General features: G+C 40.4%; 14 non-coding genes across 14 annotated transcripts; all 14 read left to right on the forward strand.

Annotated features, from left to right (window-relative positions):
• Positions 1-8,530: 8,530 nt before the first annotated feature.
• On the forward strand, positions 8,531-8,603 carry TRNAF-GAA (transfer RNA phenylalanine (anticodon GAA)). The gene has a single exon. It is a non-coding gene; the product is annotated as a tRNA-Phe (tRNA).
• A 1,184-nt stretch (positions 8,604-9,787) lies between these two features.
• Positions 9,788-9,870, forward strand: TRNAL-CAG (transfer RNA leucine (anticodon CAG)). The gene has a single exon. It is a non-coding gene; the product is annotated as a tRNA-Leu (tRNA).
• A 1,313-nt stretch (positions 9,871-11,183) lies between these two features.
• Positions 11,184-11,266, forward strand: TRNAL-CAG (transfer RNA leucine (anticodon CAG)). Its single transcript has one exon. It is a non-coding gene; the product is annotated as a tRNA-Leu (tRNA).
• A 1,313-nt stretch (positions 11,267-12,579) lies between these two features.
• TRNAL-CAG (transfer RNA leucine (anticodon CAG)) lies at positions 12,580-12,662 on the forward strand. The gene has a single exon. It is a non-coding gene; the product is annotated as a tRNA-Leu (tRNA).
• A 909-nt stretch (positions 12,663-13,571) lies between these two features.
• Positions 13,572-13,644, forward strand: TRNAF-GAA (transfer RNA phenylalanine (anticodon GAA)). The gene has a single exon. It is a non-coding gene; the product is annotated as a tRNA-Phe (tRNA).
• A 1,184-nt stretch (positions 13,645-14,828) lies between these two features.
• On the forward strand, positions 14,829-14,911 carry TRNAL-CAG (transfer RNA leucine (anticodon CAG)). Its single transcript has one exon. It is a non-coding gene; the product is annotated as a tRNA-Leu (tRNA).
• Positions 14,912-16,223: 1,312 nt separating this feature from the next.
• On the forward strand, positions 16,224-16,306 carry TRNAL-UAG (transfer RNA leucine (anticodon UAG)). The gene has a single exon. It is a non-coding gene; the product is annotated as a tRNA-Leu (tRNA).
• A 1,314-nt stretch (positions 16,307-17,620) lies between these two features.
• TRNAL-CAG (transfer RNA leucine (anticodon CAG)) lies at positions 17,621-17,703 on the forward strand. Its single transcript has one exon. It is a non-coding gene; the product is annotated as a tRNA-Leu (tRNA).
• A 1,313-nt stretch (positions 17,704-19,016) lies between these two features.
• On the forward strand, positions 19,017-19,099 carry TRNAL-UAG (transfer RNA leucine (anticodon UAG)). Its single transcript has one exon. It is a non-coding gene; the product is annotated as a tRNA-Leu (tRNA).
• Positions 19,100-20,412: 1,313 nt separating this feature from the next.
• TRNAL-CAG (transfer RNA leucine (anticodon CAG)) lies at positions 20,413-20,495 on the forward strand. Its single transcript has one exon. It is a non-coding gene; the product is annotated as a tRNA-Leu (tRNA).
• Positions 20,496-21,808: 1,313 nt separating this feature from the next.
• TRNAL-CAG (transfer RNA leucine (anticodon CAG)) lies at positions 21,809-21,891 on the forward strand. Its single transcript has one exon. It is a non-coding gene; the product is annotated as a tRNA-Leu (tRNA).
• A 1,313-nt stretch (positions 21,892-23,204) lies between these two features.
• On the forward strand, positions 23,205-23,287 carry TRNAL-CAG (transfer RNA leucine (anticodon CAG)). Its single transcript has one exon. It is a non-coding gene; the product is annotated as a tRNA-Leu (tRNA).
• A 909-nt stretch (positions 23,288-24,196) lies between these two features.
• On the forward strand, positions 24,197-24,269 carry TRNAF-GAA (transfer RNA phenylalanine (anticodon GAA)). The gene has a single exon. It is a non-coding gene; the product is annotated as a tRNA-Phe (tRNA).
• Positions 24,270-25,453: 1,184 nt separating this feature from the next.
• TRNAL-CAG (transfer RNA leucine (anticodon CAG)) lies at positions 25,454-25,536 on the forward strand. The gene has a single exon. It is a non-coding gene; the product is annotated as a tRNA-Leu (tRNA).
• Positions 25,537-72,089: the final 46,553 nt, after the last annotated feature.

Genomic DNA, 72,089 nt, shown 5'->3' on the forward strand with positions numbered 1-72,089 from the left:
GGTGAAAGGACAGAGACTCTCCTATACTCTGTACCTGATACCTCGCTTGCTTCGTCCAGTGAGTCCGACCTAGTGTACTCTGAAGCAGAGGTTACCCGTGAGTCTCTACACCCCTCTGACCAGGCGGAGGACCTCCAGTTGTGTTCAGAACCCTTCGGGGTGCCACCTGGTAGCGAAAGGACAGTGACTCTCCTATACTGTGTACCTGATACCTCGCTCGCTTCGTCCAGTGAGTCCAACCTAGTGTACTCCGAAGCAGAGGTTACTCCCGAGTCTCTACACCCCTCCGACCAGGCGGAGGACCTCCAGTTGTGTTCAGAACCCTTTGGGGTGCCACCTGGTGGTGAAAGGACAGAGACTCTCCTATACTTTGTACCTGATACCTCGCTTGCTTCGTCCAGTGAGTCCGACCTAGTGTACTCTGAAGCAGAGGTTACCTGTGAGTCTCTACACCCCTCTGACCAGGCGGAGGACCTCCAGTTGTGTTCAGAACCCTTCGGGGTGCCACCTGGTGGTGAATGGACAGAGACTTTCCTATACTCGGTACCCGATACCTCGCCTGCTTCCTCCAGTGAGTCCGACCTAGTGTACTCTGAAGCAGTTGTTTTCTCTGAGCCTCTGCACTCTTCTGACCCGGCGGAGGACCTCCAGTTGTTTCCTGAATCCTCCGGGATACCACCAGATAACAAAGAGACAGCGACTTTTCCTCATTATGTACCTGATAACCCGTCTATTTTTTCCTGTGAGCTTGACAAGATGTACCTCGAAGCAGAGATTACCCTCAAGTCTCTGTCCCCCTCCAACCCAGTGAACGACTGGTCCTCGAATTCCCTGCGGAAGATTCTGGCAGGCCTGAAGAAGAGGGGGCGTAAGGGGGGAGGTACTGTAACATACCTGGCGGCGTCCTTGCATAGTGGTCCATCTCCCACTGTGCAGGAGCGCGCACTTGTTCTCCTGTCCAGAATGTCTCTCTGGCTTCCCTCCATGCTGTCTGTTTGTGTCTGTTTCTGCTGCTTAAGGGCGGCGCCCGATCACTTCCTGCTTTTTGTACCTGCTGTGGGTCACACCCCTTGTGCGTCCTCAGCCTATTGCTGTCTGACACTTGGTATATAGCTCAGCAGCTCCCTTCTATCCCTGCCTGAGCATAGTGTTTCCTTCAGTGTGTGCTTGCACTCTGAAGGTGCCAGGTCCCTTTCTTTGTTTCCTTGTCTGCCTTTCCTGGAGGCTGTATTTCCAGGCCTGTCTGAACTTAGTCCTGTATGTCTCCTGCTTTTCGGTATCAGCTCCCGTGTCTGAACTGAGTCCTGTATGTCTTCTGCTTTGCGGTATCAGCTCCCGTGTCTGAACTGAGTCCTGTATGTCTCCTGCTTTGCGGTATTAGTTCCCGTGTCTGAACTGAGTCCTTTCTGTGTTCTCTTGTCTGTCCTGTCTGAACACGCTCCTAGCCTGTTCCTCCCGCCTTCTAGGGGCCGATTTCCTAGACCCGCTCCTGTATCTTGTCTGTCCTGTCTGAACACGCTCCTTGCCTGTTCGTCCCGCCTCTCTGGGGGCAGTATTCCCAGACCCGCTCCTGTATCCCGCTGCAGTGTCGGTCTCCTCCGTACACTCAGTTCCAGTCTGAACTCTCTCCTATCCTTTACCTGTTTTGCCTCTATGTCCGTTCCCTTCCTTTTTCTGCAGAGTCTGAACTCGTACCTAACTCCTGCCTGTTGTCTCTGTACTCCCGTTTGTGAGTTTGTGGTCCACTCGCTACTTCACTGCAAGTACCCTGTGGGTGTCTGGCTCTGCCTTTCCCTTCCTGTCTGTTCCGTGTGAACAGAGCCCTGTCCTCCCTGCTCAGCCTTGTCTGCACTCTAGCTGTGCTTGCCTGTACCCCTCTGCCTGTATTGTTCCTGAGTCCCAGAGTGTACTGGGTCCTATCCAGCCTGTGTTCCTACCTGCTAGTGCCTCCCTGTCTGCACTCTTGCTGTGCTTGCCTGTACCCCCCTGCCTGCTTACCCGCCTGCCTGCATACCAGTCGTGCCTGCCTATACCCACCAGTCTGTGTGCCAGCCTACCAGCCTGTTCCAGTAATCCCTGTGTGGGTCAACCCCCGTGTCCGGAGTTTGACCTGGAGTAGCACCTGGTCCCTCTGCCCGGTTTCTCCCTGGTGCACTGGCGTCGTATGCCGTCGTGCCATCTTGGTCGGATCGGCCAGATACTTAGTCACGCCCCTCCAGGCACTCTCCGGTTCATGGTCCAGTGGAACCACAACAACCGCACACGCCAGTCAGTCCGGGCGTGTGCATAACAGCATGCAGCATTAAAACCGTCTTGTTATACCACTCTGACCTCCACGTCTCTTCTGAGGGGCATTAAAAGCGTCTTGTTATACCACTCTGACCTCCACGTCTCTTCTGAGGGGCATTAAAAGCATCTTGTTATACCACTCTGACCTCCACGTCTTTTGTAAGGGGCATTAAAACCGTCTTGTTAAGCTACTGGGACCTCCACGAGTCTTCGAACGGGCATTGCATTTCCTCCTAATTTTTTTAAGCTTTTGCTTGGAAGGCATAAGCAAATACTATGGGAGACCCACTCCCCAATAATGGGACTTATGTTTTTAATATGCTGTACTGCATGGCTCTTGTAAGGGGCATTGCAAGTTGCTCCGTCTTAATTTTTTGAAGCTTTTGCTTGGAAGGCATAAGCAAATACTATGGGAGACCCACTCCAGAATAATGGGACTTATGTTTGTAATATGCTGTACTGCATGGCTTTTGTAAGGGGCATTGCAAGTTGCTCCGTCTTAATTTTTGGAATCTTTTGCTTGGAAGGCATAAGCAAATACTATGGGAGACCCACTCCCAAATAATGGGACTTATGTTTGTAATATGCTGTACTGCATGGCTCTTGTAAGGGTTATTGCAAGTTGCTCCATCCTAATTTTTGGAAGCTTTTGCTTGGAAGGCATAAGCAAAAACTATGGGAGACACACTCCCCAATAATGGGAATAATGTTTGTAATATGCTGTACTACATGGCTCTTGTAAGGGGCATTGCAAGTTGCTCCGTCTTAATTTTTGGAAGCTTTTGCTTGGAAGGCATAAGCAAATACTATGGGAGACCCACTCCCCAATAATGGGACTTATGTTTGTAATATGCTATACTGCATGGCTCTTGTAAGGGGCATTTCAAGTTGCTCCGTCCTAATTTTTGGAAGCTTTTGCTTGGAAGGCATCAGCAAATACTATGGGAGACCCACTCCCCAATAATGGGAATAATATTTTTAAGATGCTGTACTGTATGGCTCTTGTAAGGGGCATTATAAGTGTCTTGTTAAGCTACTGTGACCTCCACGTCTATTCCAAGGGGCATTCAAACCATCTTGTTAAGCTACTGGGACCTCCACGTCTTTTCCGTGCAACATTAAAACCCTCTTGTTAAGCTACTGCGACCTCCACCACTTTTCCGAGGGGCATTAAAACCGTCTTGTTAAGCTTCTGTGACCTCCACGTCTCTTCAAAGGGGCATTAAAATCATCTTAGTAAGCAATTCTGAACTCCACAGCTCTTCCAAAGGCCATTGAAATGTTGTTTTTAATTACCTCTAACGTCCACGACTCTTCCAACGGGCATTGCATTTCCTCCTAATTTTAGTCAGTTTTTGCTTTTCAATGCAAAGGCGAAAACTAAGGGAGACCCACTCCCCAATAATGGGTAGAAGGTTTTTAGTAAGCTGTAATCCACGTCTGTTTCATGGGGCATTGCAGTTCCTCATAATTTTTGGAAAGCCTTCCATTCACTGCTTAGGCCAACAGTGTACAGGACATCCAGTTGCTATAAATGGAAAAAACGGTTTAGTTAGGGCCCTCTGACCTCCATGTCATTTCCAAGGGGCATTGGAGTGCCTCAAAATTTTTGGTAGGCATTGCACTCACTGTATGCCCTATAACTGTGTAGCCGAACTGCTCCTTTTGTTACTGAAACATATCCTACAAGACATATGTGGTTGACTGGCCTGATATTGATATGAATGGTCCCTGTTTCTCCTCCTCTTTCTCCTTTGCCACTACCTCATCCATCATTTATCACCTGAAGCTTTGTTTTAAAGGGAGTCATAGAACTGGAATAGTAGCAGGAAAACATCCAGCAATCCTCAGAGGAGGTAGGATATGCACCAAAACGCTGACCACCTCAGGCCTAGCCGCTACTACATACATGCGTTTGCATTCCAAAAAAACAAAGCAGATGCTAACTTGTATCATCATCATCATGGTCCTCACCTTGGCACTCTCAACTCCCCTGATGGAGAAGCCAGGGCCCACCGGAGTAGTCTGGTTCTCTGGTGGGCTTGTCCAATGCTGCCCTAAAGCAGGCCGGGCTAAGAAAAGTGTGTGGGGGGATGTTCCAAGGAGAAATAAGGGCGGCTGGGGACCGTTTATGGACACCCGGCTGCCCCCAGGCGGCTGGGGATCGTGTGTGGACAACCGGCTGCAGGGCGGCTGGGGACCGAGTGTGGACACCCGGGGATAGTTGCATGTCTGCATCTTCTGATGCGGTAAGGATGACTTCTGATGGGCACACTTTTAGGCAGTTACCTGGGTGTAAGAGATGCTTACAGGGGTCTTCCCCATGCTGTTCCCATGTCTTTTCAGCACTGTATGCATGTGTCACACAGCACATGGCCAGATAAGGTTGTAAAATGTTAAAATTACATTTCCCGGTGAATGCATTTGTCACGTTTGAAAGCAATACAAAAGTGCAAAAACGCATAAAAAATTATACTTGTGAACATAGCCCAAGGTGTGGAGGAGTATTTTTTTGGGGGGGGTTATTTATTTTACCTTATACACAAGTTTTTACCCTGGAAACGAAGTTCCTTAACATATTTCACAGGAAAGCAGTTTCAGTTTCGTTTTTGAATGTTTTATTGTGAGCCCTTAAAAGTGGCTTACTACCTCTGACCACGTTGTTGAGAGCAGTGACCTGGGCATCAGAAATGCTTCCTGGGGCGATCCCCATGCTGTCCCCATGTCATTTGAGCACTGTCACTATTGTTTTGGGCACTTGTTAGGCTTTTAAAAGACTGCCGGGGGTGTGATGCCAAAAATGCTCGGGTCTCCCTTAGACTAACATTGGGCTCGTTGCTCGGGATGAGCACCCGAGTATCACGGCGAGCTCGGCCCAAGCTTCGAGCACCCGAACATTTTAGTGCTCGATCAACACTAGCTGTAACTAATAGGTTACGAATCAATATTAAAATTAAAAAAATCATGGTATATTTCCTTTCATCACAAGTAATGCTCATCTTTCTACTGCTTAGCTTAGAAAGAGTTAAATCACAAAATGCCAGAAGAAGTCAGGTTGCTGAGCGGTCTAAAGCGCTGCGTTCAGGTCACAGTCTCAACTGGAGGCGTGGGTTCGAATAACACTTCTGACATTAGTATTTTCTTTCAAGAAATTGTACAGCTTCACTCCTGTTACTGATTAGTTGGGGGTCTGCTTTATTGGCGGCAATCTCAAACCGAAAACTAAAAGTGACGGGGCTTAGCAAAACCAATTCTCAACGTTGGCACTTTGGCAGTATTCCTGGGGGTCCTTGAGGCAAATGTTAAATGTCCTGAATATGTGCTTTCACAAAAGAAAAATACTGTGGATATTGAAATGGGAGGGACTATTTCATCTCTATGTGTTCTCTGTCCCTATTACGGCAGAGAGTGAACCTCCTAAGGTGCTGTCGTGGAAGATTACTAGAAACTTAATTACCTGTAAGTCTAATTTCAGATTTTTCTACCTCAGGCATAAATAGACTATAAATATACTTAATAAACAAAAGCTAAAAGAGCAGATGAACATAGTTTAACAAGTCTGAAATGCGCATGTGATACTGACATCAAAGTTTCACCACATTTTGGGACAAATGTTTTCACTTTCAACATTAACAATCAGTAGAATATTTTCTCTAAATTTGCATCTCCTTTCTTCACTCCAATTGTTTGCACCTAAGAAAAAATAAATCTTGATGCAACATTATGCTTACAAATTGTGTTTTATGCTTAATCATCACCTCTCCTACAGAGACACAGTCAGAATTACCCTGGCGAATTGAGTACATTTAAATATGTAAAAAAAATGCAGAATTGCTGTTTTTTTCTATTCATTCACAAACAGTTAATGTAAGTTCTTAAATATGTACGCAAAATAGCGTGACTTTCAAATATAGATCATCTTGCAAAAACAAGTCAAAGTAAAAATAAAAACATCCAGTTGTGACATTTACAGTGTGTTGAACATTCGTGAAGCTAAATGTGTCCAGCCGAAATAGCTCAGCTGGGAGAGCGTTAGACTGAAGATCTAAAGGTCCCAGGTTTCGGCAAAAGTTTTCTTCTTCACCCATTAAATTTTAAGCAGAAAATAAACAAAGAATATGGACTGACTGTTTACAGAGAATGTAAAAGTCCTAATCATTATAACTATCTACAGGAAATAAAATGATAGAAACTTGAGAACTGAACACTTTTAACTTTTGAGGAAAATAATATTTTTTGAAATTTTTTCTTCATTCTGGACGTCATCATTTTCTTTTATTTTAGTTTGACTTATCTGTATGAGGATTTAAAGGAAACCTGATAGCTAATACGGGCAGCATGTATCAGACACTAGCGGAATGATTTCAGCCATTTATGTTTGACTATGAATCGCTGTGGCATTACTGAGACAAATATGCTTAAATAATATGCCATGACCAAAGTTGTTTAGGGAAAAAGCCAGCAAGGCAAAAAACACAAGCCCCAACTCAGGACCGTCATCTTTCATTCTAAAAATAGGGGTTTCTACGTTAATGGTAAGACAAAGAATCCACAGATTTGGCATTTCTCTAGCGAGGAGAGCCCACTTAAAATGTATGGGGTGCTTGTCTCCATAAGCGCAAGCTGGGCACTAAACTGGCTTATTTGCAATTCTGGATGTTGCAGAGTGAAAACATATGTTGGACAATAATAGTAATTGCTGGTGTTGATGAATTCATTGTGAGGAGTAATTTATAAAATGGGATCACTTTGGAGGGGTTTCTGCTGTTTTGGTACTTTTGGAACTCCGCAAATGTCACCCTCAAAATATTCTTGCAAAATCTGCATTCCCAAAACCCAAATAGCGCTCTTACTTTCAAAGCCCTGCTGTGTGACCAAACAGTAGTTTCTGAAGACATATGGGGCATCACCGCATTTCAATGAAATTGTGCAACTTTAGATATTTTCACAAGAAAAACTAAATATATATTGACCTAAATTTACCATTAATATAAAGTACAATGTGTTACAAAATAACACTATCAGAATCACGGGGATATGTTAAGCATTCCAGTGTTATTGCCACATAAATTGATACATGTCAGATTTAAAAAACGGTGCTTGGTCATGAAGCTCAAAATTGGCTGTAACTAATAGGTTACAAATCAATATTAAAATAAAAGAAATCATGGCATATTTCATTTCATCACAAGTAGTGCTCATCTTTCTACTGCTTAGCTTAGAAAGAGTTAAATTACATAAGCCAGAAGTAGTCAGGATGGCCGAGTGTTCTAAGGCGCTGCCTTCAGGTCGCAGTCTCTTCTGGAGGCGTGGGTTCAAATCCCTCTTCTGACATTAGAATTTTCTTTCAAGAAATTTTACAGATTCACTCCTGTTACTGATTAGTTGGGGGTCCGCTCTATTGGTGGCAATCTCAAATCGATAACTAAAAGTGATGGGGCTTAGCAAAACCAATTCTCAACGTTGGCACTTTGGCAGTATTTCTTGGGGTCCTTGAGGCAAATCTTAAATGTCCTGAAATTGTGCTTTCACCAAAGACTTCTGGGAACATCAAATAGTTTCTTTGTGCATATGTTAGTTGTTGCTTTGGCATCGGAAAAATACTGTTGATAGGAAAATGGGAGGGACTATTTCATCTCTATGTGTTCTCTGTCCCTATTAGGGCAGAGAGTGAACCTCCTAATGTGCTGTCGTGGAAGATTCCTAGAAACCGAATTACCAGTAAGTCTAATTTCAGATTTTTTTACCTCAAGGCATGAATAGACTATATATATACTTAATAAACAAAAGCTAAAAGAGCAGATGAACATAGTTTAACAAGTCTGAAATGCGCATGTGATACTGACATCAAAGTTTCACCACATTTTGGGGAAAATGTTTTCACTTTCAACATTAACAATCAGTAGAATATTTTCTCTAAATTTGCATCTCCTATCTTCACTCCAATTGTTTGCACCTAAGAAAAAAATAAAGCTTGATGCAACATTATGCTTACAAATTGTGTTTTATGCTCAATCATCACCTGTCCTACAGAGACAGTCAGAATTACCCTGGCGAATTGAGAAAATTTGAAAATGTAAAAAAAATGCAGAATTGCTGTTTTTTCTATTCATTCACAAAGAATTAATGTAAGTTGTTAAATATGTACGCAAAATAGCGGGACTTTCAAATATTGATAATCTTGCAAAAACAAGTCAAAGTAAAAATAAATACATTACATTCCTGGATCTGAATGTGTCCTGCTGAAATAGCTCAGTTGGGAGAGCGTTAGACTGAAGATCTAAAGGTCCCTGGTTCAATCCCGGGTTTCAGCAAAAGTTTTTTTCTTCACCCATTAAATTTTAAGCAGAAAATAAACAAAGCATATGGACTGACTGTTTACAGAGAATGTAAAAATCCTAATCATTATAACTATCTACAGGAAATAAAATGATAGAAACTTGAGAACTGAACACTTTTAACTTTTGAGGAAAATAATATTTTTTGTAATTTTTCCTTCATTCTGGACGTCATCACTTTGTTTTATTTTAGTTTGACTTAGCTGTATGAGGATTTAAAGGAAACCTGATAGCTAATACGGGCAGCATGTATCAGACACTAGCTGAATGATTTCAGCCATTTATGTTTGACTATGAATCGCTGTGGCATTACTGTGACAAATATGCTTCAAAAATATGCCAGGAACAAAGCTGCTTGGGGAAAAAGCCAGGAAGGCAAAAAACACAAGCCCCAACTCAGGACCGTCTTCTTACATTCTAAAAATAGGGGTTTCTACGTTAATGGTATGACAAAGCATCCACAGATTTGGCATTTCTCTAGCGAGGAGAGCCCACTTAAAATGTATGGGGTGCTTGTCTCCATAAGTGCAAGCTGGGCACTAAACTGGCTTATTTGCAATTCTGGATGTTGCAGAGTGAAAACATATGTTGGACAATAATAGTAATTGCTGGTGTTGATGAATTCATTGTGAGGAGTAATTTATAAAATGGGATCACTTTGGAGGGGTTTCTGCTGTTTTGGTACTTTTGGAATTCCGCAAATGTCACCCTCAAAATATTCTTGCAAAATCTGCATTCCCAAAACCCAAATAGCGCTCTTACTTTCAAAGCCCTGCTGTGTGACCAAACAGTAGTTTATGAAGACATATGGGGCATCACCGCATTTCAATGAAATTGTGCAACTTTAGATATTTTCACAAGAAAAACTAAATATATATTGACCTAAATTTACCATTAATATAAAGTACAATGTGTTACAAAATAACACTATCAGAATCACGGGGATATGTTAAGCATTCCAGTGTTATTGCCACATAAATTGTTACATGTCAGATTTATAAAACGGTGCTTGGTCATGAAGCTCAAAATTGGCTGTAACTAATAGGTTACAAATCAATATTAAAATAAAAGAAATCATGGCATATTTCCTTTCATCACAAGTAGTGCTCATCTTTCTACTGCTTAGCTTAGAAAGAGTTAAATTACAAAAGCCGGAAGTAGTCAGGATGGCCGAGCGGTCTAAGGCGCTGCGTTCAGGTCGCAGTCTCTTCTGGAGGCGTGGGTTTGAATCCCTCTTCTGACATTAGAATTTTCTTTCAAGAAATTTTACAGCTTCACTCCTGTTACTGATTAGTTGGGGGTCCGCTCTATTGGTGGCAATCTCAAATCGATAACTAAAAGTGATGGGGCTTAGCAAAACCAATTCTCAACGTTGGCACTTTGGCAGTATTCCTTGGGGTCCTTGAGGCAAATCTTAAATGTTCTGAATTTGTGCTTTCACAAAAGACTTCTGGGAACAATCATTATACCTATCTACAGGAAATAAAATGATAGAAACTTGAGAACTGAACACTTTTAACTTTTGAGGAAAATAATATTTTTTGTAATTTTTCCTTCATTCTGGACGTCATCACTTTGTTTTATTTTAGTTTGACTTAGCTGTATGAGGATTTAAAGGAAACCTGATAGCTAATACGGGCAGCATGTATCAGACACTAGCTGAATGATTTCAGCCATTTATGTTTGACTATGAATCGCTGTGGCATTACTGAGACAAATATGCTTAAATAATATGCCAGGAACAAAGCTGTTTGGGGAAAAAGCCAGGAAGGCAAAAAACACAAGCCCCAACTCAGGACCGTCATCTTTCATTCTAAAAATAGGGGTTTCTACGTTAATGGTAAGACAAAGAATCCACAGATTTGGCATTTCTCTAGCGAGCAGAGCCCACTTAAAATGTATGGGGTGCTTGTCTCCATAAGCGCAAGCTGGGCACTAAACTGGCTTATTTGCAATTCTGGATGTTGCAGAGTGAAAACATATGTTGGACAATAATAGTAATTGCTGGTGTTGATGAATTCATTGTGAGGAGTAATTTATAAAATGGGATCACTTTGGAGGGGTTTCTGCTGTTTTGGTACTTTTGGAACTCCGCAAATGTCACCCTCAAAATATTCTTGCAAAATCTGCATTCCCAAAACCCAAATAGCGCTCTTACTTTCAAAGCCCTGCTGTGTGACCAAACAGTAGTTTATGAAGACATATGGGGCATCACCGCATTTCAATGAAATTGTGCAACTTTAGATATTTTCACAAGAAAAACTAAATATATATTGACCTAAATTTACCATTAATATAAAGTACAATGTGTTACAAAATAACACTATCAGAATCACGGGGATATGTTAAGCATTCCAGTGTTATTGCCACATAAATTGTTACATGTCAGATTTATAAAACGGTGCTTGGTCATGAAGCTCAAAATTGGCTGTAACTAATAGGTTACAAATCAATATTAAAATAAAAGAAATCATGGCATATTTCCTTTCATCACAAGTAGTGCTCATCTTTCTACTGCTTAGCTTAGAAAGAGTTAAATTACAAAAGCCGGAAGTAGTCAGGATGGCCGAGCGGTCTAAGGCGCTGTGTTCAGGTTGCAGTCTCTTCTGGAGGCGTGGGTTTGAATCCCTCTTCTGACATTAGAATTTTCTTTCAAGAAATTTTACAGCTTCACTCCTGTTACTGATTAGTTGGGGGTCCGCTCTATTGGTGGCAATCTCAAATCGATAACTAAAAGTGATGGGGCTTAGCAAAACCAATTCTCAACGTTGGCACTTTGGCAGTATTCCTTGGGGTCCTTGAGGCAAATCTTAAATGTTCTGAATTTGTGCTTTCACAAAAGACTTCTGGGAACAATCATTATACCTATCTACAGGAAATAAAATGATAGAAACTTGAGAACTGAACACTTTTAACTTTTGAGGAAAATAATATTTTTTGTAATTTTTCCTTCATTCTGGACGTCATCACTTTGTTTTATTTTAGTTTGACTTAGCTGTATGAGGATTTAAAGGAAACCTGATAGCTAATACGGGCAGCATGTATCAGACACTAGCTGAATGATTTCAGCCATTTATGTTTGACTATGAATCGCTGTGGCATTACTGAGACAAATATGCTTAAATAATATGCCAGGAACAAAGCTGTTTGGGGAAAAAGCCAGGAAGGCAAAAAACACAAGCCCCAACTCAGGACCGTCATCTTTCATTCTAAAAATAGGGGTTTCTACGTTAATGGTAAGACAAAGAATCCACAGATTTGGCATTTCTCTAGCGAGCAGAGCCCACTTAAAATGTATGGGGTGCTTGTCTCCATAAGCGCAAGCTGGGCACTAAACTGGCTTATTTGCAATTCTGGATGTTGCAGAGTGAAAACATATGTTGGACAATAATAGTAATTGCTGGTGTTGATGAATTCATTGTGAGGAGTAATTTATAAAATGGGATCACTTTGGAGGGGTTTCTGCTGTTTTGGTACTTTTGGAACTCCGCAAATGTCACCCTCAAAATATTCTTGCAAAATCTGCATTCCCAAAACCCAGATAGCGCTCTTACTTTCAAAGCCCTGCTGTGTGACCAAACAGTAGTTTATGAAGACATATGGGGCATCACCGCATTTCAATGAAATTGTGCAACTTTAGATATTTTCACAAGAAAAACTAAATATATATTGACCTAAATTTACCATTAATATAAAGTACAATGTGTTACAAAATAACACTATCAGAATCACGGGGATATGTTAAGCATTCCAGTGTTATTGCCACATAAATTGTTACATGTCAGATTTATAAAACGGTGCTTGGTCATGAAGCTCAAAATTGGCTGTAACTAATAGGTTACAAATCAATATTAAAATAAAAGAAATCATGGCATATTTCCTTTCATCACAAGTAGTGCTCATCTTTCTACTGCTTAGCTTAGAAAGAGTTAAATTACAAAAGCCAGAAGTAGTCAGGATGGCCGAGCGGTCTAAGGCGCTGCGTTCAGGTCGCAGTCTCTTCTGGAGGCGTGGGTTCGAATCCCTCTTCTGACACTAGAATTTTCTTTCAAGAAATTTTACAGCTTCACTCCTGTTACTGATTAGTTGGGGGTCCGCTCTATTGGTGGCAATCTCAAATCGATAACTAAAAGTGATGGGGCTTAGCAAAACCAATTCTCAACGTTGGCACTTTGGCAGTATTCCTTGGGGTCCTTGAGGCAAATCTTAAATGTTCGGAATTTGTGCTTTCACAAAAGACTTCTGGGAACATCAAATAGTTTCTTTGTGCATATGTTAGTTGTTGCTTTGGCATCGGAAAAATACAGTTGATAGGAAAATGGGAGGGACTATTTCATCTCTATGTGTTCTCTGTCCCTATTAGGGCAGAGAGTGAACCTCCTAAGGTGCTGTCATGGAAGAATCCTAGAAACCGAATTACCAGTAAGTCTAATTTCAGATTTTTTTACCTCAATGCATCAATAGACTATATATATACTTAATAAACAAAAGCTAAAAGAGCAGATGAACATAGTTTAACAAGTCTGAAATGCGCATGTGATACTGACATCAAAGTTTCACCACATTTTGGGACAAATGTTTTCACTTTCAACATTAACAATCAGTAGAATATTTTCTCTAAATTTGCATCTCCTATCTTCACTCCAATTGTTTGCACCTAAGAAAAAAATAAAGCTTGATGCAACATTATGCTTACAAATTGTGTTTTATGCTCAATCATCACCTGTCCTACAGAGACACAGTCAGAATTACCCTGGCGAATTGAGTAAATTTGAAAATGTAAAAAAAATGCAGAATTGCTGTTTTTTCTATTCATTCACAAAGAATTAATGTAAGTTGTTAAATATGTACGCAAAATAGCGGGACTTTCAAATATTGATAATCTTGCAAAAACAAGTCAAAGTAAAAATAAATACATTACATTCCCGAATCTAAATGTGTCCTGCTGAAATAGCTCAGTTGGGAGAGTGTTAGACTGAAGATCTAAAGGTCCCTGGTTCAATCCCGGGTTTCGGCAAAAGTTTTTTTCTTCACCCATTAAATTTTAAGCAGAAAATAAACAAAGCATATGGACTGACTGTTTACAGAGAATGTAAAAATCCTAATCATTATAACTATCTACAGGAAATAAAATGATAGAAACTTGAGAACTGAACACTTTTAACTTTTGAGGAAAATAATATTTTTTGTAATTTTTCCTTCATTCTGGACGTCATCACTTTGTTTTATTTTAGTTTGACTTAGCTGTATGAGGATTTAAAGGAAACCTGATAGCTAATACGGGCAGCATGTATCAGACACTAGCTGAATGATTTCAGCCATTTATGTTTGATTATGAATCGCTGTGGCATTACTCAGACAAATATGCTTAAATAATATGCCAGGAACAAAGCTGTTTGGGGAAAAAGCCAGGAAGGCAAAAAACACAAGCCCCAACTCAGGACCGTCATCTTTCATTCTAAAAATAGGGGTTTCTACGTTAATGGTAAGACAAAGAATCCACAGATTTGGCATTTCTCTAGCGAGGAGAGCCCACTTAAAATGTATGGGGTGCTTGTCTCCATAAGCGCAAGCTGGGCACTAAACTGGCTTATTTGCAATTCTGGATGTTGCAGAGTGAAAACATATGTTGGACAATAATAGTAATTGCTGGTGTTGATGAATTCATTGTGAGGAGTAATTTATAAAATGGGATCACTTTGGAGGGGTTTCTGCTGTTTTGGTACTTTTGGAACTCCGCAAATGTCACCCTCAAAATATTCTTGCAAAATCTGCATTCCCAAAACCCAAATAGCGCTCTTACTTTCATAGCCCTGCTGTGTGACCAAACAGTAGTTTCTGAAGACATATGGGGCATCACCGCATTTCAATGAAATTGTGCAACTTTAGATATTTTCACAAGAAAAACTAAATATATATTGACCTAAATTTACCATTAATATAAAGTACAATGTGTTACAAAATAACACTATCAGAATCACGGGGATATGTTAAGCATTCCAGTGTTATTGCCACATAAATTGATACATGTCAGATTTAAAAAACGGTGCTTGGTCATGAAGCTCAAAATTGGCTGTAACTAATAGGTTACAAATCAATATTAAAATAAAAGAAATCATGGCATATTTCCTTTCATCACAAGTAGTGCTCATCTTTCTACTGCTTAGCTTAGAAAGAGTTAAATTACAAAAGCCAGAAGTAGTCAGGATGGCCGAGCGGTCTAAGGCGTTGCGTTCAGGTCGCAGTCTCTTCTGGAGGCGTGGGTTCGAATCCCTCTTCTGACATTAGAATTTTATTTCAAGAAATTTTACAGCTTCACTCCTGTTACTGATTAGTTGGGGTCCGCTCTATTGGTGGCAATCTCAAATCGATAACTAAAAGTGATGGGGCTTAGCAAAACCAATTCTCAACGTTGGCACTTTGGCAGTATTCCTTGGGGTCCTTGAGGCAAATCTTAAATGTTCTGAATTTGTGCTTTCACAAAAGACTTCTGGGAACAATCATTATAACTATCTACAGGAAATAAAATGATAGAAACTTGAGAACTGAACACTTTTAACTTTTGAGGAAAATAATATTTTTTGTAATTTTTCCTTCATTCTGGACGTCATCACTTTGTTTTATTTTAGTTTGACTTAGCTGTATGAGGATTTAAAGGAAACCTGAAAGCTAATACGGGCAGCATGTATCAGACACTAGCTGAATGATTTCAGCCATTTATGTTTGACTATGAATCGCTGTGGCATTACTGAGACAAATATGCTTAAATAATATGCCAGTAACAAAGCTGTTTGGGGAAAATGCCAGGAAGGCAAAAAACACAAGCCCCAACTCAGGACCGTCATCTTTCATTCTAAAAATAGGGGTTTCTACGTTAATGGTAAGACAAAGAATCCACAGATTTGGCATTTCTCTAGCGAGGAGAGCCCACTTAAAATGTATGGGGTGCTTGTCTCCATAAGCGCAAGCTGGGCACTAAACTGGCTTATTTGCAATTCTGGATGTTGCAGAGTGAAAACATATGTTAGACAATAATAGTAATTGCTGGTGTTGATGAATTCATTGTGAGGAGTAATTTATAAAATGGGATCACTTTGGAGGGGTTTCTGCTGTTTTGGTACTTTTGGAACTCCGCAAATGTCACCCTCAAAATATTCTTGCAAAATCTGCATTCCCAAAACCCAAATAGCGCTCTTACTTTCAAAGCCCTGCTGTGTGACCAAACAGTAATTTCTGAAGACATATGGGGCATCACCGCATTTCAATGAAATTGTGCAACTTTAGATATTTTCACAAGAAAAACTAAATATATATTGACCTAAATTTACCATTAATATAAAGTACAATGTGTTACAAAATAACACTATCAGAATCACGGGGATATGTTAAGCATTCCAGTGTTATTGCCACATAAATTGATACATGTCAGATTTAAAAAATGCTGCTTGTTCATGAAGCTCAAGATTCCCTGTAACTAATAGGTTACAAATCAATATTAAAATAAAAGAAATCATGGCATATTTCCTTTCATCACAAGTAGTGCTCATCTTTCTACTGCTTAGCTTAGAAAGAGTTAAATTACAAAAGCCATAAGTAGTCAGGATGGCCAAGTGGTCTAAGGCGCTGCGTTTAGGTCGCAGTCTCTTCTGGAGGTGTGGGTTCGAATCCCTCTTCTGACATTAGAATTTTCTTTCAAGAAATTTTACAGCTTCACTCCTGTTACTGATTAGTTGGGGGTCCGCTCTATTGGTGGCAATCTCAAATCGATAACTAAAAGTGATGGGGCTTAGCAAAACCAATTCTCAACGTTGGCACTTTGGCAGTATTCCTTGGGGTCCTTGAGGCAAATCTTAAATGTTCTGAATTTGTGCTTTCACAAAAGACTTCTGGGAACAATCATTATAACTATCTACAGGAAATAAAATGATAGAATCTTGAGAACTGAACACTTTTAACTTTTGAGGAAAATAATATTTTTTGTAATTTTTCCTTCATTCTGGACGTCATCACTTTGTTTTATTTTAGTTTGACTTAGCTGTATGAGGATTTAAAGGAAACCTGAAAGCTAATACGGGCAGCATGTATCAGACACTAGCTGAATGATTTCAGCCATTTATGTTTGACTATGAATCGCTGTGGCATTACTGAGACAAATATGCTTAAATAATATTCCAGGAACAAAGCTGTTTGGGGAAAAAGCCAGGAAGGCAAAAAACACAAGCCCCAACTCAGGACCGTCATCTTTCATTCTAAAAATAGGGGTTTCTACGTTAATGGTAAGACAAAGAATCCACAGATTTGGCATTTCTCTAGCGAGGAGAGCCCACTTAAAATGTATGGGGTGCTTGTCTCCATAAGCGCAAGCTGGGCACTAAACTGGCTTATTTGCAATTCTGGATGTTGCAGAGTGAAAAGATATGTTAGACAATAATAGTAATTGCTGGTGTTGATGAATTCATTGTGAGGAACAATTTATAAAATGGGATCACTTTGGAGGGGTTTCTGCTGTTTTGGTACTTTTGGAACTCCGCAAATGTCACCCTCAAAATATTCTTGCAAAATCTGCATTCCCAAAACCAAAATAGCGCTCTTACTTTCAAAGCCCTGCTGTGTGACCAAACAGTAATTTCTGAAGACATATGGGGCATCACCGCATTTCAATGAAATTGTGCAACTTTAGATATTTTCACAAGAAAAACTAAATATATATTGACCTAAATTTACCATTAATATAAAGTACAATGTGTTACAAAATAACACTATCAGAATCACGGGGATATGTTAAGCATTCCAGTGTTATTGCCACATAAATTGATACATGTCAGATTTAAAAAAACGCTGCTTGGTCATGAAGCTAAACATTGGCTGTAACTAATAGGTTACAAATCAATATTAAAATAAAAGAAATCATGGCATATTTCCTTTCATCACAAGTAGTGCTCATCTTTCTACTGCTTAGCTTAGAAAGAGTTAAATTACAAAAGCCAGAAGTAGTCAGGATGGCCGAGCGGTCTAAGGCGCTGCGTTCAGGTCGCAGTCTCTTCTGGAGGCGTGGGTTCAAATCCCTCTTCTGACATTAGAATTTTCTTTCAAGAAATTTTACAGCTTCACTCCTGTTACTGATTAGTTGGGGGTCCGCTCTATTGGTGGCAATCTCAAATCGATAACTAAAAGTGATGGGGTTTAGCAAAACCAATTCTCAACGTTGGCACTTTGGCAGTATTTCTTGGGGTCCTTGAGGCAAATCTTAAATGTTCTGAATTTGTGCATTCACAAAAGACTTCTGGGAACAATCATTATAACTATCTACAGGAAATAAAATGATAGAAACTTGAGAACTGAACACTTTTAACTTTTGAGGAAAATAATATTTTTTGTAATTTTTCCTTCATTCTGGACGTCATCACTTTGTTTTATTTTAGTTTGACTTAGCTGTATGAGGATTTAAAGGAAACCTGATAGCTAATACGGGCAGCATGTATCAGACACTAGCTGAATGATTTCAGCCATTTATGTTTGACTATGAATCGCTGTGGCATTACTGAGACAAATATGCTTAAATAATATGCCAGGAACAAAGCTGTTTGGGGAAAAAGCCAGGAAGGCAAAAAACACAAGCCCCAACTCAGGACCGTCATCTTTCATTCTAAAAATAGGGGTTTCTACGTTAATGGTAAGACAAAGAATCCACAGATTTGGCATTTCTCTAGCGAGGAGAGCCCACTTAAAATGTATGGGGTGCTTGTCTCCATAAGCGCAAGCTGGGCACTAAACTGGCTTATTTGCAATTCTGGATGTTGCAGAGTGAAAACATATGTTAGACAATAATAGTAATTGCTGGTGTTGATGAATTCATTGTGAGGAGTAATTTATAAAATGGGATCACTTTGGAGGGGTTTCTGCTGTTTTGGTACTTTTGGAACTCCGCAAATGTCACCCTCAAAATATTCTTGCAAAATCTGCATTCCCAAAACCCAAATAGCGCTCTTACTTTCAAAGCCCTGCTGTGTGACCAAACAGTAGTTTCTGAAGACATATGGGGCATCACCGCATTTCAATGAAATTGTGCAACTTTAGATATTTTTACAAGAAAAACTAAATATATATTGACCTAAATTTGCCATTAATATAAAGTACAATGTGTTACAAAATAACACTATCAGAATCACGGGGATATGTTAAGCATTCCAGTGTTATTGCCACATAAATTGATACATGTCAGATTTATAAAACGGTGCTTGGTCATGAAGCTCAAAATTGGCTGTAACTAATAGGTTACAAATCAATATTAAAATAAAAGAAATCATGGCATATTTCCTTTCATCACAAGTAGTGCTCATCTTTCTACTGCTTAGCTTAGAAAGAGTTAAATTACAAAAGCCATAAGTAGTCAGGATGGCCAAGTGGTCTAAGGCGCTGCGTTTAGGTCGCAGTCTCTTCTGGAGGTGTGGGTTCGAATCCCTCTTCTGACATTAGAATTTTCTTTCAAGAAATTTTACAGCTTCACTCCTGTTACTGATTAGTTGGGGGTCCGCTCTATTGGTGGCAATCTCAAATCGATAACTAAAAGTGATGGGGCTTAGCAAAACCAATTCTCAACGTTGGCACTTTGGCAGTATTCCTTGGGGTCCTTGAGGCAAATCTTAAATGTTCTGAATTTGTGCTTTCACAAAAGACTTCTGGGAACAATCATTATAACTATCTACAGGAAATAAAATGATAGAAACTTGAGAACTGAACACTTTTAACTTTTGAGGAAAATAATATTTTTTGTAATTTTTCCTTCATTCTGGACGTCATCACTTTGTTTTATTTTAGTTTGACTTAGCTGTATGAGGATTTAAAGGAAACCTGAAAGCTAATACGGGCAGCATGTATCAGACACTAGCTGAATGATTTCAGCCATTTATGTTTGACTATGAATCGCTGTGGCATTACTGAGACAAATATGCTTAAATAATATGCCAGGAACAAAGCTGTTTGGGGAAAAAGCCAGGAAGGCAAAAAACACAAGCCCCAACTCAGGACCGTCATCTTTCATTCTAAAAATAGGGGTTTCTACGTTAATGGTAAGACAAAGAATCCACAGATTTGGCATTTCTCTAGCGAGGAGAGCCCACTTAAAATGTATGGGGTGCTTGTCTCCATAAGCGCAAGCTGGGCACTAAACTGGCTTATTTGCAATTCTGGATGTTGCAGAGTGAAAAGATATGTTAGACAATAATAGTAATTGCTGGTGTTGATGAATTCATTGTGAGGAATAATTTATAAAATGGGATCACTTTGGAGGGGTTTCTGCTGTTTTGGTACTTTTGGAACTCCGCAAATGTCACCCTCAAAATATTCTTGCAAAATCTGCATTCCCAAAACCCAAATAGCGCTCTTACTTTCAAAGCCCTGCTGTGTGACCAAACAGTAATTTCTGAAGACATATGGGGCATCACCGCATTTCAATGAAATTGTGCAACTTTAGATATTTTCACAAGAAAAACTAAATATATATTGACCTAAATTTACCATTAATATAAAGTACAATGTGTTACAAAATAACACTATCAGAATCACGGGGATATGTTAAGCATTCCAGTGTTATTGCCACATAAATTGATACATGTCAGATTTAAAAAACGCTGCTTGGTCATGAAGCTACACATTGGCTGTAACTAATAGGTTACAAATCAATATTAAAATAAAAGAAATCATGGCATATTTCCTTTCATCACAAGTAGTGCTCATCTTTCTACTGCTTAGCTTAGAAAGAGTTAAATTACAAAAGCCAGAAGTAGTCAGGATGGCCGAGCGGTCTAAGGCGCTGCGTTCAGGTCGCAGTCTCTTCTGGAGGCGTGGGTTCAAATCCCTCTTCTGACATTAGAATTTTCTTTCAAGAAATATTACAGCTTCACTCCTGTTACTGATTAGTTGGGGGTCCGCTCTATTGGTGGCAATCTCAAATCGATAACTAAAAGTGATGGGGCTTAGCAAAACCAATTCTCAACGTTGGCACTTTGGCAGTATTTCTTGGGGTCCTTGAGGCAAATCTTAAATGTTCTGAATTTGTGCATTCACAAAAGACTTCTGGGAACAATCATTATAACTATCTACAGGAAATAAAATGATAGAAACTTGAGAACTGAACACTTTTAACTTTTGAGGAAAATAATATTTTTTGTAATTTTTCCTTCATTCTGGACGTCATCACTTTGTTTTATTTTAGTTTGACTTAGCTGTATGAGGATTTAAAGGAAACCTGATAGCTAATACGGGCAGCATGTATCAGACACTAGCTGAATGATTTCAGCCATTTATGTTTGACTATGAATCGCTGTGGCATTACTGAGACAAATATGCTTAAATAATATGCCAGGAACAAAGCTGTTTGGGGAAAAAGCCAGGAAGGCAAAAAACACAAGCCCCAACTCAGGACCGTCATCTTTCATTCTAAAAATAGGGGTTTCTACGTTAATGGTAAGACAAAGAATCCACAGATTTGGCATTTCTCTAGCGAGGAGAGCCCACTTAAAATGTATGGGGTGCTTGTCTCCATAAGCGCAAGCTGGGCACTAAACTGGCTTATTTGCAATTCTGGATGTTGCAGAGTGAAAACATATGTTAGACAATAATAGTAATTGCTGGTGTTGATGAATTCATTGTGAGGAGTAATTTATAAAATGGGATCACTTTGGAGGGGTTTCTGCTGTTTTGGTACTTTTGGAACTCCGCAAATGTCACCCTCAAAATATTCTTGCAAAATCTGCATTCCCAAAACCCAAATAGCGCTCTTACTTTCAAAGCCCTGCTGTGTGACCAAACAGTAGTTTCTGAAGACATATGGGGCATCACCGCATTTCAATGAAATTGTGCAACTTTAGATATTTTCACAAGAAAAACTAAATATATATTGACCTAAATTTGCCATTAATATAAAGTACAATGTGTTACAAAATAACACTATCAGAATCACGGGGATATGTTAAGCATTCCAGTGTTATTGCCACATAAATTGATACATGTCAGATTTATAAAACGGTGCTTGGTCATGAAGCTCAAAATTGGCTGTAACTAATAGGTTACAAATCAATATTAAAATAAAAGAAATCATGGCATATTTCCTTTCATCACAAGTAGTGCTCATCTTTCTACTGCTTAGCTTAGAAAGAGTTAAATTACAAAAGCCAGAAGTAGTCAGGATGGCCGAGCGGTCTAAGGCGCTGCGTTCAGGTCGCAGTCTCTTCTGGAGGCGTGGGTTCGAATCCCTCTTCTGACATTAGAATTTTCTTTCAAGAAATTTTACAGCTTCACTCCTGTTACTGATTAGTTGGGGGTCCGCTCTATTGGTGGCAATCTCAAATCGATAACTAAAAGTGATAGGGCTTAGCAAAACCAATTCTCAACGTTGGCACTTTGGCAGTATTCCTTGGGGTCCTTGAGGCAAATCTTAAATGTTCGGAATTTGTGCTTTCACAAAAGACTTCTGGGAACAATCATTATAACTATCTAAGGGAAATAAAATGATAGAAACTTGAGAACTGAACACTTTTAACTTTTGAGGAAAATAATATTTTTTGTAATTTTTCCTTCATTCTGGACGTCATCACTTTGTTTTATTTTAGTTTGACTTAGCTGTATGAGGATTTAAAGGAAACCTGATAGCTAATACGGGCAGCATGTATCAGACACTAGCTGAATTATTTCAGCCATTTATGTTTGACTATGAATCGCTGTGGCATTACTGAGACAAATATGCTTAAATAATATGCCAGGAACAAAGCTGTTTGGGGAAAAAGCCAGGAAGGCAAAAAACACAAGCCCCAACTCAGGACCGTCATCTTTCATTCTAAAAATAGGGGTTTCTACGTTAATGGTAAGACAAAGAAACCACAGATTTGGCATTTCTCTAGCGAGGAGAGCCCACTTAAAATGTATGGGGTGCTTGTCTCCATAAGCGCAAGCTGGGCACTAAACTGGCTTATTTGCAATTCTGGATGTTGCAGAGTAAAAACATATGTTAGACAATAATAGTAATTGCTGGTGTTGATGAATTCATTGTGAGGAGTAATTTATAAAATGGGATCACTTTGGAGGGGTTTCTGCTGTTTTGGTACTTTTGGAACTCCGCAAATGTCACCCTCAAAATATTCTTGCAAAATCTGCATTCCCAAAACCCAAATACCGCTCTTACTTTCAAAGACCTGCTGTGTGACCAAACAGTAATTTCTGAAGACATATGGGGCATCACCGCATTTCAATGAAATTGTGCAACTTTAGATATTTTCACAAGAAAAACTAAATATATATTGACCTAAATTTACCATTAATATAAAGTACAATGTGTTACAAAATAACACTATCAGAATCACGGGGATATGTTAAGCATTCCAGTGTTATTGCCACATAAATTGATACATGTCAGATTTAAAAAACGCTGCTTGGTCATGAAGCTCAAAATTGGCTGTAACTAATAGGTTACAAATCAATATTAAAATAAAAGAAATCATGGAATATTTCCTTTCATCACAAGTAGTGCTCATCTTTCTACTGCTTAGCTTAGAAAGAGTTAAATTACAAAACCCAGAAATAGTCAGGATGGCCGAGCGGTCTAAGGCGCTGCGTTCAGGTCGCAGTCTCTTCTGGAGGCGTGGGTTCGAATCCCTCTTCTGACATTAGAATTTTCTTTCAAGAAATTTTACAGCTTCACTCCTGTTACTGATTAGTTGGGGGTCCGCTCTATTGGTGGCAATCTCAAATTGATAACTAAAAGTGATGGGGCTTAGCAAAACCAATTCTCAACGTTGGCACTTTGGCAGTATTCCTTGGGGTCCTTGAGGCAAATCTTAAATGTTATGAATTTGTGCTTTCACAAAAGATTTCTGGGAACATCAAATAGTTTCTTTGTGCATATGTTAGTTGTTGCTTTGGCATCGGAAAAATACTGTTGATAGGAAAATGGGAGGGACTATTTCATCTCTATGTGTTCTCTGTCCCTATTAGGGCAGAGAGTGAACCTCCTAAGGTGCTGTCGTGGAAGATTCCTAGAAACCGAATTACCAGTAAGTCTAATTTCAGATTTTTTTACCTCAAGGCATCAATAGACTATATATATACTTAATAAACAAAAGCTAAAAGAGCAGATGAACATAGTTTAACAAGTCTGAAATGTGCATGTGATACTGACATCAAAGTTTCACCACATTTTGGGACAAATGTTTTGACTTTCAACATTAACAATCAGTAGAATATTTTCTCTAAATTTGCATCTCCTATCTTCACTCCAATTGTTTGCACCTAAGAAAAAAATAAAGCTTGATGCAACATTATGCTTACAAATTGTGTTTTATGCTCAATCATCACCTGTCCTACAGAGACACAGTCAGAATTACCCTGGCGAATTGAGTAAATTTGAAAATGTAAAAAAAATGCAGAATTGCTGTTTTTTCTATTCATTCACAAAGAATTAATGTAAGTTGTTAATTATGTACGCAAAATAGCGGGACTTTCAAATATTGATAATCTTGCAAAAACAAGTCAAAGTAAAAATAAATACATTACATTCCTGAATCTAAATGTGTCCTGCTGAAATAGCTCAGTTGGGAGAGTGTTATACTGAAGATCTAAAGGTCCCTGGTTCAATCCCAGGTTTCGGCAAAAGTTTTTTTCTTCACCCATTAAATTTTAAGCAGAAAATAAACAAAGCATATGGACTGACTGTTTACAGAGAATGTAAAAATCCTAATCATTATAACTATCTACAGGAAATAAAATGATAGAAACTTGAGAACTGAACACTTTTAACGTTTGATGAAAATAATATTTTTTGTAATTTTTCCTTCATTCTGGACGTCATCACTTTGTTTTATTTTAGTTTGACTTAGCTGTATGAGGATTTAAAGGAAACCTGATAGCTAATACGGGCAGCATGTATCAGACACTAGCTGAATGATTTCAGCCATTTATGTTTGACTATGAATCGCTGTGGCATTACTGAGACAAATATGCTTAAATAATATGCCAGGAACAAAGCTGTTTGGGGAAAAAGCCAGGAAGGCAAAAAACACAAGCCCCAACTCAGGACCGTCATCTTTCATTCTAAAAATAGGGGTTTCTACGTTAATGGTAAGACAAAGAATCCACAGATTTGGCATTTCTCTAGCGAGGAGAGCCCACTTAAAATGTATGGGGTGCTTGTCTCCATAAGCGCAAGCTGGGCACTAAACTGGCTTATTTGCAATTCTGGATGTTGCAGAGTGAAAACATATGTTGGACAATAATAGTAATTGCTGGTGTTGATGAATTCATTGTGAGGAGTAATTTATAAAATGGGATCACTTCGGAGGGGTTTCTGCTGTTTTGGTACTTTTGGAACTCCGCAAATGTCACCCTCAAAATATTCTTGCAAAATCTGCATTCCCAAAACCCAAATAGCGCTCTTACTTTCAAAGCCCTGCTGTGTGACCAAACAGTAGTTTCTGAAGACATATGGGGCATCACCGCATTTCAATGAAATTGTGCAACTTTAGATATTTTCACAAGAAAAACTAAATATATATTGACCTAAATTTACTATTAATATAAAGTACAATGTGTTACAAAATAACACTATCAGAATCATGGGGATATGTTAAGCATTCCAGTGTTATTGCCACATAAATTGATACATGTCAGATTTAAAAAACGGTGCTTGGTCATGAAGCTCAAAACTGACTGTAACTAATAGGTTACAAATCAATATTAAAATAAAAGAAATCATGGCATATTTCCTTTCATCACAAGTAGTGCTCATCTTTCTACTGCTTAGCTTAGAAAGAGTTAAACTACAAAAGCCAGAAGTAGTCAGGATGGCCGAGCGGTCTAAGGCGCTGCGTTCAGGTCGCAGTCTCTTCTGGAGGCGTGGGTTCGAATCCCTCTTCTGACATTAGAATTTTCTTTCAAGAAATTTTACAGCTTCACTCCTGTTACTGATTAGTTGGGGGTCCGCTCTATTGGTGGCAATCTCAAATCGATAACTAAAAGTGATGGGGCTTAGCAAAACCAATTCTCAACGTTTGGAACTTTGGCAGTATTCCTTGGGGTTCTTCAGGCAAATCTTAAATGTTATGAATTTGTGCTTTCACAAAAGACTTCTGGGAACATCAAATAGTTTCTTTGTGCATATGTTAGTTGTTGCTTTGGCATCGGAAAAATACTGTTGATAGGAAAATGGGAGGGACTATTTCATCTCTATGTGTTCTCTGTCCCTATTAGGGCAGAGAGTGAACCTCCTAAGGTGCTGTCGTGGAAGATTCCTAGAAACCGAATTACCAGTAAGTCTAATTTCAGATTTTTTTAACCTCAAGGCATCAATAGACTATATATATACTTAATAAACAAAAGCTAAAAGAGCAGATGAACATAGTTTAACAAGTCTGAAATGCGCATGTGATACTGACATCAAAGTTTCACCACATTTTGGGACAAATGTTTTCACTTTCAACATTAACAATCAGTAGAATATTTTCTCTAAATTTGCATCTCCTATCTTCACTCCAATTGTTTGCACCTAAGAAAAAAATAAAGCTTGATGCAACAATATGCTTACAAATTGTGTTTTATGCTCAATCATCACCTGTCCTACAGAGACACAGTCAGAATTACCCTGGCGAATTTAGTAAATTTGAAAATGTAAAAAAAATGCAGAATTGCTGTTTTTTCTATTCATTCACAAAGAATTAATGTAAGTTGTTAATTATGTACGCAAAATAGCGGGACTTTCAAATATTGATAATCTTGCAAAAACAAGTCAAAGTAAAAATAAATACATTACATTCCTGAATCTAAATGTGTCCTGCTGAAATAGCTCAGATGGGAGAGCGTTAGACTGAAGATCTAAAGGTCCCGGGTTTCGGCAAAAGTTTTTTTCTTCACCCATTAAATTTTAAGCAGAAAATAAACAAAGCATATGGACTGACTGTTTACAGAGAATGTAAAAATCCTAATCATTATAACTATCTACAGGAAGTAAAATGATAGAAACTTGAGAACTGAACACTTTTAACTTTTGAGGAAAATAATATTTTTTGTAATTTTTCCTTCATTCTGGACGTCATCACTTTGTTTTATTTTAGTTTGACTTAGCTGTATGAGGATTTAAAGGAAACCTGATAGCTAATACGGGCAGCATGTATCAGACACTAGCTGAATGATTTCAGCCATTTATGTTTGACTATGAATCGCTGTGGCATTACTGAGACAAATATGCTTAAATAATATGCCAGGAACAAAGCTGTTTGGAGAAAAAGCCAGGAAGTCAAAAAACACAAGCCCCAACTCAGGACCGTCATCTTTCATTCTAAAAATAGGGGTTTCTACGTTAATGGTAAGACAAAGAATCCACAGATTTATCATTTCTCTAGCGAGGAGAGCCCACTTAAAATGTATGGGGTGCTTGTCTCCATAAGCGCAAGCTGGGCACTAAACTGGCTTATTTGCAATTCTGGATGTTGCAGAGTGAAAACATATGTTGGACAATAATAGTAATTGCTGGTGTTGATGAATTCATTGTGAGGAGTAATTTATAAAATGGGATCACTTTGGAGGGGTTTCTGCTGTTTTGGTACTTTTGGAACTCCGCAAATGTCACCCTCAAAATATTCTTGCAAAATCTGCATTCCCAAAACCCAAATAGCGCTCTTACTTTCAAAGCCCTGCTGTGTGACCAAACAGTAGTTTCTGAAGACATATGGGGCATCACCGCATTTCAATGAAATTGTGCAACTTTAGATATTTTCACAAGAAAAACTAAATATATATTGACCTAAATTTACCATTAATATAAAGTACAATGTGTTACAAAATAACACTATCAGAATCACGGGGATATGTTAAGCATTCCAGTGTTATTGCCACATAAATTGATACATGTCAGATTTAAAAAACGGTGCTTGGTCATGAAGCTCAAAATTGGCTGTAACTAATAGGTTACAAATCAATATTAAAATAAAAGAAATCATGGCATATTTCCTTTCATCACAAGTAGTGCTCATCTTTCTACTGCTTAGCTTAGAAAGAGTTAAATTACATAAGCCAGAAGTAGGCAGGATGGCCGAGCGGTATAAGGCGCTGCGTTCAGGTCGCAATCTCTTCTGGAGGCATGGGTTCGAATCCCTCTTCTGACATTAGACTTTTCTTTCAAGAAATTTTACAGCTTCACTACTATTACTGATTAGTTGGGGGTCCGCTCTATTGGTGGCAATCTCAAATCGATAACTAAAAGTTATGGGGCTTAGCAAAACCAATTCTCAACGTTGGCACTTTGGCAGTATTCCTTGGGGTCCTTGAGGCAAATCTTAAATGTTCTGAATTTGTGCTTTCACAAAAGACTTCCGGGAACATCAAATAGTTTCTTTGTGCATATGTTATTTGTTGCTTTGGCATCGGAAAAATACTGTGGATAGGAAAATGGGAGGGACTATTTCATCTCTATAAGTTCTCTGTCCCTATTAGGGCAGAGAGTGAACCTCCTAAGGTGCTGTCGTGGAAGATTCCTAGAAACCGAATTACCAGTATGTCTAATTTCAGATTTTTCTACCTCAGGCATCAATAGACTATAAATATACTTAATAAACAAAAGCTAAAAGAGCAGATGAACATAGTATAACAAGTCTGAAATGCGCATGTGATACTGACATCAAAGTTTCACCACATTTTGGGACAAATGTTTTCATTCAGTAGCGGACAACCCCTTTAACTTTAACTGCAGGGTAGTGATGAGTGAGCGTGCTCGTTTAACCCTTTCGCCGAGCTCGCTCGGGTGCTTACCTAGTATCTTCTGCAAGCTCGTATATTAAGTTCAAGTCCCGGGCGTCTGCATGATTTATGGCTGTTAGTCAGCTTCACCACATGCAGAGATTGCCTGTTTGTTAGGGAATCCTCACTTGTTGAGGCTGATTATCAGTCACAAATCATGCAGGCAACTTAATAAACGAGCATGCCAAAGATACACGAAAGCACCCAAGAGTGCTCGGTGAAAGCGTTAAATGAGCATGCTCGCTCCTCACTACTGCAGAGTCATCACAAGGAACATTTAAAGATTTTCACCTATTGACATCAATGGACTGCATTTGTATTAAACAGATTGTATTGCGTCTTCTAGAGATGTTTTGTAGGTGCTGTTTTCTTTGGCAAATAGATGAGAATCAAGCAAGGGACTCCCCTCAAATAACAGGAAATGTCCTAACAGCATATTGAAAATTAGAAAAACCCTTTAATATTTCTCTATCAGTCAATGGATGTCTACTTTCTACATGGGCAAACACAAAAGTGACCAATAGAAAAAAATGTTCTACCAAAACTCATTGAAAAATATAATCAAAATCATCAAGATCAACTATAGCTAAGAGCGTATAAACATCAAGGCCAACTACCACCAAGGGTGTATCACCATCAAGGCCAACTGCAACCAAGGGTATAAAATATCTAAGGCCAACTACCACCAAGGGCATAAAAACATCAAGGCCAACTACCGCCAAGGGTATAAAAATATCTAAGGCAAACTACCACCAAGGGCATAAAAACATCAAGGTCAACTGCTACCACCAAGGGTGTATGAATATCAAGGCCAATTACCTCCAATGGTGTATAAACATCAAGGTGAACTACGACCAAGAGCACAAAAACATCAAGGCCAACTACCACCAAGGGCGTATCTACAGACATGCCAACCATTAACTTTTCAGGGCATATATATGTTTATGGTCACAATAACCCATCTTTTACACACATTAAACACAAGTATTATGAATGACACATGTTAGGTTGGGGGAGCTGTGACAAAATTTGCATCTGATTGACCCAATATATGATATTTACTTTACACAATTTTCCACCTGAATGTAGAGATTACCTCCAGATTACTGTTGTAATAACTGTCCCTGTGTTACTCTGTTATAGTTGGATTGGTGCAGCAGTGGCTAATGCCTTCTATTCCCCTAATTGCAATCAGATTGGTGAGTTACTCAGAAAAAGGGTTCAAATTGGTGATGAACTATAGTTTTGGTTGGGTTACCATAGTGTCAGGTATGCCAAACCCAATGTTACTCACCCAATTCATCTCTTGTCTATATCATTAGATCAATTACAGCTAATAACTATTTTATTCTGTGCTTTACAGTATTTCCTGCTGGGATCCTTCAGCCTCCATTTTTCAGCAAACAACAGCCGCAAGGATTGAACTTTGGTGGAATCGGTATGGTCATTGGTCACGAAATCACTCACGGCTTTGATGATAATGGTAATGATGAGAAGTAACTGATGCTTTACTACTACGTCATTGAGGTTCCAGTGGTACATTTATGGAATAAGTAAATAGTAGTTCTGTATGTTTTTTTTTTCCTTTTATAGAAACTTTATTGCAAAAATAAGAAAAACAAAAACAAGTCTTCCACATCCTTGAGGCCAGCTCTAAGGGGTAGATACAAAGGAGTTTCTGTTAGTCACGTTGGACAAACAGGTCTAGATTCAGAAATTAGCCGTTATTCATAACTGTCATAGCTGTCTCTGTATGAGCCTCCGGACCTATCCCCGTAACTGCCTTGGCTTCTGCCACTTCCATAGTAGTCACAAGATCCACCACCATATCCTCCACTCCTGTTGTCAAACCTGCTGTTTCCATATTAATCCAAAAAGTGAAAAGCCTATTTGGGACAATACTTCTATTCAACAAACACCCGATCAGGTCAAAAAAGTATAGATGCACAAATTCGATAAAAAGATTTTGAAACTTTTATTGAATTATTTTAAAAGAAACACTACTGTCCCTGAAGAAGCTGATTGCGAAATGCGCATTGGGGCAGTCCTTAACTGCAGTTGAAAGGTTGTATTGTCTCTATTTACATTCTGTTTATCTCTATGCCTGATGATAACATCTGTTTATTTCCATGCTTGGTGATACCATCTATATTTTGTGGGCCATGATTGACTTTGCCCTATATTGTCACTTCTCTACCATTTGTGGGCTTTATGGCTTCTTTCTATATGACCTATTGACATATTTATAGATATATACCTTTACGGCATTTTGACTACATTTTTTATGCTGGATACTTTAAGGTGGGTACTTGTAATCCACTAATGCTTACTAGATGAATGAATTTTGGATACTGATCCTTTATTTATTTATTTATTTATTTATTTATTTAATTCTTCATATATTTATCACTGGGTTCATTGATATGATCTACTTTTGTTAGTCTTGTTAAACAGAATAAATGATTGATTACCCTTGTTATTAGCACTGCAGGTACCTTCATTGGTTCACTTCTCCTTTATGTGTGTTTTTTAAATTTCTTTTAAAATAATTCAATAAAAGTTTCAAAATCTTTTTATCGAATTTGTGCATCTATACTTTTTTGACCTGATCGGGTGTCTGCTGTTTCCATAACCTCGGTCTCCACCACCATGTCCTCTACCACCATGGAAGAATCCTCTGCCACCTGAAGAGCCTCCTCTGTAAACCCCACGTCTTTCACCAGACGACTTGCCAGCCTGGTCTACACGAATCTGACGCCCATCCACAGCCTATATACAACTTTCAAAAGCTGATGAAACTCTGATGGCAAAAACTGACACTTTAACCAAATACTGATCAAACACAGATCAAAATCATTGATGAAACTTGCACCGTTTTTTTGCATACGATAAAAAACTCTGACCTCTGAATGAGCTCTAACAGTTATAGTCAGTGAAGCTCAGCATCATGTATATGGATTATGCTCAATGATGGTTGTTATGTAACAGGAAGGAATTTTGACAATGACGGAAATATGTTTGATTGGTGGAGTAACTTCTCTGCAATGCATTTCAAAGAGCAGTCCCGATGCATGGTCTACCAATATGGCAATTACACCTGGGAATTAGCTGGGGGGCAAAATGTGAGTATGTTTTTCTCTTTTTGTAAATATGCCATCAGAGATATATCTCCCAGTTGACTGAAAACACCAGTGAAATGGATGAGATGACCAGACTGACTGAATAAGATGTCTGCATGGGCAAACACTTGACAGACGAGGTTTAATGTTGATAAGTGTAGAGTAATGTACCTCGGCCGGAGTAATCCTATTGCTACATATATGTTAAAGGTAAATAAACTCAGGACTATAGAACAGGGCAAGGACTTGGGTATTCTGATTACAAGTAAGCTGAGCAGCAGTACTCAATGTCAGGCTGCAGCTGCAAAAGCAAACACGATTTTAAGATGTATAAACAGAGAGAGAAAATCCAGCGATCCAAGTGTATTGTTACCCCTTTATAAATCACTGGTGAGGCCACATCTAGAATATGGGATCCAGTTTTGGTCCTCACATTTTAAAAAGGATATTCAGAAGTTAAAGTCAGTTCAAAGACGGGCAACTGGATTATTACAAGGGACGGAAGGCCTCTCATATGATGAGAGGTTGGAAAAGTTGGGCTTGTTTTGCTTAGAAAAAAGACGTCTCAGGGGAGATTTCATTTATATGTATAAATACATTTGTGGTCAATAGAGAGGACTGGCACATGACTTATTCCTTCCAAAAACCTTACAAAGGACCAGGGGGCACTCATTAAGGGTGGAAGAAAGGCAATTCCGGCAGCTAAATAGGAAAGGGTTCTTTACAGTTAGAGCAGTCAGAATGTGGAATGCCGACCACAAGAGGTAGTAATGGCAGACACTATAACAGCTTTTAAAAAAGGGCTAGATGATTCCCTCAGTACAAATAATATTGTGGGTGTAGGGCTACTGCCAGATTCCCTGCATGGTGTCCCTTCCCCTTCCATGCAGGGACGCTGACTCAATCACTGCCAGGTCCTCAGCATGGACTCTAGCATGCTCCTGCTTCTGTGTGTGCCGCACTGTGTCTCAGAGGCACACCTAGTATGCGCTCCCCTGCTCTTAAAGAGGCAGCGTGCGCACATCGTAAATGTCCCCAGCTATCAGCTGGGAGGCATTTAGTTAATGTGATTAACTGCAAGGTGTCTCCCAGCCATTAGCTAAGAGGCATCTTGTATAAAAGCCACCATCCCCAATTGGGAGGTGCCTGAGCAACCCCTATAGTTATGGTAGGTGGTTTGGTGTGTGTAACTGTATGTTGCCAGGTCCTTCGTCCTTATTCTGTTAAAACTATTTCTGTATCCTGTGTCCCTTTAGTCCAGTATAGTTTGTCCGTGTTCCTGTCACCGCTTCGGCGGTGTCCATATCCTGAAAATGACTATGCAGTACCTGTCTGCTACTCTGGGGCCTGAAGGCTCAATACCCAGGCCTGAACCCTTAACCTGTCCCAGTGGCCATCTTGTCTGCACAGTCTGAATATGTCCCAGTGGCCGTCCTGTCTGCACAGTCTGAACCTGTCCCAGTGGCCATCGTGTCTGCAGTCTGAATCTGTCCCAGTGGCTGTCCTGTCTGCACAGCAGAACCTGTCCCAGTGGCCATCCTGTCTGCACAGCAGAACCTGTCCCAGCAGCTGTCCTGTCTGCACAGTTTGAACCTGTCCCAAGTGGCTGTCCTGTCTGCACAGTTTGAACCTGTCCCAGTGGCAGTCCTCTCTGAACAGTTTGTACCTGTCCCAGTAGCTGTCCTGTCTGCACAGTTTGAACCTGTCCCAAGTGGCTGTCCTGTCTGCACAGTTAGAACCTGTCCCAGTGGCTGTACTGTCTGCACAGTTTGAACCTGTCCCAGTGGCAGTCCTCTCTGAACAGTTTGAACCTGTCCCAAGTGGCTGTCCTGTCTGCACAGTTTGAACCTGTCCCAGTGGCTGTCCTCTCTGAACAGTTTGAACCTGTCCCAAGTGGCCGTCCTGCCCTGTTGAGAATCTGAATTAATGTTATTTACCCTTGGGGTCAGCTGCTACTGCAGAAAGCCGCCCTGAAGTGTCACCTTACAGCTATCTGCCGCGCAAGCCTGACCTCACCACTACAGGCTCCTGCGAACATCAAGGTAGCTGCATAGTTACGCCCCTCCAGGGCAAATCTGCTTTGTGGCATAGTGGGTCCACGAATTACGTGCTACACCTATATAAATAATCTAGTGATACAGAATGTATAACTGGTGGAGAAAGGTGGAACTTGATGGACCTTAGTATTTTTTCAATCTATGTAACTATGTAATATAAAACTAAATCAATAGTGCAAGGTAGTTGGGCACTTCTGTATTGTCTTTATTGACAGGTTTATCCCACTGGAGCATGTGCTATAAGTAGAGAATATGAAGAGGGTGGTCTCAGATGCTTTTATATTTATGGTAATCTACATGGAATTAAAAAGATTAACAGATAATGTTTACTAATTGAGACAAATGGATTCTGGAGGCGCTCCCATGGAAGGTTTAGTAACCAAAAAAAATTGTTGAATCTTCCAATTGTGGTGCAATCACATGGAGGATATTCCACCATATTTTTTTATCCATGGATTAATATTTGTAGGTTTATTAAAAAAATCATAAAACCATGAATACACATAAGGGACATGGATGTGCAAAAGGGAAAGGGAGAAGGAAGTCTTTAAAAAGGATCACACAACGCGTTTCTGCTCATAGAGCCTTCATAAAGGAAGCCTATAACATACTGTCTGACACCAAATATTACAAACCAATTACATCTGACCCCACTGATGTCTTTGAAAAAGAATATAATAAGCTGATACATGAAGCCTTTCAAGCTAAGATATTGAATAAAAGAGAAAAGCGTTATCTAACAAATAATAGCCCAAATCAAGCTTTCTTTTACCACCTACCAAAAATACTCAAAGACACAAAGAATCCCCCCGGAAGACCCATCATATCAGGGATAGGCTCTCTCACTAGCTCTCTATCCCATTTTATTGATCTTTTTCTTCAGACTTATGTCCTTAACTTACCATCCTTTTTAAGAGACTCATCCCAACTCATTCTGGAGACAAAGGATCTACAATGGGGAGAAAACTATATGTTTCTCACCCTAGATGTATGTGCTCTATATTCCAACATAGAACACAGTTTAGGTCTTGATGCAGTAGACCACTTTCTATCAGGGGACAAAAATATACCACCGGGACAAAAAACATTCCTGTTGAAAGGTCTAAGATTCATTTTGGAGCATAACCTTTTCTCCTTTCAAGATAAGATGTACCTCCAGCAGTTCGGGACCGCGATGGGGACTCGGGTCGCACCCAGTTTTGCAAATCTTTTTATCGGGCGATTCGAGTCCCTATCGCCTATTACATCTCCAAAATATACCGAACATATATGTTATTATCATCGATACATCGACGATTTATTCCTCATATGGAATGGTACAGAAGAGGAAGCGTCTTCCTTCATCAACGAACTAAATCAGAACAACTGGGGAATCTCATTCACAAGCAATATGTCCAGAGAAAGAATTATTTTTCTGGACTTGGAATTATTTACTAAAGATCAAACCGTTCAGAGCAAAACCCATTTTAAACCAGTTGACACCAATGGTTATTTCGATTTCTCCAGCGCTCATTACCCCAGATGGAAACATAACATTCCATCCAGTCAATTTCACCGGATCAGGCGCAACTGCACTTCCACAATAGATTATATTGAACAATCTAAAATCAAAATATCCAGATTCGAAGATAAAGGTTATCCAAAAGAATTGATCCAGTCCTCCTACCGAAAAAACCTGACACTTCCACAAAATATTTGCTTAGAAAATTCACAAAAAGATTCGGTAAAGGATATATCAAAGTGGAGGTACAGTTTTATCACTGCATTTAACAGTGGTAATTCAAACATCCGTAGAATACTAAAGAAGTACTGGTATCTTATCAAAAAAGATCCAATTCTGAAAGGGATGGTACCCTCTAGACCCAGCATAGTTTTCAGAAGAGGTAAGACTCTAAAAAATAACATAACACCCAGTCTTTTAAGAGATAAGGAGGTAAACGACAGGAATGCTAAACATCAGAAAAAAAGAGAAAATGGGAATATCTAAATGTGGAAATACAAGATGTCACTGTTGTAAGATTATCAATTGGGATATGAGGAAGAGTATCCACACTAAGAATCCCAAGATGACCTTAAAACCCACCCAAGAGCTCACATGCAGCTCGGAATTTGTCATCTATGTGGTAACATGTAGTTGTGGGTTACATTATGTAGGACGGACCACCCAAACACTACGAAGCTGTATGAATGGCCACAGGCATAACGTTAAAAATGGGTTTCTCAAACAGAGCCTTTCCAAACATATCACTCTTGTGCACAACAAGAACTTTGACTCCATAACAGTTACACCCATAGAGCAAATTCCACCACTCACCAAGAACAGAAAATCGGTCCTCAATGCGTAAGAATCCTACTGGATCTACAGACTTGGTAGTCTGTATCCAGATGGATTAAATGACACAGTTGAGACATTATAAGAGATATGTAGTTAGCTGAATAACACCACTTTTTCCATGGCAATTAACATCATGACACTTACAGTAAAGTCCTGTATCAAAACTAAGGACCTGTGGCATCTATCTGGCAATCCTTGATATCTCTCCAATACATCATATGTCTTTGACCAGTTGGTCTCATTTGACCTCCTTCTCATATAACCTGTTTATATGTGCAAATCATTCCATCTGAGGATTAACATTAACGTTGTAGTGGCAAGTAACATCAATATACGCGTCATTGGTTTTTATTTTTCTTTCAATTTTTTTTTTGTTTTTGTTTTTTTTATTTTTATTATTTTTTTTAATTATTATTATTTATGTTTTTATTTATTTATTTATTTTTATTATTTTCATTTTTATTACTTTTTATTAATTTATTTTTGTAATTATTATTATTATTATTTTTTATCTTATTTTTTTTTGTTTTTGTTTTTTTTTTTGTTTTGTTTTGTTATTTTTATTTTATTTTATTTTTATTTATTTATTTTTTTTGCTACCCATCATATCAGTCCAATGCCTCCCTAAATCAATTTTTAGATTTCTTGTAGGAACTCCACACGGTAGATAATTATAGATTTTGACAAAATAGTTATTTGGTTAACATAGGCTTCCAGCTCACATTTGGGTGATGATTTTTAAAATTTGAGCAATGACACTATTGGTAAGAAATATATGTATACAAGAGTCCACCTATATTCATCAATTAGACTCCAGACTCCACAACAGAGAGGAAGAGTAGATTTGAGTTGGATGTTACCTCTGAGGGTGACCCCACCCACAAGTAAAGATGCTGGGTATAAGAGTTCAGTCAAACCTAAGGTCTCATACACACCTGAAGGCTCTATGAACAGAAACGCGTTGTGAGATCCTTTTTAAAGACTTCCTTCTCCCTTCCCCATTTGTACATCCATGTCTCTTATGTGTATTCATGGTTTTATGATTTTTTCATAAACCTACAAATATTAATCCCTGGTGGAATATCCTCCATGTGATTGCACCACAATTGTAAGATTCAACAATTTTTTTTGGTTACTCTTTCTTCCACGGGAGCGCCTCCAGAATCCATTTGTCTCAATTTGTTCACGTGGTGGCTGTCTGTCAGGTAGAACAAATATACCTCCACCGTCTATGGAAGAGCTGCAAACCGTGGTCTGAGAACCCTAATAACGGACAAATTCCTCAAATAGAGTTGTGCCTATCAGAACAACTTGCTCAGGTGAGCATAAAAGATTTTATATTTTTTTTTAGTTTCAAGTCTCTACTTCCTACGCTCAGGTAGCGCTCTCTTTCCCTTTTTCCTCCACTTCTTTCTACCCAGGAACCATCAGATAATGTTTACTGGAAGTTTCAATGATATCATTCACATATAGTGTACAACACTAGACCATAATACATCTAATAAAAGAGAAAAAGGAAGGAAGGAGGAAAGGGAAAAGAGACAAAGTTTAAATGGGTTAAAATGTAAATAAAATACAAATTTTAATCACATTTCTTTAAAAAAATACTATATTAGTGTGATTTATTCCTTAGTCATTTATGAAATTAATCCAGACCAAAAGTTTCACAAAACCAATAGTTGGGTAGTGAAAGGGAGTGGTAAACCTAGACTACTATTACTGGAATAAAAATAATATTTGTCAATTAAAATGTTATTTGAGGAGATAATCACACAGAGCTAGTAAGAACTCCAGTAAAACCATGGTGTATTAAACCTACTGTATGATTAGTCCAATTTTTTTAAGACGTCTTATTTCAGACAATTTCTGCCACGGCTGTAGTTTGTTAAAACATGACAAACTGAGCTGTAATCGCCTTCCCCGGGTCCAACGGCGAGTCTCAACCGCTGCTTCTGGTGCCTTGGATTGGCTGCAGCGCTGACGCCACATCCACAGTGTGGTAGTCAATCAGTGAGCTTAGCGGCTCTGAATAGGGTGCTTCACCTACACAACCAGAGCAGCCGAGCTCATGATTGGCTGTTACGCTATTGACATAACTTCAGCACCGCATGCTGGACATCAGTGCAGCGGCAGAGACTCATCATTGGACCTAGTGAAGGTGAGTTCAGTGTAGTTTATGGTTTAAAAAGCTGTAGCAGAAATTGCCTGAAAGGAGATAACCCCTTTAACCTATGGTGTGACTAAGTAGATCCAGTTGGTCCACTTCAAGTTCCTTCTCTTTGCTTTGTCTGTTTACTGATCCGTTGACCAGAAACCTCTCATTAAAGCATTCATATAAGGTGTGATTTTAGAAAGAAGACAAGTCCCTTTAGAAGACCACATAAATTATATAAATTCATGATTTCTCATTTTTTAGGTAAGTGGTATCATTACCCTAGGAGAAAATATTGCAGATAATGGCGGAGTCCGACAGGCTTACAAGGTAAACTATTATGAGGTGTTTTTTTCTTCAAACTTGTTATTGTCAGTGGAAATGAATGGAGGATTACAACATTCTGACATTGAAATGTCAAAATAATTAATGTCCTTCATGGTTTTTAGGAAGCGACTCAGTATTTAATGTGGTCAAATCTGCAATCTTTCATGACGAGTTAGTTACAGCGTCAGCCTAAACATGCAGCCGTCGAGCTCGGGTCTCTGTATACTGGTGTTTTTCATTTTTTTAAATTTAATTTTAACAACAGTTAATCTCCTGAGAGAGTCTTCTGTCTCCTTTGTATATTAAGGACTTAAGTATTTAGGGTAGAGGTATTACTTGAAGCTCCTGGACCCCAATACAAAACACAACTTAGGTCTATTGCACTCCCGAGAGTTATTGCTCTAAATATTAATCAAAATACAAGACAACTACTCACCAAAAGCATAAATGTCTACTGATGGTTTGGCCATAATTGGCCCCGGTTCTAGAGTCTTGAGATTTGATGGTTATGGTGAAGATTTTTTTTGGTTGACTTATAGGCATATCTGAAATGGGTGGAGAGACACGGAAAAGAGCCCAGGCTCCCCGGATTGGACCTGACGCACAAGCAGCTCTTTTTCCTGAACTTTGCACAGGTGAACTTTATAGGCTTTTTGCAATACTGTTAGTCTAATATACAGTAGGTTATAGATATTATCATTTAGCAAAATAGTGCTGGTTAGAGGTACTTATTTCATATTACAAGAGAGTACTATTAGTATAATACAAGGTATTGATGCCTATTCCATATTACCAGGCAGTACAGTTACTATAATATGGATACTAGCTTGTTATTCCATATTGCTAGGCTGTAGTGTTACTACAATATGGGTTATACTTATTCCATATTCCTAGGCTGTAGTGTTACTATAATATGGGTTATACTTATTCCATATTACTAGGCTGTAGTGTTGGGATAATATGCGTTTTAGATACTTTTTTCCATATTGTAAATGAATGAGAGCTATTGGTAGAATTTCAGATATTGTTACTTATTTTATCTTATGCTCAGTATTGTTGGAGCAATGTAGGTAATTGAGATATATATATACAGTACAGACCAAAAGTTTGGACACACCTTCTCATTTAAAGATTTTTCTGTATTTTCATGACTATGAAAATTGTACATTCACACTGAAGGCATCAAAACGATGAATTAACACATGTGGAATTATATACTTAACACAAAAGTGTGAAACAACTGAAAATATGTCTTATATTCTAAGTTCTTCAAATTAGCCACCTTTTGCTTTGATGACTGCTTTGCACACTCTTGGCATTCTCTTGATGAGCTTCAAGAGGTAGTCACCAGAAATGGTCTTCCACCAATCTTGAAGGAGTTCCCAGAGATGCTTAGCACTTGTTGGCCCTTTTGCCTTCACTCTGCGGTCCAGCTCACCCCAAACCATCTCGATTGGGTTCAGGTCTGGTGACTGTGGAGACCAGGTCATCTGGCATAGCTCCCCATCTCTCTCCTACTTGGTCAAATAGCCCTTACATAGCCTGGAGGTGTGTTTGGGGTCATTGTCCTGTTGAAAAATAAATGATGGTCCAAATAAATGCAAACCGGATGGAATAGCATGCCGCTGCAAGATGCTGTGATAGCCATGCTGGTTCAGTATGCCTTCAATTTTGAATAAATCCCCAACAGTGTCACCAGCAAAGCACCCCCACACCATCACACCTCCTCCTCCATGCTTCACTGTGGGAATCAGGCATGTAGAGTCCATCTGTTCACCATTTCTGCGTCGCACAAAGACACGGTGTTGGAACCAAAGATCTGAAATTTTGACTCATCAGACCAAAGCACAGATTTCCACTGGTCTAATGTCAATTCCTTGTGTTCTTTAGCCCAAACAAGTCTCTTCTGCTTGTTGCCTGTCCTTATCAGTGGTTTCCTAGCAGCTATTTTACCATGAAGGCCTGCAGCACAAAGTCTCCTCTTAACAGTTGTTGTAGAGATGTGTCTGCTGCTAGAACTCTGTGTGGCATTGACCTGGTCTCTAATCTGAGCTACTGTTAACCTGCGATTTCTGAGGCTGGTGACTTGGATAAACTTATCCTCAGAAGTAGAGGTGACTCTTGGTCTTCCTTTCCTGGGACGGTCCTCATGTGAGCCAGTTTCTTTGTAACGCTTGATGGTTTTTGCAACTGCCCTTGGGGACACTTTCAAAATTTTCCCAATTTTTCGGACTGACTGACCTTCATTCCTTAAAGTAATGATGGGCAATCATTTTTCTTTACTTAGCTGCTTTTTTCTTGCCATAATACAAATTCTAACACTCTATTCAGCTGTGTATCCACCTGACTTCTGCACAACACAACTGATGGTCCCAACCCCATTTATAAGGCAAGAAATCCTACTTATTAAACCTGACAGGGCACACCTGTGAAGTGAAAACCATTTCCGGTGACTACCTCTTGAAGCTCATCAAGAGAATGCCAAGAGTGTGCAAAGCAGTCATCAAACAAAAAGGTGGCTACTTTGAAGAACCTAGAATATAAGACATATTTTCAGTTGTTTCACACTTTTTTGTAAAGTATATAATTCCACATGTGTTAATTCATAGTTTTGATGCCTTCAGTGTGAATGTACAATTTTCAAAGTCATGAAAATACAGAAAAATCTTTAAATGAGAAGGTGTGCTCAAACTTTTGGTCTGTACTGTGTATATGTGGTGCCCCTGAGGGTTTAGTCACCACAGGGGTACTGCACCTCTGAACGAGGTATGGTATCTCCTCTCCAAGGTAAGGATGGAGTACCACACAGGACCCCAACCACACACTCAACACTACACCACTCCAGTTCTGAAGGGGGCCTAAAAGCACCATAGTGCTGCCCCGGGCCGGAATGGAGGAGTTGGGGGGAACCAAAGTTAGGGGGAACCACGTAGTGAGTGAGGGTGGAGGAAGCACTTTACTTTAGCACTTAATAGAATCATATATAACTGGAGGCCATTTTAATAACCGGGTCTTTGTTCGTGGGTCTTTGGGACGGCAAGTTAGCACAAAGCTGCAGCCGGCTTAGGGGTCCACGGTTCTCGGTCTCAGGCCTCAAGACGGGGGATTGGGGCAGAGTATAATCAGCTCTGTCCCCGGTCTTAGTCCAACCAAGAAGGCCCAGGAGGGGAGCAGAGGAGTTAGGCTCCACAGGCGAAAGGATCTCCGGGGGTGCGGAGGGAGCGCAGTCTCCACCTGTATTCCCTAATCTGAGTTCATCCAGAGGGACCCGGCCTTACGCCACGTTCTCACCACTAGTAACCAAGAAAGGCACCCAGTCGGTCCGGGAGCTACACGCTACCCATCAAGGACATCGCAGTACCCGTATGGGACGCAGTGGGGGACACAAGGCGGGAGAAGTTCAACTAGATAGGAACACACTAGAGCGGAGGTCCTGTCAAGTGCCCCTGAACTACCTGGAGCATGCTGAACCCCACCCTGGCGGCCGCAGCTCACCGTGTGACAGCAGAGAGGAGCTCTCAGCTGAGAAAACACTACCGTGAGTAAAAGACTTGGATGACTTCAACTACTGCCTCTGTTTGTTCTTTCCTCCGTGGCTCTGCACCCACCACTGCTCTACTCTGCATCCCCCTCTCTAACTACACTGCCTTGAGGCCCTGCTCCATCTGTGGGGAGCAGCACCAACTAAGCACCAACACCTGCCTCAGAGGACTGTCGCAGCGCTGGTGGTCCTCACCAGATACCACGGGTGGCATCACGAACATTCCCCTCTCCCATACACCTTTTCCCCCATTCCTTGCTTTTAAGAGTGACCCCAGGGTACGGGCCCGGGAGCCGGCCACCGCGACATCCCCCCCCCCAAAACTAACAGCAAGGCCCGGGCGCCGAGTCGTCCCCATCCCCTGGGCGCATCATATATATATAAAGTATAAATAGTAGACAGCTGGCAGAATCCTGGAAAGCGCTGAGGGGGTTAATAGGAAAAATATATGGGTCCAGGTTTGTTAGGAACGATTAGTTGAGATGGGCAGAACTAGCCATTCCCACCCTCCAATCCAAGAGGTGCAGCTGGTTTAAAAGGGCAGCTGAGCTGTTCATTCCTTGTCTGGGAGTAGAGATGCGAACACCTCTCGTATTTGGATCTGGGTATGCACGGTGGAGGACCTGTGTAAGTTGTTTAGACTCTGCAAGAGCCCAAGTATTGGGCTTTGAATATTGAGCAGCTGAACTGCTCTGTTTCTCATACTGCTGTATGGACTCTTTGTTTTGTTATTACTTTTTGTGGAAGTTTTTGGAGTTCTGTGTGGACAAAAATCTGTGTGCCTGTGTGAACACTACCAACGAGCTGAATCCCTACTATATATACAGTATATATGTTCTATACTACTAGGCAGCACTATTATTCTAATATTAGTCATCATTTTTTTTCAAAATTACTGCACAGTACTGTGGTATAATATGGGTTAATGGGTTGTAAACACCTAATAATGCAACGCAGTACCACTGGTATAGTATAAAGTATTGTATTACTTATTCCATATTACTGGGTAGTACTGTAGGTATAACATAGGGTATTTTTACTTCTTCCATATTAGTAAGCAGTACTGCTGGTATAATATAGTATTTTGTTACTCATACAGTCAAGGTCGAAAGTGTTGGCACCCTTGAAATTGTTCCAAATAATGAGGTATTTCTTCCAGAAAATTATTGCAAATCACATGTTTTGTTATACACATGTTTATTTCCATTGTGTGTGTTGAAACAACACAAAAAAAAACAGAAAAAAGGCAAATTGGACATAATTTCCCAAAGTGGACAGGACAAAACTGTTTGCACTCTCAACTTAATATTTGGTTGCACACCCTTTGGAATAAATAACTGCAATCAATTGCTTCCTATAACTATCAACAAGCTTCTTACACCTCTCAACTGGAATTTTGGACCACTCCTCATTTGCAAACTGCTTCGGGACTCATATTTGAAGGGTACCTTCTCCCAACAACAATATTAATACCTCTCCACAGGTGTTCAATGGGATTTAAATCCGGACTCATTGCTGGCCACTTCAGAACTCTCCAGCACTTTGTTTCCATCCATTTCTGGCTGCTTCTTGAAGTATTTTTGGGGAGTATTTCCTGTTGTAAATCCCCTGACCTAGGATGCAAACCCAGCTTTCTGACATTGGGCACTACATTGCAGCCCAATATCCTTTGGTAATCTTCAGATTTCATGATGCCTTGCACACAGTCGAGGCACCAAGTGCCAGAGGCAGCAAAACAACCCTAAAACATCTTTGAACCTCCACCACATTTGACTGTAGGTACTGTGTTCTTTTCTTTTTAGGCCTCATTCCATTTTCAGCAAAAAGTAGAATGATGTGCTTTAACAAAAATCTTTATCTTAGTCTCAGAAGACGCTTTCAAGAAAGATTTTGGCTTACTCACATACATTTTGGCAAACTGCAGTCAAGCCTTTTTATGTCTCTGTGTCAGCAGTTCAGTCCTCCTGGGTCTCCTGCCATAGCATTTCATTTCATTCAAATGTCGACAGATCGTTTGCACTGACACTTATGCACCCTGAGCCTGCAGAACAGCTTGAATTTCTTTGGAACTTGAATGGGGCTACTTATCCACCATCTGGACTATCCTGCGATGCAAACTTTCATCAATTTTTCTCTGTCGTCCACATCCAGGGAGATTAGCTATAGTGCCATGGGATGTGAACTTCTTGATTATGTTGCGCACCGTGGACAAAGGAACATCTCTGGAGATGGAGTTGTTACCTTGAGATTGTTGATATTTTTCAACAATTTTGGTTCTCAAATCCTCAGGCAGTTCTATTCTCCACTTTCTGTTCTCCATGCTTAGTGTGGCATACACAGACACACAATGCAAAGTTTTAGTCAACTTCTCCCCTTTTTCTCTGGTTTCAGGTGTGATTTTCATATTGCCCACACCTGTTACTTACCACAGGTGAGTTTGAAAAAGCATCACATGCTTGAAACAAAGTAGTTTATCTAAAATTTTGTAAAGGTGTCAACAATTTTGTCCGGCCCACTTTTGGGATTTTGTGTGAAATTATGTCCAATTTGCCTTTTTTTCAGTTTTTTTTTGTGTTGCTTCAATAAACAGACAGGAAATAAACATGTGTATAACAAAATATGTGTAATTGCAATAATTTTCTGGGAGAAACACTCAATTTTCTGGAACAATTTCAAGGATGTCAAAACTTTTGGCCATGGCTATATTACTTGGAAATATCGTTGACATAATATTAGTTATTGTTACTTATTTCGTATTAGTAGGCAGTACTGATGGCATAACATGCGTTATTGTTACTTATTCCCTATTACTAGGCAGTATTGTTTGTATAATATGGGGCATAGCTACTTATTTTAAATTAATTGCGGTATTGTTGGCATAATGTGGTTTTAATATTTATTCCATATTGCTAGGCAGTGTAGTAGTACTTTAGTAAATGTACTGTAGTAAAGGGATAGATCTTAGCCCCTGTAAAATGTCTTGTACACACAGGTATGGTGTGGATCTTATCGACCAGAGTATGCCAGGCACTCGATAAAGACAGATGTACACAGTCCATTTAATTACAGGTGAGTTATTTTCTTACTATCTCACTGATTTTAAGCTTTTTTTGGTAAGTGACCATGTGTATCACAGTCATCTATTTATTTCCTCCATCCTTTGATCTGTCCTCTGTTTCTTTTTCCTCTTTGTTTCCTTCTATTTCACATTTTTATATCGTTATTTATTTCCGTCTTCTGGTGGTTCTTCTTTCAGTTCTCTCTTACCTTCTACCTTTTTGTCCTTCTATCTTCTATTTTTCTTCCTTTCCTCCTGTTTCTTTGCCTCCTCCTCTTTCTGCTGCTTCTTCTTTTGCTTCTTTTTCTTCTCCTTCTTTTACTTTTTCTTCTTTCTTTTGCATGTAGTCTTCTTTTTTGTCTTCTCCATACAGTCTACTCTTTACCTTTTATCACCTCGTTTGCTTTTTTCTTGTGTATATCTTTTTATATCTTCATTATTCTACACCTTATTCTTCTTTTCCTTCTCTTCCTTTGGATTCCTCTTCTTTTCTTTCTTTTCTCTTCTACCCCCTGATTGTTGTTCTTTCTTAAATCTTTTTCCACTAATTAGTTGTTTTCCTCTTGCTCCTATTCCTTATCCTTCACTTTTCCTTCATTTTTTTTTCTTACGCATTTTCTTCTATCATTTGTTTGCTTCTTTCCCCCTCCTTAATATTCCTTTCTTACTTCCCTATTTTCTTCTATTGTCCCATTCAATGCCCTTCTTTGGCATCTCTATATATTCTTCTTCCTTAACTTTTTCAGTTTCTTTTCCTTTTCTCCATCCTCTTTTTTTACATCTCCCTTTTCTTTATGACATAGGCTTAAGAAATAAACTTTTACTTCCATTAAAATTACATTTTTTCTTGTTGTTTCTCATAGCAACATCTTTAGACGTGAGTCATTTAAAATGTTTGAATTATAAAGTTCTGCTTTAAAGGAGTTGTCAACCTTTTTCCTTTTAAAACCTTGCTCATTATCATAAAAAGATGTTAAAGAAACTTCACTCGAGGACCAATCTCACACACTTCTCCACAGCACTGCCCTGGTCTCCTCGCTTCCTCATTCTGCAGGATGATTCGTGACCACTGCATCCAGATAGTAATCACTCCTGCAGTCACTGAATGGCTGCAGTGGTCATGAGCCGTTCCCACCAGAAGTGAAAGTGATGAGACAAGCAAGGGACCTGAGAAGCGCTACAGTGGAATAAAGGGCGATTGGTAGTGAGCAGAGATGATCAAATCTGTTAAGATTCAAATTTGACAAATCATGCAAATTTAACAGGGAATTTTCATTTGCATCAAAGTTATTCGATGTGCATTGATTTTCCTTATTATGTTCTGTGGGCTCTTCAGAACACAGAATGTAAGCATAAAATAATAATACTGTAGCCCACCATCTGGTCCACCCCGTTTCTTCTTTTTGCCATAGCTCTATTGCATGCATCCTCTTTGGCCTGTTTCATTCTATGCCGGGGCTTCCGGCACCGGCTAGGCCTCTGACGTCAGTATGCGTTGTGCCATCAAGGTGCACATTAGATAGTACTACGTGCGTCTTCAGTGGCTCTGACTACATCATTCAACACGTCTCACGATGGCACGGAGTGCAGTGATCTCAGAGGTCTAGTCAGTGGCGGAAACCCCAGCATAGACTGAAGCAGGTTGAAGATGATGAATGCGACAGGGAAAGGAAAAAGGAAGAGGTACAGAAGACCAAACAGTAGTTTGCAAGGCAAGGGTGGCAGAACAGATAAGGTAACTATTTTTTTTTAACCTGTTGCTCGTCAAAATGGTAGCCGCGTGGAAGAAATTTCAAAAGATCCATATTATGCAAAATAGGAATTTTGTAACCTTTTAAGAGAAATCAATTCCAGGTGAATAAATTTGCTCATCTCTAGTAGTAAGCACAGTTGTTTGTTTTTCATTTTTTGGACCATTACTCTTAACCATTCATGTTTGTAAATCATGTTCTCATTATCATTACAGGGTGATGGGATCCTTACAAAACTTTGAAGCTTTCTCTGAAGAATTTAACTGCAAGAAAGGCACCACAATGCACCCTGTAGAAAGATGCCGAGTTTGGTAGTCTCAAGTCTTGATCTTCAAAAATCAATCTAAAAATGTCTACTGGGCTGGCTTATACATTTTGCCAATGATGTGCCTGGTATTTCCCTCTGATTCGGTCAGAGCCATGGTGTGTGTAGCGAGTCAGGGACAAGCAAGGCGGCAGGCATACTGGTTTAGGGTTTCTATAACGCAAGTGTAGAATTTTATGCCGTATGTCGCATGGAGAAAGTTATGATAGAAAAGACTGTTTTAATGGCTTGACTGTTATAAAAAAAAATTCTGCTGTCAGGTTTCAAAGACTAGTTCCAAGAAGATGTATTTTTTTCTCAAGTTATCTTGGCTTTTGATATTATGTAGTATGTCTGTGCTGCTCTCATTTCACATTTTCAGAAACATTTAAAACAAAATATTCATGGGAAAATTACAGAGGAGAAAGCAAAAGCAACTCTTTTATAAACTCCCCAGTAAGGTTAGCCACTAGAACAGGACACAATTTAAAAGTTACTTCCTAACTTTGTCATCATCCCTTCCTGTGACCTTTAGGTGGCGTGTTTTATTCTACCACTGCATAGCAGTTATTCAATAGAATTTTCATAATTGTTACTATTTTTTTATTAGATGCAAGGTTAAATAATGCAGAATGCAATTGTAAAGTTTTTTTGGAAAGTTCTTCACTTGACACGCCACAGCATAACAGCTTTGCCTGAAGTGTTTCTTTAGTCCAATTAATCGGAGCAAAAACTGAAAAATGGAGTTCCTCTTGTTCTAATGCTAAAAAAGACACCAATTATAGAATTAGGAATATATCCTTCAGAGTGGACTCGCTTTATATTTTTGCAGTTTACGCAACTGGAGCACAGTAATGTGATCACCGGACATTTTATGCCCCTCCAAACTATTCAGTAGTGCTCCCAAAAAATACCGAAATGCCAATTTTTACTTCAAATTTCTATTTAACTTCAATTATTACAGGATATTAAGGGGTGTTGGCAAGTAGGTTTAATGCAGATCGTGTTTAATGAAGTCAATGAACGCATAGATGACATGATATAAATATATATATATATAGACTTAATATTGGCATCTGTTTTGTCTAAAAATCTACGCAAAGCTCATTATTTTTTTACAGAAACTATTAAAATTTCAGAACTTGTCATTGACACACATCAGATGGTTGCTTGAAAGTGATTCGTTTTAGAGAACTATATATACAAAGGCTATGTAATTTTGTTAAAGAAAAATAAAAGTATATATAAATATATATATAAATTTAAATCTACATAAATGTGCTGCGTGTCGTCTCAGGCTTTCTGTAGGAGAGAAATAATTATATTGCAATGTATGTTCTTTTCAGATTGCTATGATGTCATGTTTCAATGGTATATGGTGTCATTATTGTATGTCGATAATTATTTCTGATTAAAATGACATGTTAATGGCATTCACGACCTGTCTTATTGTCAGTTTGCTTGTGGCTGCAGCCAGTACAAAATAGGAGTTGTTGCTGTGGCGTAACAAAAGGCTACCCAAATTTTTACATGCCCTCCCTTCAATTTTTTCTTCATTCATTATGAAATTTAAAGGCAAGGTAAAGGGGACCTGTCATCCCTTGAAAAGTTTTCAATTTTTGTTCTTATTTTATTCCTGCTACATCCTTGAGTATTCTGTTTTTTTGTTTTTGTTTTTTTATAAATCTGCCATACAGTTTTTGAAATATGACCCTTTTTATTTATTGCTAATTCATATGGTTTTTACCATGAGGGTGTGGCTCACATGATCCTCTGGGGAATGTCTTTGGACTGGGCATCAATACCCTGTAAGAAAAGGGTATGTAGTGTGTAGAGGATGTGCCGTGCAGTGTGATCTGCAATAAGTAACGTGCTTCTTAGTGTGATCTGCTGTAGATGCAGTGTCGTGCGACTTAAAGTAGATGGTCATCTTTTGCAGGTCAAGCTATGCAACACATCATCTGTTTTGTGTAACCTGCAATAGATGACAGGCCGTTTTGTGTGATCTGCAATAGATGACATGCTGGGTAGTGTAAGCTGCTGTACATGATGGGCGGTGTAGTGTGAGCTGCAGTAGATGTGCTGTGTAGTGGGATCTGCAGTAGATGGCGCGCTGTGTAGTGTGATCTGCAGTAGATGATGTGCTATGTAGTGGGAGCTGCAGTAGATGATGTGCTGTGTAGTGGGAGCTGCAGTAGATGGCGCGCTGTGTAGTGTGAGCTGCAGTAGATGATGTGCTGTGTAGTGTGAGCTGCAGTAGATGATGTGCTGTGTAGTGGGAGCTGCAGTAGATGGCGCGCTGTGTATTGTGAGCTGCAGTAGATCAAGTGCTGTGTAGTGGGAGCTGTAGTAGATGATTTGCTGAGTATTGTGAGCTGCAGTAGATGATGTGCTTTGTAGTGGGAGCTGTAGTAGATGACATGCTGTGTAGTGTGAGCTGCAGTAGATGATGTGCTTTGTAGTGGGAGCTGTAGTAGATCACATGCTGTGTAGTGTGAGCTGCAGTAGATGATGTGCTTTGTGGTGGGAGCTGTAGTAGATGACGTGCTGTGCATTGTGAGCTGCAGTAGATGATGTGCTTTGTAGTGGGAGCTGCAGTAGATGGCGCGCTGTGTATTGTGAGCTGCAGTAGATTATGTGCTTTGTAGTGGGAGCTGTAGTAGATGACGTGCTGTGCATTGTGAGCTGCAGTAGATTATGTGCTTTGTAGTGGGAGCTGTAGTAGATAGCACGATGTGTAGTGTGAGCTGCAGTAGATGACATGCTGTGTAGTGGGAGCTGCAGTGGATGACCTGCTGTGTATTGTGAGCTTCAGTAGATGATGTGCTGTGTAGTGTGAGCTTTGAGAGAGAAATATGCTTTCTTACTTATACAGGGAACGAGGCGCATGGGAGGCTAGTCGGACGGGCCGGTCCTAAATAGCTTCTTCAAACCTGCTCCCCATGAGTGATGAGTCTATCCCTGAATATGTGTATAGGGAAAAACCTGTCATCATTGGTAGCAGGCATGGAGAAGCTCCAGAGACTCAGCTGTCTGATTAGTCTACCATGTGGCTAGGTTTGCGGCAGCTCTTAAAATGTGTTTTTCTCTGGCAGCTCTTAAACTATGTTTTTCAGAGTCAAACTTACCTGGCTGACATCATGAAGCCAGTGTCTGATACTAGATGCCTGTGTATATGTTGTCAGGTTCCCTGTGAAGAGTAATCACTGTTTTAACCCCCCCAACCCGTCCCCACCATAAATCAACAGTACAATAAATATTAAACTTTGTAATATGTCTTATTAGAAAAATCTGCTTCTTTCTGCTTCTGGACGAATCCTTCATTCTCAATCACAAGTAAAATGTGTATTCAGTGAACACAGATTTTCCCATTAATGATAGGAGATGACAGTTGGTGCTAATAAAGGTCTATAGAGCAGTGTAACTGTCATTTCAGGAGAACTTGCTTCAATATCTGTGTCTGCCTTTAGCTCCTCCCTCCTCCCCTCTCCATAGAATTTTAAAAGTACCAACTGTGATCTCCTATCTCAGCAATGGGAAAATCTGTCTTCAATGAATACAGATTTTACCCATGAATTGAGAGTAAAAGCTTAGTCTAGGGGGAGAAATAATCAGATTCTCTGATAAGATATATTACAAAATTTCTTATTTCCGTGTTTTAATTTTTATTTATTAAATACAACAGTTTCTAAGAGAGGGAGATACAGTGGATATTGTAGTGTATGGACTTAAGAAGCAAAAGAAGGCAGTAATAGCACAAAAGGACAGGCAGAATATCATAATAATCCAAACCTTTGCATTTAAACAAATCTCCATAATACTAATATCCCCAGGAGTTACAGAAGTGATAATCCTAAATATAAAAAAATAACTTGTCAAAGAAAAGTAAACATGGCTGCAATCTTACCTAAGGCAAATACTTGGAAAAAGAAGAAAAAACAAGAAAGCTGGATATAATTAGTATCAATAAAGGTACTTTGGTTAATGGCATTCTCCCAACTATTCTAAGGGAACTGAGCTCAGTTTTGGCCAGACAACATTTTTAATCTTCAAAGACATTGTTTCCTCGGGTTCAATGTGTCACAATCAAAATTATATTTGTTTCCAATGTTTTATAAATTCTCCCGAAAAAATATTTCTAACTGGCATATGATTCTACAACATACAGTTGTCCAAAATACCTAGAGTCTCTCAACAATCATTACAGGGAATGGCTCATTTGTAATGTGATGTTTAGGTCCAAACATTCTTGGTCAATTAATTCTGTAATATATTCCTTTTGAAGTTGGAGCTTTATTGATCTTATACAGAGCTCCAAATCCACTGTGAAGACCTAGATAAGACTAAAAAATTCTTACTGACTGCAGTCACCACTAGGAGAAGCTTAGAGGCTGACTCCATACTGTTCCATTACTGCAGTATAATAATAGATGACGCTTGGAAATAATAAAAACAGCTGTAGCCTTCCATTCTGAATCCTAGGGCCGACCTGTTTTGAAGAAGGGATTTCAAATGTCACAGGTGAGTGACACTAGTTTCTTCTACTGATACACTTGGATGAACATTGGCATTACAACTGCATGTAAGATGACCTCAGAAAAGTCTAAGGGTGTGTTCACTTAGAGGTTTTTTCACATGGATATTTAACTGTTTTAAAATCTGCATCAAAGTGCATTAAAATAGTATCCAAAACTGTTTTAGATGTAGAATTTGTAAAGGAACATACCATTAAATTGACTAGTAGCCGTGCCAATCGTTTCTATGTCATTGGACTTTTCTATTATTGAGTTTTTTATTGTCTATGTATGGAATTAAGAGCACTGTAGGATAAAACATACACAGACATATTGAGAAATGAATTCAACTTTATTTTGGACCTATTAATGGTCATCAGTCATTTTACAACAAGAATGACTTAAATTCCTATTGATTTGCATTCAACGCAGAGTCCCGATGATGTCACTAAGATGCCCGGGCACAAAGACAGAAATTTCTCTTATGTGGTTACCAGGGCATCAAATATACTTCAATGGGAATACATGTTTTCATAGTTTTATAACAAAAAAAAACTTCTGGAAGTTATTCTTCAAATTATCTGACAGTGAGATCTAGAGCAAACATTGGAAGGAAAGCATGATATGAATTCTTATTAATGGATTTAGAAGCCAGACCTGATGCTACTCATTTGGCCTTCAGTACAAATCTTCTATGGTTTCAAAAATGTGTAAGGGTTAGGCCCCCTTCACACGTCCGTGTTTCCAGTACGTGTGGCGTCCGTTTTCACCAGAGACAAGTACACACATCATAATCTCTGGGGCTGCGTTCATGTATGTGTTTCCACAGTTACCATACGTCCATGTGAACCACACCGAGACATGTCTGTTTTTAACCAGCAGCATGGATCATACGGACCCATACAAGTCTATGGGTCCGTGTAAAACAAGAATCGCTCATGGATAATATCCTTGTCACACATACCAGAATAGAATGCAGAATAGAAATTACAGATTTTTAAGTGATGTGCAATGATGATAGATAGATAGATAGATAGATAGATAGATAGATAGCTTGCAGTGTTTTCTATTAAGCCACATAAATTAATAATTAAATGAAAAAAAATACATGGGGTTGCAAAGGTAAAGCAGACAGCTGTGAGCTGTTATTATCAGGCTGGGAAGGTCCCTTCCCAGCCTAAAGGTATCAGCTCACAGCCGCCCCACAAGAGGAGCATCACATGAGATGCTCCAAGTTTGGCTCTTTGCCTGGCTGTTCCCGACTGCCCTGGTGCAGTGTCAATTGGGGTAATGGCTTTTGGGGTTGATATCAGCTGTGAATTGTCTAAAAACACAGATGGCATCAATCCCTGGTGTTAGTAATGGAAAGGTGTCTATTATACAACCCCATTACTAACCGAGTAATAATAAAAAAAAAACAACACACAAAAAAATACTTAAATGAAATAAGGACTCCCTGACACTTTCCTTCATTCACCACTTAATTCAAAATGGAAAAAAATCCCATACAGGTCTGCCATAGCACTGCGTAGCAGGACCCGAAAGTGGCTGGCTGTAGGCAAGGCTATGGAGGGTCAGAGCGAGGCTCAATAGCCTCTGTTCGTCAGAATTGCAGGACTATGTTGGATTTGGTGGACTACGGCGGACCTCTGTGTGATTTTTGTCCTTTTTGAATAAAGTGGTGAATGAAGGAAAGTGCCGGGGAGTCTTTATTTCATTAAAGTATTTTGGTGTGTGTGGTTTTTTTTTTTTATTACTGGCTTAGTAGTGAGAGCAGTGTCTGACTGGGTTGTCTGGGGCCCACAGGAGGAATTGATCCTCAGGGAGTTTGAACCCTCCTGTTTGTTTTTTCCATCTTGTGTTTTGCGGTCACGTGACCATCTGCCTTTATATTCCAGCTCCACCCTTTTGGCTGTGCTGGACTTCAGTGTTTGACTGTTTCTCTAGCCAGGTGCTTCTGTGCCTTTCTCTGTCAGTTCGTTTTGTCCTTCTGGGAGCTCTAGTACCTTTTTTTGCTCTACAGCAACTTCTCTGTTTAGGAGGTGACCCATTTTTTGTCCATAGTTCTTTTAGGGACCCCTCCCCTAATGCTATAGGTCTTTGTTCAGACTAGCCGAGGACTAAGGCGGGTCTGTTCGCTAGGAACAGGCAGCCGGCTACATCATAGGGATTCAGCTTAGTTTTACTGTAGGGACAGTTTTCCCTTATCTTTCCTTAGTACTTGTTGCAGATCATAACAGTAAGTCCAGCCCCCCAAAAAAACTAAAAGGAAAGAAATTCGGGTATCAGTATGGTTTCTGTCCAGGATTTTTCTCAACACCTGCAGGGATTGTCTCTGGAGGTAGCCAAGTTACAGCAACACGTGAGTAGCTGTTCTGAAGCGAATTTTGTGGAAACCAAGGTAGGACTGCCTGATGTTTTTTTATGGTAAACAGCAAGATTTTTTTTCCTTTAAAAATGCTTGTTTGTTATATTTTCGTTTGAGACCAAGGTCCTTTGGGAATGAATCACAGCGCATTGGTTTTATTATGTCACATTTGCGCAAAAAACCACAGGGGTGGGCCTTTTCTCTCCAACCTAATGATCCATGCTTAAGGTCTGTAGAAGAATTTTTTTCTGCTATGGGGCTATTATATGATGATCCTGATCGAATCTCATCTGCTGAGGCAGAACTCAGACGTTTGAATCAGGCGTCAGGTGATGTTGAAAATTATTGCACACACTTCAGAAGATGGGCTTCAGAAGTTAAATGGAATGATCCTGCTCTGAAATGTCTATTTCTTGCTGGTCTGAGTGAAAGGGTTAAGGATTTGCTAATTGCATTCCCCGCACCTGAGACTCTGCAGGATGCCATGCAATTAGCTGTTTGTGTGGATAGGAGACTGAGATTTAGACAGAATGAGGTAAAGACTCCTGTAATGACAGGTCCTAGTCCCCAGAAAATCTGCTCTGACGGCGGAGAACCGATGGAGGTTGGGGCGAAGTCGTTCCCCTCTCAGGAAAGAGACCGGAGGTTCGACGAGGGATTGTGTCTTTATTGTGGTAAAGCTGACCATTTGATTAAGTATTGTGAGCTTTGTTTAAGTAAAGAAAAAAAAAAGGTCAGTTACGCCTGTATAGCTTGTTTACTCTCTGCAGGAGTATTTCTTTCTGGGAGTACTACTTTGCATGAAAATTTGATTGAATTTTAGGTATTTGTGAATTGTGGTTCAACACTTAATGTGATTGATAAAGGGTTTTTGGAAAACCTTAAATTGAAATCCAAACCTTTGTCATCACCTATTTCTGTGATTGCAATTGATAACACTCCCTTGAAATGCATTACTCACAAGGCTGCTGCATTCCCCCTCACTATCAATGGAGTTCACCAAGAAATTTTGGACTTGGTTGTATTAGATAATATACCCTCTCCGGTCGTTTTAGGTTTGCCTTGGTTAAAACTGCACAATCCTTTGCTGGACTGGTCTACTAATGTGATTAAGTCTTGGAGTCCGAAGTGCTATGATAAATGTTGTAATGTTCGCATTGCGGATGTGGAAAAAGGGGAATTACCTGTACCTATTCAAGATTTTTGGAGGGTTTTTTCAGATGAGGAGTTGCAAGTTTTACCTCCTCATAGGGATTATGATTGCGCCATTGAGTTTTTTCCGGGAGCTACTCTTCCCAAGAGTCGCTTGTTTAATCTGACTATCCCTGAAAGAAAGGCCTTGGAGGAGTACATACAGACTAGCCTGGCTGCTGGTCACATTGGACCTTCTAAGTCGCCTGTGGCAGTTGGATTATTTTTTGCTAAAAAAAAGGACGGGGGTTTACGTCCATGTCTGGATTTTCGTGAAATTAATAAGATTACCGTACGCAATTCCTACCCATTGCAGTTAATTCCTGACTTCTTTAACCAGTTGGCAGGGGCCAAGTAGTTCTCTAAAATTGATCTCTGGGGGGCATACAATTTGTTACAAGTGAAGGAGGGTGATGAATGGAAGACTGCTTTTAACACTTCGGTAGGTCATTTTGAGAATCTGGTGATGCCTTTTGGTCTTACCAATGCACCTGCATTTTTTCAGAACCTTATTAATGACATCCTGAGACCTTTGATTGGTAAGAATGTGGTTGTGTATTTGGATGACATTTTGATTTATGCACCAGATCTAGAGTCCCATTGGCAGAGTGTACGTGAAGTTTTGCAGTAATTGAGTGATAATTCACTCTTTGCTAAGCTGGAGAAATGTGAGTTTGCTGCGCAGAAAATTATTTTTTGGGGCTACATTGTCTCCAGCGAGGGCTTTGAGATGGACTCGGTGAAGGTTTAGGCTGTGCAGGAGTGGTCTAGGCCTATTGGTTTGAAGTCTATACAGAGATTTTTGGATTTTGCCAATTACTACAGGAAATTCATTAAGAATTTTTCTGTAATTGTTAAGCCTCTGTCCGATCTCACCAGGAAAGGTGTGAATACGGTCCAGTGGACTACTGAGGCCATTGAAGCGTTTGAGTATCTCAAAGAGAGGTTCAGTTCTGCCCCTATCCTTATGCAGACTGATGAGACCAAGCCTTTTTTGGTCGAGGTCGATGTTTCATCAGTGGGGGTCGGAGCAGTTTTGTCTCAGGAGAACAGGGATGGAGTACATCCTTGTGCCTATTTTTTGAAAAACATTTCGGAAACCAAACTGAATTATGATGTTGGAAATCGAGAGTTGCTGGCTATTAAACTCGCGTTTGAACATTGGCGTCATTTTTGGAAGGCGCTTGATTTCATAATCAGGTTTTCACAGATCATAAAAATTTGATCTATCTGGATGCTGCCAAGCACTTGAATGCCCGTCAAGCCAGGTGGGCACTTTTTTTTTCTCGGTTTCATTTTTCTGTTACCTATATCCCTGGTACTAAGAATGTTAAAGCCGATGCTTTATCTCGCAGCTTCTCTCCTACGGTCAGTACCGAGGAAGAGGACAGCATTTTACAGAAAGGAGTTGTGGTGGCGGCATTGGACTCCATTTTGGAGAATGGGATTCTGAAATCTCAAGATGATGCTCCATCTAACACTCCCCATGGGAGGTTGTTTATGCCTAGAGCCTTTAGGATACATTTGTTTGTGGAGTGTCATGAGTCTCGGTTGGCAGGTCATCCAGGAATTTCAGAGACTGAGAGACTTATCAGTCGCAGTTTTTGGTGGCCTGGATGGCAGAAGGAAGTCATCAAGTGGGTGCGTCAATGTACTGTGTGTGCTAGGTCAAAGGCTTCACATACTCCTGCTTTGCCCACTGGAGGTTCCTTGGACGCATCTCACAATGGATTTTATTACTGATCTTCCTGTGTCCAAGGGTATTACTGTCATCTGGGTGGTCATGGACCGTTTTAGTAAGATGTGTCATTTGGTTCCATTCATTAAGTTGCCTTGCGCCAAGACACTCGCTAAAGCGTTTGTTAAGGAGATTGTCAAGCTCCATGGCGTTCCCACGGATATTGTTTCTGATAGAGGACCTCAGTTTGTGGCTCGCTTTTGGCGTGCTTTTTGTGACAGGTTGGGAGTCCATTTGTCATTTTCGTCTGGGTATCATCCTGAGTCTAATGGACAGACTGAAAGAAAGAACCAGGATGTTGAACAGTTTTTGCGTTGTTTTGTGGCGGACAATAAAGAGGTGTGGTCTGAGTTTCTGCCTCTCGCTGAATTTGCTCTTAACAATCATACATCCTCCTCTGCTGGGTGTTCTCCTATTTTCTGTTGTACTGGGAGACATCCGTCTTTTGGTTCGTTCTTCAAATTGGGGTCGGCGGTGCCGGAGGAAAATTTTTCCGGTGATTTGTAGATGATTTGGAGAGAGTTTGGACTAATTTATGTTGCAACCTTCAAGAGGCTAACAAGAAGTCCAAGAAGTATTTTGACAGGAAACGTAAGGAGGTTTTGTTTACTGTTGGTGACATGGTTTGGTTGTCCTCAAAGAACCTGCGGTTGAGGATTCCCTCTGAAAAACTGGGTCCTAAGTTTGTGGGTCCATTTAAAGTGCTTCAGGTTGTTAACCCGTCTGCTGTTAGGTTGGATGTCCCTACTTCCTGGAAGATTAATCCTGTGTTTCATGTTTCCTTGTTGAAAAAGGCTGATGTATCAGATAGGGATGCCACTGTCACAGTTCCTCCTGTGGTGGAAGACGGCGAATATGAAATTTCTCGTATCTTTAATTATAGATGGAATAGAGGGAGATTACAGTATCTTGTCTCCTGGAATGGTTTCGGTCCTGAAGACAACTCCAGGGTAAGGACGGATGATGTCTCTGCTCCTAGTCTTGTTAAAGCTTTCCACAAGAGGTTTCCGGATAGGCGTGGGCCTGGAGGATCCAGAGGATCCTCATAAAAGAGGGGGTACTGTTAGAACCCTCCTTTTTTCCATCTTGTGTTTTGCGGTCACGTGACCATCTGCCTTTATATTCCAGCTACTCCCTTTTGGCTGTGCTGGACTTTATTGTTTGACTGTATCTCTAGCCAGGTGCTTCTGTGCCTTTCTCTGTCAGTTTGTTTGGTCCATCTGGGACCTCTTGTACCTTTTTGTCTGTTTGTCTTTTTGTGTTCTGCAACAACTTCTCTGTTTAGGAGGTGTCCCATTTTTTGTTCCAGTCCTTAGGTCTTTTAGGGACCCCTCCCTTTATGCTATAGGTCTCCGTTCAGACTAGCCGAGGACTAAGGCGGGTCTGTTCGCTAGGAACAGGCAGCCCGCTACATCATAGGGATTCAGCTTAGTTTTACTGTAGGGACAGTTTTCCCTTATCTTTCCTTAGTACTTGTTGCAGATCATAACACAGGGCCCACCCTACAGTAATATGAAAAATACCTGTTAGCCGTTATCCTTGTTATAGTGGAGCGTCGACTGTAAATCACAGGCGGATCCTGCACATATACTGTGCATACACTGTAACTGGGATGTACAATTACGCTAGTTTGAATTAACAGGGTTCTTTGGTTTAAACAAGTTATCACCGATCCATGGGCTCCACAAAATAGGTAATATCTTATTGATCGTTTGGGTCCTAACATTTGAAGGACACTAAGTTATCCCCATTTTAAAATGCAGCAGCAGGTGGGACGTCTGACCGCAGCTCCATTCATTCTATTTGGGGCTATCAGAAAAAGACAAGAACAGCCACTGAGTGAATGAATGGATCAGTGGTCAAGTCGCACATGAGCTCCAATCTAATGGGATAAAAACTCCACATTCTACCAATCGGTGCGGGTCCCAGCATTCAGATCCCCAATAATCAATAATTTATCACTTATCCTGTGGAGAGGTGATTATTTGTTTTCCCCGGCGAACCCCTGTAAGTGCATCTTGTTCCAAGTATTTAATCACTAATGGAAATAAAGAATCTTGTAATTAATATCAGAGAGAACAAATGACCGCCATACACAATACAATTCACTATACATACCAATAGTACCGCATACAAGGGAGAAATACTGTCACACCATGACTGGACTATATATTACCACCCCATAGTGACCGAATAATACCACATACGAGGGAGAAATACCACCACACTGTGACCAGACCAGATATTAACAGCATATAGCATCCAAATAATTCCCCATCATTGCTCTCCCTCACCTCTGTCATTCCTCTCCCCCATCATTGCTCTCCCCACCTGCTCCATCATTGCTGTCTCCCACCTCCTCCATCATTGTTCTCCCACCTTCTCCATCATGGTTCTCCCCCACCTTCTCCATCATTGTTCTCCCCCACCTCCTCCATCATTCTTCTCCCCCACCTCCTCCATTATTGTTCTCCCCACCTCCTCCATCATTGTTCTCCCCCACCTCCTCCATCATTTTCATATCTCCTCCACATCCTCCATCGTCATTGCCATATCTCCCCATCATCATTGCCATATCTTCCCCACCTCCTCCATCATCAATGCCATATCTCCCCCCACCTCCACTATCATTGCCATATCTACCCCACCTCCTCCATCATCATTGCCATATCTCCCCCACACCTCCTCCATCATTGCCATAACTCTCCCACACCTCCATCATTGCTATATCTCTCCCCCACCTCCTCCATCATCATTGCCATATCTCTCCCACCTCCTCCACAATTGCCATATCCCCCACCTCCTCCATCATTGCCATATCCCCACACCTCCTCCATCATTGTCATATCTCCACCCATCTCCTCCATCATCATTGCCATATTTCCCCCACCTCCTCCATCATCATTGCCATGCCATATCTCCCCCCACCTCCTCCATCATCGTTGCCATATCTCCCCCATCTCCTCCTTCATTGCCATATCTCCCGCACCTCCTCCATCATTGCCATATCTCCCCCACCTCCTCCATCATTGCCATATCTCCCCCACCTCCTCCATTACCATTGCCATGCTATATCTCCCCCACCTCCTCCATCATCATTGCCATATCTCCCCTACCTCCTCCATCATTGCCATATCTCCTGACCCCTCCTCCATTATCATTGCCATATCTCCCCCCACCTCCTCCATCATCATTGCCATGCTTTCCCCACCTCCTCCATCATCATTGTCATGCTTTCCCCACCTCCTCATCACCATTGCCATGCTATATCCCCCCCCACATCCTCCATCACCATTGCCATGCTATATCTCCCCCCACCTCCTCCATCACCATTGCCATGCCATATGTCCCCTTACTTCCTCAATCACCATTGCCAAGCCATATCTACCCCCACCTCCTCCATCACCATTGTCATATATCCCCACCTCCTCCATCATCATTGCCATATCTCCACCACCTCCTCCATCATTGCCATATCTCCCCCCATCTTCTCCATCATTTTACATATCTCCCCCCGCCTCCTCCATCAATATATCTCCTCCCACCTCCTCCATCACCATATCTCCCCCACCTCCTCCATCACCATTGCCATGCCATATCCCCCCACATCCTCCATCACCATGCCATACATATTTCCCCCCACCTCATCCATCACCATTCCCATATCTCCCATACCTCCTCCATCACCATTGCTCTACCTCTTCTCCCTCCACCTCCTCCATCACTGTTGCTCTCCCTCATCTCCCCCCCTCCTCCTCCATCACCACTGTATTAGTTAAAAAATAAAAAAAAACACTTACCCTTTTGCTCGTTCCCCCCAGCATCGTCCTTGGCTTCCTGCCCAGCATCTTTCTCCCTGACACAGGCCCGCGTTGCATGGTGAGGTCATCAAGCAGCGCAAGCCTGTGTCAGGGAGAAAGCAGCGGGCAGGAAGCACAGGATGGATCCCTCCGCTCCGCTGCCATTTTCCTCCCGTCAGCAGTGGAGGGGGAGGGATCGCATTGCTCCCTACCTGCTGCACACTATGAGGGCAATCTGGCCATAGGCCCCCCGTAGCCTGGGGGTCCACAAAGCAGGCCAGATTGCCCTCATCAGCCACACTGCAAGGGCCCCCCCCCTCCACCATCGGGCCCCAGTACAGGTGCACCGGCAGCCATGTTAACCAGCAGGCCCTGTGCGTCCTGCTCAGGGACCCGCCGGGGACCTGGGCCCACCGGAGAATTCTCCGGTGTCCCGGTGCCCCAGTCCGACCCTGAGTGGAGGTGTACGATAGACATCTCTCCATTACTAATACCTGGGCTTGATGCCAGCTGTGTTTTTGGACACCAACCCCAGAAACCATTACCCCGATTGGCAATTGGGTAGAGTCACGGCGAAGCGCTCGATTTGGAGCATCTCATGTGATGCGCCACTTCTGGATCGGCTAGGAAAACTAAGGGAAAAGGATGCACAACCTATATAATAAATTAGGGTGACATAATGTACCAATTGCAAGTAATCACAAAAGAACAGATGGTACATATACAAATGCGCACACCTTCAATCCACAAATTGTATAAAAATGCAAATTTTATTAGAACTTACTTTAAAAACATTAAAAACATATATATTTACTAATACCCAAAAAGACACAATAAATATACAACATGGGTGAAAAAAAAACTACGATCAAAGTAGCAGAATATATTTAGCGAAATAGCAATGCACACTGTGTTTACCAATTGGTGCCCCTAATTCATATATGGAAATATAACATATAAACCCACGTCCAACTATATATACTGTAAATGAAAGGAGAGAGGGGGGATTTTTGTTGGAGTGGTTCTAACAACAAAATCAATAATTGGATGGCACATAAAATGTAGTGTGCAAAACCAACCCATTCACAAATCAATATAATACAAAATCTGTCATAAAGCATCAACAGCTAGGTGGTAAGCATAACAACACCTATACCAAGCAGGCCACTAAAAAGACCATATCATAGTATGTATAAGGCTGCCTAAATGATCCAATGTATCAAGCCATATCACCCATGAGATAGTATCAGGGATCAGTGCAGGGACCCATGCGTATCACTGTGGAACACAGCTTCATCAGGGAGGGTAAGCCTTCTGGAGCAGCTGTGGGCTGGTATTTTTAGGTTTGGAAGTGCCCAATAACCATATTATAATATCAGCTCACAGCTGGGTTAATAAAGTCCACCTTTTTCACAGAAAAACTCTTGGAGTGCTGCCTGCCTTTCTTTATTGTTGTTACTATTGCAAACGGATATTTGTTTGGGGGTCTTGCACCCGGGATTTAAATCATACGGTGCTGTTCCAATTTTTTTAGCTGTATATCTATCCATTATATTTGTACCTCACTTAAAAATCTGTAATTTCTATTCTGCATTCTATTCCAGTACGTGTCACGTGGATGAATCATGGATTGAAAATACATACACGAATGTTGAAAAAAAAGCACACGAATGGTCAAAACGGAAAGTCCCACACAGACATGCTTTTATGTGAACATGTGAAGGTGGCTTTATAGCCGCTTTTGTGGGAAAAACTGTAGCTTGAACATTTTATGATGTACCATTATCACGAAAATAAAGTATTCACAGTAATTTGATTGAAGAACTGATTACAGGTGCTGGATAAAGTCAGCAGAGTCACTAAAGAATTTCTGGCGTTTAGAAGGTAACTGAACTTAAAATTATTCATGGAATTCATTGCTGCAGATCTGAACCAAACATATGGAAATATTTGAAGCTGATTTATAGTCAAATAAAAGTTGGACATCAATATTGCTATAAATCATAAAAAATCTTAAATTATCATTCAGAATAAACAATATAAAGATTACAAACTCTGTCATCAAAACAAGCTCACTGACAACCTTACACTGCAGTAAGCATCCATGCCCACAACACCCACCATAACGCTACCCTCTCCCGCTTCCCGTATGAACCTGGTGCAAGGAACACATAGACACCGATTAACTCCTATTCAAAAAATTACTTTTATTGCTTTCATTAGGTGAGGGTCATCCACAGCTTTTAATTTTTCCTTTTTTATATATTCTAAAGGTTCTTATATCAACCAACATCTTTCCTTCTTTTATTTATAACTAAATATTTACCCAAAAACATAGTGCCTGGACGCTATGTCCAACTCCAGACTCCTACAGGGCTGATACATTTCAGTCTCCTAAAAATATCTTTTTCAATTTTAACTTCCAACCGCCATGGGGGAGATCTGTGGATTGCTACACAAAGCTCCGTCCCCACCCAACAAGAAAAGGACCTGCTATGCCCCATCATGGGGACCAGAGAAGAAGATTTCAAGTTCTATCTTATTTAAGTTAATTCCATCTGTTCTCCTGAGACATCTATTATGCCCCTCTAACTGCCAGTGATGAACCAGTACCACTGCCTTGGACAGAAGAAAAATGGAAAATTCTGGAGTTTACTGTTCTCCTGGCTTTTTTTTTACTACACTGGCATCACGCTCACCTTACCACGTAACCCAGGAAATTATTTCTGAATGGACCAGGACTGAGAAAAGAATCCTCATAACCTCTCCAAGTCAGTTCTTATAAGAGTGATGAACCCCAGTCAAATTCAATCATATTCGGCAGCAAGAGCTAAAACCTTATGCCTCGGATGCCCTTACAGAAAACCTCCAAATTCAAGGAACCTAAACTCCAACCACTCGGGCTACACTCGGCTTGTTGGGCTACTCAAAAAGTGTACGAGTTACCTAAGAAGCATACAAGTATAACCAGTCTCTTTGGATCTAAGGTAAATGATGAACAAGAATTAGTTAAACAACTAAGGGCGCACATAACTAATATAACAACCTGTGCTTACACAATTACGAGTTAACAAACACGGCCTATCAATTAGAATACTCGTTAAATATAACTTTTATTAGATCATTTTAAAATATTTTTGAAAATAGTCAAAAAGAAAAAAAAGTGAGAAAATAATATACAGTGGTGGCCAAAAGTATTGGCACCCCTGCAATTCTGTCAGATAATACTCAGTTTCTTCCTGAAAATGATTGCAATCACAAATTCATTGGTATTATTATCTTCATTTAATTTGCTTGCAAGGAAAAAACTCAAAAGAGAATGAAGCAAAAATCAAATCATTGATCATTTCACACAAAACTCCAAAAATGGGCCAGACCAAAGTATTGGCACCCTCAGCCTAATACTTGGTTGCACAATCTTTAGCCAAAATAACTGCGAACAACCGCTTCTTGTAACCATCAATGAGTTTCTTACAATGCTCTGCTGGAATTGTAGACCATTCTTCTTTGGCAAACTGCTCCAGGTCCCTGATATTTGAAGGGTGCCTTCTCCAAACTGCCATTTTGAGATCTCTCCACAGGTGTTCTATGGGATTCAGGTCTGGACTCATTGCTGGCCACCTTAGAAGTCTCCAGTGCTTTCTCTCAAACCATTTTATAGTGCTTTTGGAAGTGTGTTTTGGGTCATTGTCCTGCTGGAAGACCCATGACCTCTGAGGGAGACCCAGCTTTCTCAAACTGGGCCATACATTATGCTGCAAAATTTGTTGGTAGTCTTCAGACTTCATAATGCCATGCACACGGTCAAGCAGTCCAGTGCCAGAGGCAGCAAAGCAACCCCAAAACATCAGGGAACCTCCACCATGTTTGACTGTAGGGACCGTGTTCTTTACTTTGAATGCCTCTTTTTTTTTTCCTGTACACTCTATGTTGATGCTTTTTCCAAAAAAGCTCTACTTTTGTCTCATCTGACAAGAGAACATTCTTCCAAAACGTTTTAGGCTTTCTCAGGTAAGTTTTGGAAAACTCTAGCCTGGCTTTTTTATGTCTCGGGGTAAGAAGTGGGGTCTTCCTGTGTATCCTACCATACAGTCCCTTTTCATTCAGACGCCGATGGATAGTACGAGTTAACACTGTTGTACCCTCGGACTGCAGGGCAGCTTGAACTTGTTTGGATGTTAATAGAGGTTCTTTATCCACCATCCGCACAATCTTGCGTTGAAATCTCTCGTCAATTTTTCTTTTCCGTCCACATCTAGGGAGGTTAGCCACAGTGCCATGGGCTTTAAACTTCTTGATGACACTGCGCACGGAAGACACAGAAACATTCAGGTCTTTGGAGATGGACTTGTAGCCTTGAGATTGCTCATGCTTCCTCACAATTTGGTCCTCAGACAGTTCTTAGGTCTTCTTTCTTTTCTCCATGCTCAATGTGGTGCACACAAGGACACAGGACAGAGGTTGAGTCAACCTTAACCCCTTAACCCCCGAGGGTGGTTTGCACGTTAATGACCAGGCCAATTTTTACAATTCTGACCACTGTCACTTTATGAGGTAATTACTCTGGAACGCTTCAACGGATATCCCTGATTCTGAGATTGTTTTTTCGTGACATATTGTACTTCATGATTGTGGTAAAATTTATTTGTGAAAAAAAATGGAAATTTGGCAAAAATTTAGAAAATTTTGCAATTTTCAAAATTTTAATTTTTATGCCCTTAAATCAAAGAGATATGTCACACAAAATAGTTAATAAATAACATTTCCCACATGTCTACTTTACATCAGCACAATTTTGGAAACAAAATTTTTTTTGTTAGGGAGCTATAAGGGTTAAAAGATGACCAGCGATTTCTCATTTTTCCAACAAAATTTACAAAACCATTTTTTTATTGACCACATCACATTTGAAGTCACTTTGAGAGGTCTTTATGACAGAAAATACCCAAAAGTGACACCATTCTAAAAACTTCACCCCTCAAGGTGCTCAAAACCACATTCAAGAACTTTATTAACCCTTCATGTGCTTCACAGGAATTTTTGGAATGTGGAAGAAAAAAATGAACATTTAACTTTTTTCACAAAAATGTTACTTTAGACCCAATTTTTTTTATTTTCACAGGGGTAACAAGAAAAAATGGACCCCAAAATTTGTTGTGCAATTTCCCCTGGGCAAGCAGATACCCCATATGTGGGGAAAAAACACTGTTTGGGCGCACAGTAGGGCTCGGAAGGGAAGGAGCGCCATTTGACTTTTTGATTGTAAAATTTGCTTGAATAATTAGCGGACGCCATGTTGCATTTAGAGATCCCCTGTGTGCCCAAACATTGGAGCTCCCCCACAAGTGACCCCATTTTGGAAACTAGACCCCCAAGGCACCTATCTAGATGCATAGTGAGCACTTGGAACCCCCAGGTGCTTCACAAATTGATCGTAAAAATGAAAAAGTGTTTTTTTTTTCACTTTTTCATTTTTACGAATCAATTTGTCCAATGTTTGGGCACACAGGGACTCTCCAAATGCAACATGGTGTCCGCTAACAAATTGAATGGAAAATCGGCTCATATTGAGAATGCCAAGAGTGCAAAGCAGTCATCAAAGAAAAGGTGGCTACTTTGAAGAACCTAGAATATAAGACATATTTTCAGTTGATTCACACTTTTTTGTTAAGTATATAATTCCACATGTGTTAATTCATAGTTTTGATGCCTTCAGTGTGAATGTACAATTTTGATAGTCATGAAAATACAGAAAAATCTTTAAATGAGAAGGTGTGTCCAAACTTTTGGTCTGTACATTATATATATATATATATATATATCTACATATATACAGTTGAAACCAGAAGTTTACATACACTATATAAATAGACACATATGCATGTTTTTCTCAATATCTGACATGAAATCAGAATAAACCTTTCCTGTTTTAGGTCAATTAGGATTACCATAATTTCTAATATTTGCCAAATGCCAGAATAATGAGAGAGAGCGAGAATGTTTTAAGGCACACCGGATCGCTGTACATGGTGTACCCTGTTAATCCCTCTCTGGGACCAAATAATTCCACAGGAGACACCGGCCAACCTTAATAGCTGGTACCTGCCAGACACAGGACAAAACTCTGCCAACGATGTAAAAAATTAAATCAGAGGGACCAAATCCAAGTACCTTAGAGCAATAGGGAAATATAATTCATACAGAAATACCCCAGCCACCCGCCAGACACAGGACAAGTTGCACGGAATCCCAGTATAACATTTAGAAAAGGGCAGCCTCTTAAAGACCGCCTAGTTCACAGCCATTATGTTAGGAGCAAGCCGAAAGGCACCTGGGTGGACAGGAGGGTCTGCGGGACCTTTAAGAGTGGTGGCTGCTCTTTCTACAACTGGGTCATGCCCAGACATTCACGAGTGCATCTACGGGAAAGAGATTTTTCATACAAGATTTTGCTAACTGCAAAACCTCAGGGTTGGTGTACATGGCAACCTATTACTGTTCCTTAAATTTTGTAGGGAAGATGAGGAGGGAACTAATAAAACGTGTGAGCGAGCATTTTTAGGACATTAGACATCAAAGGGACACCCCTCTACAGGCCTGGCATCAGCACCCGGCGCACTCGGGCAAGTGCCGGGGCCCTGAGCAGGCAGGGGGGCCCACTCGCTGTGGGGTCTATGAGCAGAGAAGTCCGATGCTAGCACCCTCGAGTGGGCCCCCCCCGTTTGCTCAGGACCCCAGCCGGTACAATACTTACCTCTCCCAGTTAACCGCTGCTCTGGCCTCCTCCGCGTCTTCTGTGACATCTCAGGTCAGAGGGTGCGATGACATCTTTCCAGCGCACCCTGTGCTGAGCACTCACAGCACAGAGAGCGGGAAGATGGTGACGCTGAAGAGTCTGGAGCAGAGCAGAGCAGCGGGAGCAGGAGAGGTGAGGTGAGTATTTGATTTTTTTACTTTTTTATGCATGGAGCAATATGTGGGGCCCATACAGCCAACAAATTATATGGGGGCCCACCCTGCAGCATTATATGGGGGCCCATACAGCCTGCAGCATTACATGGGGGCCTAGCCTGAATCATTATATGGGGGCCAAGCCTGCTGCATTATATGGGGGTCCATACAGCCTGCAGCATTATATGGGGGCCATACAGCCTGCAGCATTATATAGGGGCCATACAGCCTGCAGCATTATATGGTGCCCACACAGCATGCAGTATTATATGGTGCTCACACAGCATGCAGTATTATATGGGGTCCATATAGCATGCAGCATTATACGGGGGTTATACAGCATGCAGCATTATATGGGGCCCAGCCTGCATGGAGCATTAAATGTGGCCCATAGAGCATGGAGCATTATATGGGGCCTATGGAGCATTATATGGGGACCAGTGTTCTGTATTGAGCATTATATGGGGGCCAGTATTCTGTATGTAGCATTATATGGGGGCCAGTGTCCTGTATGGAGCATTTTATGGGAGCCAGTATTCTATTTGCAGCATTTTATGGGGGTCAGTATCCTGTATAGAGCATTATATGGGGCCACTATTCTGTATGGAGCATTATATGGGTCCATTATTCTGTATGGAGCATTTATATGGGGCCCATAATACTGTATGGAGGACTGTACTGTCCGGTCTGCACTGTGCGCTGCGAGGATTCGCCTGTTTCTGAGATGTTGTAGAATTTACAATAGATATTACCCATGTAATGTAACAAGTAAGTGAAATCTTTGGCATTGTACGATACCTATATTTCTCTGCCGTATCTGTGCATCATGAATTGTGATATGTGTTAAAGAGGCCCACTGAGACTCTTTCGCCCATGAAAACCTGAAGCCAGCCCTGCCACTCTAGCTTGCCACATGTGGGAACATCACCAAGGAAATACAAGGGATTCATCATTTTGTCTTCTGGAGGTGGTGAGAGAGAGTGGGAGACAGGGGGACTGGGAAAGACTCATCCTGCAAAAAGAGACCCAGTGGATTTTTAGGATGGATTCTGTTTCTCCCAAAGGGCTTAATGAAAAACTCACCGATGGCTGCTTCATTTGATTTTATTTGGGTAAGCTTCTGCCCTACATAGGAAATCAGTTTTATTTGCATGGTCCTATGAGATGGATTTTGCACAAATTTAATAAGGTCACTCCGCTTTATATTTTAATATCTAAGTGGTCTCAATTCGGATCTTCAGATCTATTGTAAATAGTAGCACGTTCTGTGTGCATTTGGTGTTCTTTAGCTTTGTTTCTGATTCTGTGAAAATTAAATACAGAAAAAGATCTATCGGAAAGATCTTTCTTGATGTATAGTGAGATCCTCGTTCTCTCTCTTTTTCTTATCTTTGCTATTTGAGAAATAGTAGATGAGGTTTATTTTAGGCCCCTCTTTGATTGAATCTGACATCAGGGTGGATTAATTGAAGTTTTTATGCTGATTTAATGTATCCCCTTTACTAAATATTTCTACTACATATCTCTATTATGAATATACTTACCTTTACAATTCTAAATGACTTATATGCAGGGTTTATGAGGGGATCACTGTGACCAGAGTGGATAATGGTTTGGTTGAGAGAGCCTTCTCTTAGGTATTAAACTGACCTATGATCTTTATGAACTATTGGGTCGAGCAGGAGGTGAGCTGGGCACCCTTTGTCCAGCGACGATCTCTCATATCAGAGTTTGAGATTTCATAGTGTGCATGCGTGGCCGGATGGCCCGCATCATTAGGTGACGCAAAAAAGGAGGTGTGGCCGCTTGGAGCTGAGACCAACACCTCACAATGCGCAAGCGCGCCCTGGTAACTAGCGTCATTTGGTGGTACGAAAAAGGACCTGAGATCGGGACCTTATAGTGCGCAAGTGCACCCCCATAACCGGTGTCATCTAGTGACGCAATTAGAGGGAGGCCCGGCTATTTAGGAACTTGAGGTCTGAGCACATGTGAGACTGAACAGGTGGACCTGTAGTGTTTATTTTCACTCTGACAAGTGCATTTGGGTGAGCAGAGACACCAAAGACAATGGGCCACTTGTGGGGTATGTACACCTTCTTCACTTCTATGCTGCCAATTATCTCTGTTTGGTGTAGTGAGGTGATGTTCACACTGTGCAGAAAGGAGGCAGTGACCCAAGAAAAGTCCAACTTAAATGGCTTTATTCAGCAAAACTCACACTTCAAAGCAAAAGCTGTCCTCCGGATTACAGCTGGGATATCCACACAGTTCGTATAACCCGGTTGCCGTGGGATATGGCCGCTCCGTGTCACTCATGTGTCAGATGCCTTCACTGGCCTGTGTTCAGCCTCACACAAGCTTGCAGAGCTTTCCTGCTATGCTGCTAGCAATCCCTACACTGACACACCCAAACCTTCACTGCAGGTTTTTAAAGGGAATTTGTGGCCATGAGTCACTTGTAAGACCCAGGCTGGAGGGAGTGGACCGCCCCACTGCCATTCCTGTAGTCCACTCCAAGAATAAAAGCCCATGCAGGGTTTTCTTAAATCCAACTTAGCCAAATACCTTGACTAAGTTCAAACTTTACTTTTACTCTGCACTGCAATCACAGCGGTGTGTCTGTGATTGCAATGCACTACAGCGGGTTAAAAATTCTTCTATGCGCATCCTGGGGGACACATACCATCCCTCGCATATGATCCCTCTCACTGCCTCACACCGGCTATTATCAGTAACACATGGACCTGCAACCAGGAAACAACATCTTACAGATGCCACTTTGACACGGCTTGATCCTTGAGCCTCCTGAGGAACAATATTATGGAAGGGAAACGTGTCGAGGCTATTCGCATGGCAGGGGCTATAAATAAGTACTATGTGCTATGATGCCCTGCAATGTTTGTTTTTGATATTATCTGTTTGTCAGGGGTAGCATATGGATGCAATTCAACCAACCATCCTTATGGATTTGGGGCTGATGCCTTATTGATTATATCTGGCTGCATACTTCTCAATTGCTTGGATCAGTAATTGCGTAATCATGAATTTTCTCCCCCTGTGTATATATCTTAATGTGGATTTGGGATTTATCCACCGAAAAGTATTGCTAATATCGCTAACTGATATCGACCTGGTAGAAATAGTCTAATTTAACCTGTTTATCTTTGATATTATTGCCTCTTTTTTGTTAATTGAATACCAGTTAGCACAGGATATTTTGCACAAATTACTAGGGAGAGTCATCGGGGAACGAGGGCGCCATTTTGCGTTCAAACTAGGGTGCCAAACCTCCGCAGCCAGGTAGGGACATCTATCAGGGATACAGGAGGGAAAGTTAGCTTATCAATTTACGTGCTAAGGCAAAAAATCCCCCACTTTATGCCACTAATATTTAGTGTTGTGGCTCTATGTGTATGATACCATGTGCATTTGATCTAGGCAGAACGATTATCTATGCCTTGTTGGGAGGAGCTAATGACTAGTGGAATTACATTTTTCTGCAAGATTATCCATTTTATCAAGATTTTGATTTGGCTGGGGTATTTCTGTATGAATTATTTTTCCCTATTGCTCTAAGATACTTGGATTTAGTCCCCCTGATTTAATTTTTTACATTGTTGGCAGAGTTTTGTCCTGTGTCTGGTGGCTGCCAGCTATTGAGGTTGGGATTAACAGGGTACACCAGGGATAGCCATCAGTGATTGGTGGCGCCACATTGCGTTCAAGCTAGGATGCCAACCTCTGCAGCCAGGAAGGGATAACCACTTAAGGCATAGTTAGGGTGAGACAGCTATTTAAATTCCATGATTATCATTGGGGCAATTATCTCTATTAATTGTGTATTGTGTTTCGGTACATATATATATTGTTTCTCACTGTTTTTTCTTTTTGACGATTTTCAAAAATATTTTAAAATGATCTAATAAATGTTTTATTTTAACGGGTATTCTAATTGATAAGCCATATTATAACAACTTGATCTCCAACCAAATCCCAACTCGCAGGACTTCTGCTACAGATAAACCTGCTGTAGCCGCCTTGGTTGCAGCTCCAATACGAAAAGAGTGCTTACTGTATTTGTCATCCTGGGGCCCGGTCACTGACAAGCATTTTTTAAAAAATCAACTGAAATTGAAATGGAATAAGAGAGGAACCGTTGCCATGTGAAAGGAATTAAAGATCCAAGTAGATAGGGCTAGGTAAGACTGCCTTAACCTGGCATTCAGGACCATCCACAAATTCTTCAACCAAAACAATCCATCTTGGAGCATTGAATACGTAAACTAAAGGGATCATTAAACAGTGTTATGTCCACCCTCCATAAGCCCCCATCCACCTACGAGCAGGGGGCTCTAACTTGCTAACTATCAGGGCTGCGAACAAGACATAGCAGAAAGCAGCCTAAAATAAGGATACTTCCCACTTAAAAGAACAAATAGTATGTATTACACTCAAAGTGTGAACCAGGTAAGAC

This window comes from Phyllobates terribilis, unplaced genomic scaffold (genome assembly GCF_046119375.1).
Source record: "Phyllobates terribilis strain yellow unplaced genomic scaffold, ASM4611937v1 Scaffold_65__1_contigs__length_7625178, whole genome shotgun sequence".
Taxonomy (NCBI): Eukaryota; Metazoa; Chordata; class Amphibia; order Anura; family Dendrobatidae; genus Phyllobates; species Phyllobates terribilis.